Source organism: Alosa pseudoharengus, unplaced genomic scaffold (genome assembly GCF_046254945.1).
Source record: "Alosa pseudoharengus isolate Yale_2024_CS ecotype anadromous, Long Island Sound unplaced genomic scaffold, YU_APseudo_1.1 YU_APseudo_1.1_scf_1, whole genome shotgun sequence".
Taxonomy (NCBI): domain Eukaryota; kingdom Metazoa; phylum Chordata; class Actinopteri; order Clupeiformes; family Clupeidae; genus Alosa; species Alosa pseudoharengus.
Genome location: NW_027468564.1, coordinates 8879866 through 8935766, shown reverse-complemented (window position 1 = coordinate 8935766; position 55901 = coordinate 8879866). Strand labels below are relative to the sequence as shown.

General features: G+C 43.3%; 2 protein-coding genes and 1 pseudogene across 4 annotated transcripts; all 3 read left to right on the top strand.

Moving 5' to 3' along the window:
* The first annotated feature begins 20497 nt into the window (after positions 1-20497).
* Positions 20498-27551, top strand: LOC143116918 (NLR family CARD domain-containing protein 3-like; annotated as a pseudogene).
* LOC143137256 (uncharacterized) lies at positions 23178-25092 on the top strand. The gene is made up of 3 exons (XM_076297572.1): positions 23178-23705; positions 24004-24132; positions 24566-25092. The coding sequence occupies exons 1-3, from the start codon at positions 23306-23308 to the stop codon at positions 24733-24735; spliced, it is 699 nt and encodes a 232-aa protein (XP_076153687.1). The 5' UTR covers positions 23178-23305; the 3' UTR covers positions 24736-25092.
* Positions 27552-29347: 1796 nt separating the features above from the next.
* On the top strand, positions 29348-53173 carry LOC143136815 (interferon-induced protein 44-like). 3 transcript variants are annotated; one of them, XM_076297490.1, is made up of 13 exons: positions 29348-29514; positions 30317-31446; positions 36200-36248; positions 36344-36388; positions 36922-37120; positions 37277-37426; positions 44064-44112; positions 44259-44292; positions 44481-44691; positions 47230-47379; positions 47659-47830; positions 49834-49934; positions 52589-53173. In XM_076297490.1, the coding sequence occupies exons 5-13, from the start codon at positions 36935-36937 to the stop codon at positions 52766-52768; spliced, it is 1233 nt and encodes a 410-aa protein (XP_076153605.1). In that variant the 5' UTR covers positions 29348-29514; positions 30317-31446; positions 36200-36248; positions 36344-36388; positions 36922-36934; the 3' UTR covers positions 52769-53173. The 3 variants fall into 3 exon arrangements, with proteins under 3 accessions (XP_076153605.1, XP_076153612.1, XP_076153619.1); XM_076297497.1 differs by lacking the exon at positions 30317-31446; XM_076297504.1 differs by lacking the exons at positions 29348-29514; positions 30317-31446; positions 36200-36248; positions 36344-36388 and adding an exon at positions 36709-36799.
* Positions 53174-55901: the final 2728 nt, after the last annotated feature.

Below are 55901 nucleotides of genomic sequence, written 5' to 3'. Positions count from 1 at the left end.
AACTATGGTTAAGCTATGTAGCCGATTTCCGTATCAAACCTAAATTTAGAACCACTTTCTATATAAATCCGTTCAAAGATTTCAAATTGAAATGATTTATCAACAAGTCATATTAACATGCTCAGATATGATCACTGGTCAGTAGTCTATTAGGCCTATTATATTTTCCACGACTTAGGCTACTAGAAGACCGTTAAACAACACATTTAAAGAAACTAGTTGATGGCATTTTGCATAAAGGCTAATTAGTTCAAGGGAGGATTACATCCACCAAAGGTTTATTAAAGCGTCTGTTTGTGACATCTAGCTTACGGACGGATAATAACAAAATAATTTTGATAAATTATTATTTTGTCCATTAGGCTAGCAAAGCAGCAAATACAATTCATCAGTTCAAATGAACATGTTTGAACCACAGCCTGACACACACGATGCCGCTGTAGATCACAGCATAGTTTTCGCGAGGTGTAGCCTAACATAGCCAGTAAGCCTAAAGCAAGTCTGATTACTAATATTGTAAATATGCATTAAGAAAATAGCCTACTATAGCGATCTATTTTATGTGGCAAAGGCATGTGGTCATGATGCTTTGTGCATGATCGAGATAATGAAAGACATCTAGCCCAACAACAACACAGCACAACAAGAGATGAAAACCTCTGCTAAATGGATGCTCAGCAGCTGAACCACAAAGATATTTGTCAACGTTGCAGTTGGAAAAACTTATCGGTCTAGAAGCCAGGTCAGTTAACAAGTAAGATGAACTGCAATATGATGCATTCAATCAGATATGTCTGCAAACGACCATTAGCTACATCACCACCATAAGTTACTCAACCGATCACAGCTGTCTGGCTAGGCTACGTTACTCTGCCGTCCTAGCCAGGCTACCTTAACTGTTAATATTCCTTCCTAAGTTTTTGAAATTAGTCATTTTGGCAGGTTTTATCGCTTTGAAAGGTTACTGTTCAGGTAGGAACAGAGAAACACACCACTCCACTCGTGTATTTGATGCCAGACAGGCTCATATCATGCTGTTCTATATGCATGCCTATTAATTTACATTTTCGACCAAATCTGCTGTTATGTTCTATTCCCTAAGAATATTAGGCTAACTTGGCCAGACTCCCTCTTACTATGTAAAATTAAAATTGAAAAGAATAAACTGCTCTACAATAGATAGACAGGGCACCCCATTTCTGCCCTTTGAAGGCTGATTACCCAAACTTTATTTTGTATATCCTTATCCTTGCACACAATACTCTGTGGGTATTTTGGTATGGTAATATATATATATATATATATTTACAACTTTGGCTTGACATCAGTATTAAGCTTAACTCAATGTTTTTTGTCTTGAAGATAAAATGTGATTGCTGCCAGGGCTGGCAGGCCTACCACTGAATGTGTAAACTGGCCTGACACTGAAGGACAGTTTATATGCCCTGGCTGTAAATAACTAATACAATAAATTGTTTTCACAACTTTTTGTGTGTTTAGTTATGTGTAGTAATTCCTATATTATGTATCACAATAACATATCACATGTGCATGCGAGCAATGACAGGATGCCATTTGTTCAGAGTTAGGACACACACAGGCGTGTATAACATGCTATTTATTGCACAGACATTTGTGTTGTAGGCTATACAGTGGGTCAATTTGATGTAGGCTATGTTGCTGCCTGGGCTAACATGTCACTACAGATGCACAGAGCCTAGCTAGGCTAAGACTACCATCAAGGCCTACTGTGTAAAAATCGCCAATATCCTTAATGGTAAGCGACCCACTGAATCTGACACCAAGTTTTGTTTGACTGGCTGCGACACAAGATAACAACATTGACGTCAAATTGCATCTAAACTCGAACACGAGATAGTCATACTTTCCATTAATAACACATGACAACATCCAAAAACGTGTTAAAAGGCCGTGGTCTTCTACTTTCTTTGACAACATTTCAGTTCCATTTCATTCACGCTTCAGCAATGGGCGTCTAGGCACTCGCGCACGACATCCTCCGTTCATAAATATTCACGATAAACTCCGCCCTGGAAACTCAGAATCTCAGAAACCGTATATCCGGTAACACAGGGAAAGGCCTACCGGCATTTTAAAGCAACAAATGTTTGTGCATGACTCCATTCATATATTTCTCGAACTATATACTGTAACAAACTGCGATGTTGTCTCAGAAAGGTTTTATTGGTTATGAACCAAAACACACGAACGACATTGAACAGGCAACACAAGGGAGATCAATTAAACAAACACGATACACAAACAGGGTAGTCACATACAATACACGGGGTAAACACATGAGGTACAACATAAAGAAAGACTATACCAGCTAACACATACATGACAAGGTAAACGCCATTACTCACACCAAAACCAACATCAACACCACACACACACACACACGCACAGCGCCATGGGAGCACAGCCACAACAGCCAGGCTCAGATCATTACACAGCCCCCCCGAGACTTAGTCCATGTCCCCTTGACTCAAGTCTTACCCTACGTCAGTCCATGAGCCTGGCTGGGACGCGACGCTGACGTTGTGGGCGCCCCGCTGTCGCGGCGGTGACTTCCGGTGAAGGCTGCACGGTGATCGGTGTTAGAGCCACAGCTCCATTGTCACCAAGTTCCACAGAGTCAGTCTCAAAGTCTCCACGACCCTCAGCTGAGGCCAGGGGTCGATACGGGGCCAGTCGATCACGGTGGAGAGCCACAACTCTCCGACGCTTAATCAGTCTCACACGATAGACCACATCAGACAGCTTCTCTAAGACATCGCACGGCCCGACCCACTGGTCAACAGTCCTTGACATGCTACTATTCCCGGCCACTGTGAATAAATCGCTTTGGTCTCTGGATCGAGTGCTGATACGTCAGTCCATGGCGGTTGCTGACCGGCTTCGATCCATGACCACACTCGGCCAAGCGTGGCGTCCTCCGATTGCGCCTTTCGGATCTCCTCCCTCGACATCACGTCCACCGGCGACTGCGCGTCCATGGCCTCAGCTGCCGCTCTGCAGTGCTGTGTTGTGGCGTTGGGCTGCGGTGCGTTGTCACTCTCGCTGGCGTGAAGCTGGCGAGCGGTGGCTCTCTTGATGGCGCGGCGCTGGCGAGCGTTGAGTCTCTCGCTGGCGTGCTGTTCGCGAGCGTTGACCCTCTCGTTGGCGCGACGCTGGTGAGCGTTGAAAACAGCGACTCTCTCTCTCTCTGCCAGCGGTGATGCAGCCTGTAGCCGACGAGCGGGCTCCGGTTGAGCCGCGGCCAGGCTCCTCTCCTCCCTCCGGTGGCAGTGTTGGCACTGGTCTGCTGCACACGGACGCCTGGACAGGGCGTCCGCGTTGCCGTGAAGGCGACCCGCCCGGTGTCGAATCTCCATGTCGTAGTCCTGGAGCACCTCCAGCCAGCGAGCCAGCTGGCCCTCCGGTTCTTTGAAGTTCAGCAGCCAGGTGAGTGACGCGTGGTCCATTCTCAGCAGGAACCGTTTGCCGTAGAGGTAGGTTCGGAAATGGCGCACTGCCACCACCACAGCCAACAGTTCTCTGCGTGTCACGCAGTAATTCTTCTCCGCTCGGTCCAGTGAGCGGCTGAAGTATGCGACCACTTGCTCGCCCTGCTTGCCTGCTTGTGAGAGGACGGCGCCGACGCCCACGTCGCTGGCGTCGGTGTCCAGGATAAACGGCAGTCGAGGGTCAGGGAAGGCGAGCACTGGGGCCTCGCATAGCGCCCTCCGCAGACGCCGGAATGCCGCGTCGCACTCTCGTGTCCACTCGAAGGGCTGGCCTTTGTGCGTCAATCGATGCAGCGGGCTGGCGACTGTAGCAAAGTCCCGGATGAAACGCCGGTAATATGACGCCAGGCCCAGGAAGCTCCGCAGCTCAGCACCGTCGCGTGGAACAGGCCAACGCCTCACCGTCTCCACCTTAGCTGGGTCGGTGGCCACTCCGGCGGCCCCCACGACATGGCCCAGGAACCCGGTTTGCCTCCGGAACAGGTGGCACTTTTTCGGGTGCAGTTTGAGCCCAGCACCTCGTATTGCGTCGAACACCTTTTCCAGATGTCCTATGGCACCGGTGAAGTCCGTTGCATGACACAAGATGTCGTCCAGGTAAACCACACAGCATGTTCGTGGAATGCCCGCCAGGACACGCTCCATCAGTCGCTCGAAGTTCGCTGGCCCGTTGCATAGGCCGAACGGAAGTACCCGGAACTGCCACAGCCCTTGCCCGATGGTGAACGCCGTCTTCGGGCGAGCTTCCGGGGCTAGCTCAATCTGCCAGTAGCCACTACGCAAGTCCAGCGAGCTAAACCAGCAGGAGCCGGCAATGCTGTCCAGCGCATCGTCAATGCGGGGGAGCGGGTAGGAGTCTTTCCGGGTTACCTGGTTGAGGCGCCTGTAGTCAACACAGAACCGCCACGAGCCGTCCTTCTTCCGGACGAGTACAGCCGGCGCAGCCCATGGACTACTGCTTGGCTCTATTACCCCTGCCGCGGCCATTTCCTTGATCTTTTCTTCAGCTGCTTGTCGTTTGGCAAACGGTAAGCGGTGAGGTTGAAGTCGGATGGGCCGGGCATTTCCGGTGTCGATATCGTGTTGGACCAGGCTCGTTCGGGTGCAGTCCTCATCTCTTGCGGCGAAGATGTCGGTGTAGGCTGCTAGTAGCCTCCGCACCTGGCTACCCTGTGCTTCACTCAGCCCCTCACAGCTACGAGTGCAGAGTTAATTTACGGCTTGCCTTGTCTCTACAGAGGGCCGCGCTCTCTGAGTGGAGAGTGGTGATTGCTCAACCCGCGCTCCTGGCTCCTCTCTAGTGGGCGTGAGCTGAATAGTGGCGAACTCAGCAAGCGGACCTGGACGAGACCTGTTGTTTTCGCGGGCTTGAGTTTCGCGGGCTTGTGTGGGGAGGGTCGGAGACTCAGCAAGCGGACCTGGATGAGACCTGTTGCTTCCGCGGGCTTGAGTTTCTCGTGTCCACTCGAAGAGCTGGCCTTTGTGCGTCAATCGATGCAGCGGGCTGGCGACTGTAGCAAAGTCCCGGATGAAACGCCGGTAATATGACGCCAGGCCCAGGAAGCTCCGCAGCTCAGCACCGTCGCGTGGAACAGGCCAACGCCTCACCGTCTCCACCTTAGCTGGGTCGGTGGCCACTCCGGCGGCCCCCACGACATGGCCCAGGAACCCGGTTTGCCTCCGGAACAGGTGGCACTTTTTCGGGTGCAGTTTGAGCCCAGCACCTCGTATTGCGTCGAACACCTTTTCCAGATGTCCTATGGCACCGGTGAAGTCCGTTGCATGACACAAGATGTCGTCCAGGTAAACCACACAGCATGTTCGTGGAATGCCCGCCAGGACACGCTCCATCAGTCGCTCGAAGTTCGCTGGCCCGTTGCATAGGCCGAACGGAAGTACCCGGAACTGCCACAGCCCTTGCCCGATGGTGAACGCCGTCTTCGGGCGAGCTTCCGGGGCTAGCTCAATCTGCCAGTAGCCACTACGCAAGTCCAGCGAGCTAAACCAGCAGGAGCCGGCAATGCTGTCCAGCGCATCGTCAATGCGGGGGAGCGGGTAGGAGTCTTTCCGGGTTACCTGGTTGAGGCGCCTGTAGTCAACACAGAACCGCCACGAGCCGTCCTTCTTCCGGACGAGTACAGCCGGCGCAGCCCATGGACTACTGCTTGGCTCTATTACCCCTGCCGCGGCCATTTCCTTGATCTTTTCTTCAGCTGCTTGTCGTTTGGCAAACGGTAAGCGGTGAGGTTGAAGTCGGATGGGCCGGGCATTTCCGGTGTCGATATCGTGTTGGACCAGGCTCGTTCGGGTGCAGTCCTCATCTCTTGCGGCGAAGATGTCGGTGTAGGCTGCTAGTAGCCTCCGCACCTGGCTACCCTGTGCTTCACTCAGCCCCTCACAGCTACGAGTGCAGAGTTAATTTACGGCTTGCCTTGTCTCTACAGAGGGCCGCGCTCTCTGAGCGGAGAGTGGTGATTGCTCAACCCGCGCTCCTGGCTCCTCTCTAGTGGGCGTGAGCTGAATAGTGGCGAACTCAGCAAGCGGACCTGGACGAGACCTGTTGTTTTCGCGGGCTTGAGTTTCGCGGGCTTGTGTGGGGAGGGGCGGAGACTCAGCAAGCGGACCTGGATGAGACCTGTTGCTTCCGCGGGCTTGAGTTTCGCGGGCTTGTGTGGGGAGGGGCGGAGTCTTGGATGGCGAGCACTCTTTGCGAATTTGCTTCCTGCGGGCTTGTGTGGAGCGAGTTGGAGAGTTCTTCGTCGCGCCAGCTCTCTGCACTTCATGCTCTGTTTTCCCCGCCGTGTGCAACACTACGCTGCTCGTCCCTAAGTGTAGTGTGAACCGGGAAATGTCCACCACAGCCCCCCATTTCTCTAGCACGTCCAGGCCGAGAATGCAATCATCCTGAATGCTAGCCAACCAGAGCCAGCGGCTCGCCGTCTCACCGTTGATGCACACGCACACCACTTTTTGTCCATACAGTTCCGCTCGCTCTCCGGTAACGGTTGTGATGCGCGTTTTTGTCTTTTCCCAGCCTCTGGGTCTGGCTACCAGCGTGCCGGGTAAGAGACCGGGGCGCACAAGCGAGATGGTGGAGCCAGTATCGATCAAGGCGCGACACCGAGTCCCATCTAGCGTGCAGTCCACATACAGTCCTCTGGTTTGGCCGAGCCGACCCAGCCGTATGCAATCCATAGCCCCTCCCGCCGTGCCACCTTCTTCTAGTAACTGGGGTGCGAGCGTGAGGGGTGCCGGGGCTGGGCAGTACCACGCGATGTGTCCTGGCTCGCCACACCGGTGGCATCCGTCTCCGCTGGCCGGCCTCTTCCACTCGCGTGGGCGCCGTTGTGGTGGCTGTGCCGTGGTCTGCCGCGTCACCTCCATCGATGTCTGGCGTACGCAATGCTGCGACTCTGTTGTGCGGAAGATGTTTTCCACCCGTTCGGCTTCCGTGAGTGCCACGGACAGCGAGCTGGGGGCGCTCAGGCGAAGGTGTTCTTTTAGCCGCTCTGGGTGGATGCCTCGCACGAACGCTTCCAGTGCCATCTCTTCATGTAGACCCTGGCTGTACGTTGGGTAGCCCCGCCGGGCATACAGCTGCAGGTCAGCCGCGAACTTGCCCAGTCTCTCGTCCTTGTGTCGCCGTCTGGAAGCGAGTTGTTCTCTGGCATCGCTGATGAAGATTCTCTGGCCGAATCGTCGTTGCAGAGCTGCTTCGATTGCGGTCCAGCTTACTTGCTCCGCCGGTGGCAGGTCTTCTAATACTTGTAGCGCTTCCCCCTCCAGGGCCAACGCCACCTGTACGCCCGTTCTCTCCGCCGACCAGCCATTCAGCTCGGCTGCCAGCCGGACCTGTACCAGGTATGTCGCCAGCGGCATTTCGCCATTGTAGTGGGGCAACTTTACGCTGGGGCGCCCTTCCACCGCCGTCGTCGCACCGAGGACCGGCCGATTTCCATCGCTCCCGTGTGGAGCGGGTTCAAGTGGCGGGATGCTGCCATCAGCCCGGTTCGTTTCCTCCTGTTGCCGGGGGCGGGTCTCTTCATCACGGTCACGCTGCAGGCTGGCTCCGTCTGCTGGGCTCAGCAGGTGGCCATGGGCGAGCGTGCTGTCGAAGAGCCGTCTTGGCAGGAAACTCATCATCGCCAGATAATCAGTTGCAGCTTTCTCCTCCCGTCCAGTAGGGGTCGTCATCCCACTTCTGACACCAATGTAACAAACTGCGATGTTGTCTCAGAAAGGTTTTATTGGTTATGAACCAAAACACACGAACGACATTGAACAGGCAACACAAGGGAGATCAATTAAACAAACACGATACACAAACAGGGTAGTCACATACAATACACGGGGTAAACACATGAGGTACAACATAAAGAAAGACTATACCAGCTAACACATACATGACAAGGTAAACGCCATTACTCACACCAAAACCAACATCAACACCACACACACACTAACACGCACAGCACCATGGGAGCACAGCCACAATAGCCAGGCTCAGATCATTACAATACATTGTCATTTCCATCTCCCATCTGTATTAACATCTTCTGGTAGCAAGTAAAGAAAATACCCACACTGGCTGCCAAACTTCTCATTTATTTAGTTAAACCTTCGTAATTACAACTCTGTACACAGTTAACTCACCACCTTCCCGAACTCCGTTTCAACTTTCCTGGTTTAACGTGGGGAAGCCGAGGGAATGTTCCACTAGGTTGAAATAGAGGGGTTTCGCGGGTGATTGGTGGTGGGAACCATTATTGCAGGGGTGTTTTTGTGTTTATCACTAATATGGGTTTTTCTCTTTACAAATGTGATTTTGGTGGGGGAAACATTTTGTATGTATTTCTATATTTGCTGTTTGATTGTTTGGTTTATTATTTGGTTATTATTGTGTGATTATTTGGTTAATTGATTTTTGTTAGCAATGGGGCAATCTAGTGGGAGGGGCTACAGCTAGCCTAAGGCTGTATTAGGCCCCAGAGCCTCAGTTGCAGAGAGTGTGCAGGGATAGAGAACTGTTTATGAGAACTGTGGACTGGTTAAGTGTGCAGGGTTTTTTGAGACATAGCTTGGCAACTTGATGCCTATTTATTTTCTTTTTGAACAGTTTTTGTTTTGCATTTTTGCTCATCTTGACACTGTGAATATTTGCTGGTATTAGAAAAAATATTTTTGAAAAAGAAAAAAAAATAAACAAAAGACTTTTTTGGAAACGTACATCTTCCCTGACTCCGCCATCGGTTATCTTGCCACAGTCACGTGTGATAGTGCAGGGGTTCCCAAACTTTTCAACCCGCGACCCCCAAAATAACCGTGCCAGAGACTGGCGACCCCCACTATCCCTGGATGTGACTCAAAAAATAAAATAAAATGTGCGCACCGGCCATACGCACTAGGCTTATCCAAACACGGGCTTAACGACAACACAAAAGAACAGAGCAGCCTGTTAGGATTTTACATATGGAACTTAACTAGCCTATATGATAAAAGCAGAATACCTTAGTCAAAAAATAATATCCATGAGTGCACATTATTGCTGTCATGTGCAAACTTTGAAACATTACTTTAATTTCCATTTTAAAGCAACACCGAAGCACTTTTCCTGTCGCACGCACGCTTGTTTATCCAGCACTGGCTTTGGAAATAACGATGTCTACAGACAAGGTAGAGTACGTTGCATGATTTTATGAAAGTATAATGTAGCCTATTGCGACATCAGAAGCAAGTCAAATTTGTAGTTTCTTATGTCTCATTCCATCGAACTACAGATCCGCTACCCGATCTGGCAAACTTGCATAGTGCGGTTATAGCCGATAGAGGGTCGCGAATGCAAAAGTGCCGTTCACCCTGTTACGAGTTGATGATTTTGGAAACAATATTTTAATGTACAAAAAACTCTTTGGTGTTGCTTTAACAGAAGAATATCTCAGTCAGGGTAATATCCACAAACTGTTGTAAACATATGTAACCTACATTGTTGCTGCGCAAATTTACATTTTGGCAACTACGTTTCAGCGTTAATCTCATCTAATGAGATGGATGCGCGCTATGCGCGGAACACAGCAAGTCCATTCTTGGTTTAATTGTGGAGACGGCCACACGGAGATCATCCTCCACATTTAGACGCGATCTGTATTTGTTTTTAATATATGTCAGTGCAAAGAAAGGTGTCAGTACGTCCATCGTGGCCTTGGATAGCTGTGGATATTCCCTCTCGACTGAAATCCAGAACTCAGCAAGCGTCTTGGAATTAAAATCTGTCTTTAAAGTGCGGTCACATGACAGCTCAACCAGTGCGTCCTCCATGCCGGCTGACAGATGACTTGCGGTGGTTACAGTGAATGGTGATCTTATCCAGTCATAATTTTTCAGAATTTTATTTTTTCCAAATTTATTTGATTTATGTAAATCATTTCGCGACCCACTCCTCGCCGGGGGGTCGCGACCCCCACTTTGGGAACCCCTGTGATAGTGTGAGGACACAGCTATTATTAGCCTTACGGTAGCGTGACTTTGAAGCGGATGACTGACTATGTCCAGTTTTATCAACCGAGGGATTGTCTTTTTCTGCCCCCTAGTTAATACCAGGGACGGTCATACTGTAAGGTGTCACTATAGAATATAATTAATGTATTTCGGGGGAAGTAAGGGGAGAAGAAGTTCTATGTACACAGATTGTGTAGGCTATAGGCCCACTTTTAAAATGTGCTAGGCTACTGCTACGTCAATGATAAACTTCTCCTGGTCAGTAAAATGACGCCAGGATATTTCTAAAAGTTCGTGCTTTTGACCGTTCGTGCCCTGAAAGGCAAGTCTTTCTCATTCATATTCGGTTACATCTGCCAAGAACGATAGAGAGCTTACACATTGAGTAACGAGTAGCCTAATGAGTAGGCTACATTTTTGCTCTACCGTAAAACCTTATAGCGGCGTGGACAAATGGAATGACTGCTAATGTGTTTAATCTTCACCTAAATAAAGTCAAGGTTTAACAGTCAAAACATATGTTTATCCGTGAAATTTGTTCACAATATGAAAGTGTAGACTGTATACTGTCGAATTATGCAAAAACGTGAAATTCGACATTTTAACCCGTACGTTTGTTTATCGTGGCTCAAAGTAGTAGCCTACTGTGCGCAAGATGACTGGTTTCGCCTTGCAGGGTCACAAATGTCCCACCAATGATTGTATGATTCATTAAATCATAGTAGGTGTAGCCTACACACTAGAGTGTGGCTACCCGACCCGAGCCCGACGGGCCTTTCTTCCTGTGTACAAGATTTGTTTATGTAGCCGTGACAACGCATGTGCATTTCAGGTGGCACGTCTTGGGTGACGTTAAAAAAAAGTTGTTAGCCTATCATGAGATTTTAAGACCAAAGAAAACTAAGCAAATTAAGTCTAGGCCTACTATGTGAAGGCAGTCCTATTTGCGTTGCATACTGTGGTAAAGACATAGGCTACCGGTAGGCTATAATGGTGCTTTTTAGATGTCTCGTAAATCCGCCGCCCGAGTTGGAAAGTGTAAATTACCCAGCTTTCTTGCGGCATTTTGGGCAGGCACGCCCACTTTACCTCGGAGTACTTGAGAGTACCCCGAGGTGGACGTACGACCTTACAACAAACATGGCTGCGCCCATAGTTGAGATGAGATGACATGTATTTTTTTTGCATATGTACTGTGTTGGTCATGTTAATGTTGATGTAATGCTCTTACACACTAGATTACATTGCTGCTTCAATCCGGTCACCAATTCATGCATTGCACGGTCTTGCTGTGCCTGCAATACAATGTAACAATTTGTTTTCCAGCCGTTTAGCTAGAGGCTACATGTAGCACAAAACAATAACAATGACTAGCCTCCTGCTAATGCCCCTCGTGGCCCGAGAGAAACGCGTTCCAATAGCCACTCATTCCTACATGTTGTACGAGTGGGTGTACGATGATTTACAAGACAAATAAAAAGCAGCATAAGGTCGTCTTGTTCAACTGGAGCAGGATTTCCTCGAGTTGCCCCAATTAACGTTGATGCTGCATATGGATCAGTGACCAGTGTTGGGAAAGTTCACTTTCTACGTGAACTAGTTCAAAGTTCAGTTCACAAATTTTAAAATGAACTAGTTCAGTTCATAGTTCATAATTCAAAATTTTGAACTAAGTTCACACTTTCCAAAAATGAACTAGTTCATAGTTCTTTTTTTTTCATATGTTGCTGCGAGCTATTATTTTTCAAAATGATTGCCACAGCCATAGAATGCAGTTAATTTGGGTTGAGGATCTGTCTTGACAATCTTTTGATTTTTTATTGGCTTGCACATACCTTGAAAGGCTAGCCAGGTGCTTCAGTTCAATGTGCTGTTTCAGGTTTGCTGTGGGTGACTGAAGTTTGCACAGAAATGTACGATTTTTCCCATCCTCATCGACCTTGTCATAAAACTTGTAACGTTTAAATGATCATACGACGCCTCCTTGCTGCTTTGTCGTCTACATCAGGGGTTCCCAAACTTTTCAACCCGCGACCCCCAAAATAACCGTGCCAGAGACTGGCGACCCCACTATCCCTGGATGTGACTCAAAAAATAAAATAAAATGTGCGCACCGGCCATACGCACTAGGCTTATCCAAACACGGGCTTAACGACAACACAAAAGAACAGAGCAGCCTGTTAGGATTTTACATATGGAACTTAAATAGCCTATATGATAAAAGCAGAATACCTTAGTCAAAAAATAATATCCATGAGTGCACATTATTGCTGTCATGTGCAAACTTAACTTTGAAACATTACTTTAATTTCCATTTTAAAGCAACACCAAAGCACTTTTCCTGTCGCACGCACGCTTGTTTATCCAGCACTGGCTTTGGAAATAACGATGTCTACAGACAAGGTAGAGTACGTTGCATGATTTTATGAAAGTATGAAAATTTGTAGTTTATTATGTCTCATTCCATCGAACTACAGATCCGCTACCCGATCTGGCAAACTTGCATAGTGCGGTTATAGCCGATAGAGGGTCGCGAATGCAGAAGTGCCGTTCACCCTGTTACGAGTTGATGATTTTGGAAACAATATTTTAATGTACAAAAAACTCTTTGGTGTTGCTTTAACAGAAGAATATCTCAGTCAGGGTAATATCCACAAACTGTTGTAAACATATGTAGCCTACATTGTTGCTGCGCAAATTTACATTTTGGCAACTACGTTTCGGCGTTAATCTCATCTAATGAGATGGATGCGCGCTGTGCGCGGAACACAGCAAGTCCATTCTTGGTTTAATTGTGGAGACGGCCACACGGAGATCATCCTCCACATTTAGACGCGATCTGTATTTGTTTTTAATATATGTTAGTGCAAAGAAAGGTGTCAGTACGTCCATCGCGGCCTTGGATAGCTGTGGATATTCCCTCTCGACTGAAATCCAGAACTCAGCAAGCGTCTTGGAATTAAAATCTGTCTTTAAAGTCACATGACAGCTCAACCAGTGCGTCCTCCATGCCGGCTGACAGATGACTTGCGGTGGTTACAGTGAATGGTGATCTTATCCAGTCATAATGTTTCAGAATTGTATTTTTTCCAAATTTATTTGATTTATGGAAATCATTTCGCGACCCACTGCTCGCCGTCCGCGACCCCCACTTTGGGAACCCCTGGTCTACATCAGCCTTTCTCAAACTTCTTTGACCTGAGGCCCAGTCAAGGCATACTTTGGGGTCATATGGCCCACCTACATGAACCCACTCTCTACTCCCACCCCCCATCAAATTATCATAATGATGATCACAATTATTATTTTTATACTATATTGCTATACATGCACTTCAAAACAGTCAATTTTTAAAGTGCTAAGATTGTTCACAAAAGTTTGTGAAAATATGCACATCAGAGTACTGCTTTACTAATGTAAAATATAATTAGGCCTACAATAGTTTAATTGTTTTTGCATTGTTGCATGATGCTTGCATGAGAAATACTTCTTAAAACAACAGCAATTATATGGGTGCCATTGTTTTGGGATGTTTCCCTCATGCAAGCATCATACACTGATAGAATATTTATATGCTATTTAATTACATTTCATTTGAATGCCTGAATGTAAGGATTCAGGAAACACAATACCAGCTTTTGGGAATGGTAAATGGCGGATCAGATCATGCGTAGATCACTGATCTGGAGATCTTTAACTATTTTTAACTAAGACTAATTAATAGCTTTTGGCTCACTTTAATACTTAATGCTAGACAGTGTTTTATATAGTCTGTGCTCTATTTTTTATGGAAGTTGCATAAATCCACGTCGTTCTATTAAATGTCGTTTCATAATTAAATAGCCTTCCAATAGGTTGAAGCTTAGCTTTGCTACCAACGTGCACACGCATGCATTAAATAAATGCTCATACCACGACTTATTTCTATGCCTCTATGTTTGATGACATAAAATTAACAAGTATTTCCTACTAACTGCAGAAACGTTTGTTTTCTTTTTCTGTCCGCGGTACCTTATTCAATTGCGCAGCAAATTATCCGACGATGACCCGGGAATAACTTCACTCTGCAGACCAGCATTGTCCACGTTGCGGACCGCGGCCCATAGTTTGAGAAATGGTGACCTTTGTGGTGCCATATTAAGGCCTTTTTACAGTGTGTTTTAGCCGGGTTTTCGCGTGGAAGGCTCTGTAGAAATCTGGCACCCTATTGAACGAAGTTAAACTGAAAGAGCGTGTCGTTCACAGACACCAGGATGAGTTCACAGTAACGTTCATCAGGCATCAGGTACGTTCAGTTCACGTTAGCTCAAAATATGAACAAGTTCATGAACTTTAGTATGAACTTTAGTCATACTATTGAACTTTAGTTCAATGAACGCATTCAGGCACAACACTGTCAGTGACAGAGGGACTGTAGTTTCAAAGACTGTTGCAGTTAATTTCAAGACTTTTTGTCAATGGTAAGACTAGAATTCTACTTGCTTGGGCCTATTGTTAATGTGCGCTGTGTGTGACCTGCGCGTGTGCACGCTCATCTGATTCTGTAGACAAGAATTCCATTTCAGTCAGGACCACTTTAGTCAAAATAGTTTATTGATATGTAATAAGTTACATTTGGCGGTATGGCTCTGTTCTGGGACCTCCCTACCCTTCCGTGTGCCAACACAGAAAGCCTAAGGCAGGGAGAGCAGCAAAGTAGATCCCCCCATAAGGAATACAGAACAGAGCAAGCATCAATGACAACAACATTGAATAAGACAATAACCAATCAGGTGGAGTTGGGGGTGGAGGTGGGTAGCAGAGTGGCTTGCAAAGGGCACGGCAATCCCAGCCATGTTAGAGCAGCTTAAAAGTAAGGCCTAAATGCCTCTCAGCCAATGACGAGCTAAGGGTACTCTCAGCTGACAGGCCAGCTGATCGGCCAGCTGATCAACCAGCTGAGCTGACAGCTTGGCTTGACTCCGTGGCCTGCCAGAACTAACGCTGTGCTCAATTTCAGTCAGGACCACTTTAGTCAAAATAGTTTATTGATATGTAATAAGTTACATTTGGCGGTATGGCTCTGTTCTGGGACCTCCCTACCCTTCTGTGTGCCAACACAGAAAGCCTAAGGCAGGGAGAGCAGCAAAGTAGATCCCCAAAACACCACACCGGCAAACCTCCAGCCAGAAGGAGGTGCAGCAAAAGGAGGGAGCTATACATTAATGGCACTAAGTCTTACCAGATCCAAGAATTACATGGACAGCAGGGTTGTGCACAATTTGAATTGCAATTCTGCTTCCTGTTTGCTACCTCAATTGAAATGCAAGTGAATTTCAAGAATTGAATTGGAATTTAAGAGGCAGTTTCAATTCAATTCAATTTTGCACAAGCCTGATGGACAGTCTAGGCAGAACAGAGATAGACCCCCAACAACCACACAGCGATCACCAGCCAGCAGGAAAGCTATGGCAACCTCCAGCAGATAACTAATGACGTGATCACTTGACAACATGACTAAGGCCTGCAGTTATGCCACACGTCTTTTATTGAGAATAGCAATTCATAGAGCACTCATAGCTTTTTGAGTGTCGAGGAGGTCTTGAGCTTCAGGTCTGATGTAGCGCTCATACACGGAGGATGACCATCGACCCATAGCCTTGAGTGGAGGATGACCATCGACCCATAGCCTTGAGTGGAGGATGACCATCGACCCATAGCCTTGAGTGGAGGATGACCATCGACCCATAGCCTTGAGTCTGGAGACAGGAGCAATTGCTGAAGCTGTAGTTGCTGCTCCTATGCGCAGTGAGTGGGTTGTGTAACGATCAGGAGGAAGATCGCAGGCCTGGCAAAGGCGACTGAGACGAGAGGCGAACCAAGCCCGAGACATGGGCTTTCCTTCCTCCGTAGCAAAGAGGGGATCCTGAGGGCGGCTTCTCAGGTAGTGGAGCATGGAAGTGAGAGGACAAAAAGAAGAATTAGATTCAGAAATGAGGATTGTTGTTCCTTCTTTATCTTTATCTGTTTTTGAATGTTTCAAGAATAAAGAAAAGTGGTGAGGTTTAATAGTAACGTCGGCTATAGTGAGATCATAAGATGGGTCAAAAGAATTTAAGCGTGTAGTGAATTCACCCCCTCTAAGGAAACCGTAAAAAGCAGTGAGCAAGACAGTTTCTAACAGTAAGTCTGAATATGGGCCAAAGCACCCCTTCCTCAAGTGAGTGATCATTTTCCGTAAAAGAGAGAGAGTGAGAGGGAGACGGTTATCGTTGCCTTGGGGTTTCTCCCTTTTTAGACCATTTAGCAGCAGGCGAATAGATGGGTTTTGGAGCAAGCTGATGGTGGATGGATCCAACCAGCGCAGGTGAAACTGTATGCCTGCAACTAGACCTTTAATGGAGGAAGGCTGAAGTTTTCGAGATTCAAAACAATGAACAATAAAGGCACAGACTAAAGAGATATTAACAGGCAAGACAGGCACTGAGAAGGTACAGCAAAAGGAAGAAAAATAAGACCAGGCTGAATCATATGATTTTAATGTAGCCTTAGACAGTCCAGATCGCATGTAGTGCGCAGCAGAGACCATGAAGGATTGAAGATCTAATCTAGCACAGTTTGATTGAATGGAGGGCAGGTTAGGCTGGATGGTGCGGCCTCCGGGCATAGATGGTGGAATTTCTGAAAATCAAACCGGGACAAGGAATCAGCTATTTGATTATCCAGACCTGGAACATGGGCAGCTCGGACAATGAAATTACCTAACACTGAACACCAAGTCAGGCGCCTTATGAATCTATTAATAAAGGGCACTAAGGAACGACCTTTGTTAATAATATAAACCGTAGCCTCATTATCACAATAAAATATAATCTTTTTCCTGGACCATTGGCTACCCCACAGAAGACAACTAATCACAATTAATTCCATTAAGGCGATGGAGGAGATATCGGGTGATAAGGAAGTCAACTCTTTTGGCCATACATCAGCAAACCACTGATTATTGAAAAAACCTCCAAAGCCAACACTAGGGGCAGCATCTGTGTAAAATTTAATCGCTACGGAGGATTCAAACGCGTCATTATAGAAAAAAGAGATGCCGTTCCAATTGTCGCATAACGTAGACCAAAAACGCAACTCTGATCGGCAGCCTTTATCTAAAGTTACCATATCATTAAGACTTTCTGCTGATTTAGCAATATCTAGAAGCCTAGAAATAAAGGACCGGCCCTGTTGAATGACGCGCATGGCAAAATTGAGGTGCCCAAGTAAAGAAAGTAATTCCCTTTTAGACAAGACTAAAACCTTGTGTGCTTTCCTCAGAAAATCCCTAATCCAGTTTTTTCTGGGGGAAGGGAGGCCTGCATCCGCTCGCTATCCAGTGTTATCCCTAAAAACTCTAGCACTTTTTGTGGGCCCAAAGTCTTTTCTTTGGACAGAGGAACTAGAGATGAAAAGGTGCGCTTCAGAGTGTCTATACAAAGACCTGGGACTGAATCAGGATAATCAACAAGCAAAAAGTCATCTAGCAGATGCAGTACAAAGGGCAGTTTGCAGTTATTAAGGAGGATCCAACAGAGCGCCTCCGATAATGTATCAAATATCTTTGGACTGCTGCGGCAGCCAAACGTGAGTCTGACAGATAAATACATTTTATCTTGCCACATAACCCCAAAAAGATGCCACATGGCTTTTGCCAGCCATGCGCCTCTACCTGCTTTTTTAATAAATGAAATCGCATTATCGATAGAAGCGTAACACAATGAAAATGGAGCTAATGGAATAAGACTATTAATGCTCGGGGCTTCGTTATTATGAGGCGCAGATAAGTCGATAATGAGGCGTTTTTTGCCTGAATATTTACGGGTGGCAATCCCTATAGGATTTATGCGAGTTATAGGAAATGGGGACTTGTCTAAAGGGCCAATCATATATCCTTTTTTAACTTCTTTGGCTAGCAAAGAGGAGACAACCTCGGGCTCCTTCAGAGCTGATTGCAGATTACAACATGTAAATGACATTTTGGGAAAGCAAACCAACCCCGCAAGAAAACCCTGGACTAATCCAGTGATCAAATAATTCACAAAACACTGGTTTGGATGCTTTTTAAGCGCTTCCCCAGCTCAGGAACATTCACTGGAGTAGACGGCTTTATTTCTTTGACTTCTTCATGAGGCGGGCTCGTCTTGGGCACACCGATTTGTAACTGCAGTAACTGCAAGCGTGAAAGTAATTACAATTAAGAAATCTACATACATTCTCGTTAAAGTTAGGCCTATAGCACAGTGGCGTAGGTAGTGAAGTCACCTTCTCTCCGAGAACTGGATTAGGTGGTTGACCTGGAGCTGCGGGAGAACTGACTGATTTGGGACACAAATTACACGAGTGAGAGAAGGAGCCGCAGATGGAGCATGAGAGGGGAGAATGTCCAGTGAAGTATCTGCTAATGAGGGCTAGATCGACCACTGACCAGTCCAGTCTTTAGTTAAAGCGCAGGATAAACATTGCCGCTTTAGCAGAGAAAGCACGATGATAGTCATAAAAGAGAGTTCCCCCGTAGGACATGGCGAGGTCGGCTATGATGGTTAGATATGTGTCGAGCTCGGCTCTACAAGGGCGCGGGAAGGGGGGTGCTGAGGGTGCTGCAGCACCCCCTGCTGGCAGGAGATAGATTTTTAAAATGTGTTATATAGCCTATATTTTTAAATAATTAGGCTACTAATTCGCTGTCTGTCATTATTTACATTTGTGTATGTGAAATGATGAGTCAAATAGCAAAAAAGGGTTATGGATTGTTTGGAATATAGGCTACTAAAAATTAACAGTTATAGAGATCAACGTGAACGTGAGTCAGTTACTGTAAGAACCGTAGCGTGGTTTCAGCTATGTGATAGCCAGAGAATGTCTAATCTGTAAACGGGCTCTGGTGATAGCGATCAAGTGTGTAGGCCTACGATTGATATAGGCCTACATATTCTATGCGATTTACACGTTCAAAAGCATGGATAAGCTGAAAGAAACTTTAATTGTGTTGTACAGTTTTGCAAAATTAATAAATTATAGCTAGTGAAATCATTTCACTAGTCGCAGATAGAAATTATTAGGACACATTCTTGCTGTGGAGACGACACACTTTAGGCTATTCGGAATTATTTGCGAGATCATTGCAGCCTGATTATTAGCCTATATTTAAAGCCAAACATCTCTGGTGTGGTTTTGACGATCAGAAAAGTAATTTTCCTTAGCTATACTGAAATAGGCTAATGATGAAGTGCTGTCGCGGAACATTGGAATTTGTGGCTGCCCAGGACGTAGATAGATAGATAGATAGATATACTTAATTGATCCCTAAAACTTCTCTCTATCACCCGCACACCACACTAAAATGATGTATTTAGCAGTCAAAATCCGAAACATGTCCAGGAGGGGAGAAATCGTCGGACATCCATTATTTTTGTTATTCAGCACCCCTGGTCAAAAATAGGTTCCCGCGCGCCTGCGGCTCTACGAGATGGATACACCTCGCAGAGGACGTCTCTGAAGACGCTAAAAGCGACGCAGAATTCGGCCAGAGTCAGTGTCTTTCAGGGTTACTGCTACATCCCCACAGTCCACAACGTGCCTATCGCTTACATCAGAGCAAAGCAAAATCTTAACAAGATTCACGTCTTTACCTGACAGAATTTGAGAGCGCAGGGCTTGAGAAATGGCTGAAGCTGGTGGGAAAAAGGGCACTCCGGAGGCCATGGGCACAGCGGTTCTGAGAGACCTCTGTGGAACCAACGGGTCATCGGCAGGCGGGGAGAAGACGTCCCGTGGTGGAGAGGCTGATGTTCCGGCTGGAGTAAAAAGCAGCGAGGATGAAGCTCGATTAGTTTCCAGTGCTTGAACTCTGGAATCCATGTTGATGATGGAGGAATGGATGTTGGACAGAAGTGCCAGGATATCGTCGGCTTTTCCCGCCGTGCTGGTTGCTGCTGCAGACGCGGGGGCGCGGACCTTCTTGCTCGGTGGGGCGACAGCGGAGGCTGGAGTCTGGCCTGCGGGCGTGCGATTCTTCCTTTTCTCGGTAGCCTTCCTCGGAGCGGACGGGGCAGGATCTGTGGATACTGGGCCGGGTGCAGGGTCGACACGGCAAGTGTCCAGAAAAAATGCAAAAAGCTCTTTGTGGGAAGCGCCGACCGGAGTGGGAATGTTGTGCTCGTACAAGGCCTCGAGGAGACGGGGAAGCGGCCACTCGCTTAAAGAGGTGGTTTGTTTACTAGCCAGGCGAGAGCTTCGGCGTTTGGCATTCTCGTCTCCGATCGGCTCCTCTACCTCGGTGGCTTGAGGCGGTTGAGTATCCAGGATGCAATCAGCTGACCAGTGATCATCCCCCTCGATGTTTGCCATAACAAGAAAGGTGAGCACAAATGACAGTATAAACGTAGCTCTCATGAAGACGCGTAGGCTCTATAGCAGAGTGGCTTGCAAAGGGAACGGCAATCCCAGCCATGTTAGAGTAGCTTAAAAGTAGGGCCTAAATGCCGCTCAGCCAATGACGAGCTAAGGGTACTCTCAGCTGACAGGCCAGCTGATCAACCAGCTGAGCTTGACAGCTTGGCTTGACACCGTGGCCTGCCAGAACTAACGCTGTGCTCAATTTCTTGCAGATTAAGTGCTGATCTGACCCAGGATCAGTCCAGGTGTGGAGTGTGTAAGCAGGTACTGAGGGACCCAGTCATCACCACCTGTGGACACAGTTTCTGCAGGCAGTGCATCAACAGCTACTGGGAGCAGCCTGGACTACCAGGAGACCAAGCCTGTCCCCAGTGTGGGAAGACATGCAGAACCCAACCTCCTCTACAGCCTCCTCTGGATGAACACACAGATATGAGCACACAGGGTGAACACACAGGCCTGATCAACAGCAGAAGACACCTGCACACTGAACATACACCAGGCAGAAAGAGGGAACTAGGTGAGTACACATTTTGGACATTTTGGCTTTTTCTATCAATACTTTATTCATCCCGGGGTTAAATTTTAGACATCCAGTAGCGTATACAACCATAACACAACAAACATACATACACACATACAGTATATCTCACATACATAAAAATCACTCACAGAAATGTAAAAATTAAAGAGCGATTGAAGTGATTACAAAGGTCTGGTATGGACTGACCATGTAATGCAGTGGTTCTCAACCTTTTTCAGTGATGTACGCCCTGTGAAATAATTTTTCAGCCAAGTACCCCCTAACCAGCACAAAGCATTTTTAGTTGAGAAAAAAAGACTTAAAACAGAGCAATAAAACATATTTTTCAAGATACAGCCGGAATTTTGCAAGACTCTGGTTTGGCCTTCTTTGCCACTTGTCCCTCCGTGTTTTCACAAGAATTACCGCTACGCTTCAACCACGACTCCATCGTTTCCGTTTTGACAATGATTGACAGGTGATGGTGGGTGGCATGTGACAGGTTGGGTCGAACCATCCTGGTATGGGGGGGGGGGGACTCTGGGTTTTTAGGATAATGAAATTGAATAGCCTACTGAAATATAAAATTAATTTTATGAACTTATATTTTCCTGAAATATTTATTATTGTTTTTAAAGTATTTTTGCATGGATTCTACTTTTTAAATATATGTATATTTTAAAATCTCACGTACCCCCTGGAATGCCTTCTCGTACCCACAGGGGTACGCATACCCCCATTTGAGAACCACTGATGTAATGCATTGACCATGTTAAGGGGCTATGGTTGAGTGTGTGCAATGGTGGTAGTGCAAAAGTGAACAGTGCAGGGATTGAACAGTGCATTTGAAACATTGTATTGATTTAATAGTTTTCTGAAAAGTAAAGTAATGTTATCAAACTGAACAATTGTAATTTTCAAATGCTGTCATTTTTAAACAGATGAGGACCTGAGAGGAGTTATAAAGAATCACAAAGCCAGTCTGAAGAGGAGGTTTGAGAACATATCTCAAGGCATCATCAAACCAGGAGCTGAGATACTCCTCAATAAGATCTACACAGAGCTCTACATCACAGAGGGAGAGAGTGAAGGGGTGAATAAGGAACATGAGGTTTGGCAGGTAGAGTCAGCATCCAGATCTCAAAACACAGAAGACACACCAATCAACTGCAATGACATCTTCAAGCCCTTACCTGGACAGGAGAAGCACATTAGAACTGTGATGACCAAAGGTGTTGCTGGCATTGGAAAAACAGTCTCAGTGCAAAAGTTCATTCTTGACTGGACAGATGGGGTAGCCAATCAGGATGTAGATTTTATGTTTCCCCTTTCTTTCCGTGGGCTTAATTTAGTCAAGGGTGATCAGTATAGTCTTCACTGGACTTCCACCCTGAGCTGAAGGAGCTGAATGATGGTGAAGGATACAAAGACTGTCAGGTTGTGTTCATATTTGATGGTTTGGATGAGAGTCGGTTGACTCTGGAGCTGGAACAGAACAGTAAGTTGTCTGATGTGAAACAAACATCATCAATGGATGTTCTGATCGCTGGCCTCATTCAGGGAACTCTGCTTCCCTCTGCACTCATCTGGATAACCTCACGACCAGCAGCAGCCAGTCAGATTCCTGCTCAGTACATCGACCAGGTAACAGAAGTACGAGGATTCAATGACCAACAGAAGGAAGAATACTTCAGGAAGAGAATCAGTGATGATAGTCAGGCTAACAGAATCATCTCACATATTCAGGCATCCAGGAGTCTCCATATTATGTGCCACATTCCAGTCTTCTGTTGGATTGCAGCCACTGTACTTCAGCAGATGCTGGAAAAGAAAAACATCAAAGACATTCCCAAAAAGCTGACTGAAATGTTCATACACTTCTTGCTCATCCAGACCACAAGAAAGGATCAGAAGTATCAGAGTGGACCTGAAACAGATACAAAAAAACTTCTGGAATCTCAGAGAAACATTGTACTGAAGCTGGCAGAACTGGCTTTCAATAATCTAGAGAATGGCAACCTCATGTTTTATGAGGAAGACCTGAGAGAGTGTGGCATATCTCTTTTCCACCAAGGCAGTTCTGGTGCTGGTTCGGAGTCAGTGCCAAATATCGAACCGGTTCTTTGCTTTTCCACACAAATAAACCTGGTTCTGGGCCAACAAAACAGGTTCCAGCTCAGCACCAACTCTGAACTGGTCTAGAGATAAGAACCGCTTACGTCAGGTGCTGGGGGAGATTGTGACGTAGGCTACCTAGTTCTAAAACAAAAACTTTGCGACGCCATTTTTTTTTAAACAGCTGTTAACGTTTGCTCAGCTGTTACTTTGGGTAGAACTAATGGACGGAAAACAGAAACAACCGTGGTCTGTGGAGGAAACAAACTGTCTGCTGGCTTTGTGGTCCTCCACAGAAATTCAAAGTAAATTGGAAGGAGCTGTGCGGACAAAACCAATCTTTGAAAAGCTAGAAAATGAAATGTCTGTAGCGGGTTACCAGAGGAGTGTAGACCAGTTGATAAACAAAATTAAAAAATTAAAAAAAGATTATCGGGACCAAAAAAGGGAGCTTGGGCGAAGTGGTAGCGGTCGTCAACGAAAATCCCCACATTTCGACGTCCTGGACTCCATACTTGGCGACCGGCCGGCATGCCAAACCACCGGGGCACTGAACTCTGCCACAGCCACAGCCTTGTTAGAGGCTATGGTGAATGGAGAGGCAGAAAATTCCAATGCTTCAGGTGGGTCTTATATTTCATATGTTTCAATGTCACTCATGTTTTTTAAAAAACTGTGTAGCCAGCTATGTATTGTTACAATGTTATAGTTACGACAACAAGCAAAATGTAGCAAGCTACCGCTAGCAAACTTAGCCTAGAAGCTACTTGGTTACCTTGGTTACAGTTGCTAAACGTTAACGTTTTCATAAGGCATTTACTAACGTTATGACTGCATTACAAAAAGCAGAAATTTGAATAAGTGTGTTGGACTTATTTCAGTCTGTGCTTTCAAACTCTGTTCCCTGTTTTGTTTTTTTAGAGTTGTCTGTCACTGGTGAGGAAGGGGATGTTGATGATACGGAGCTACCACCACCACCACCACCACAGGACTGCAGCTCACCGCGTCCGGTACCATCTGCCTCCATGTCATCACGGCAAGCCAAACGAGGTAAAATATTTTGTGCTATGTATTCCGTGTTTCCTTAATGTTTAGGCCTACATTTTATACATTACCTCATTGCGTATATTGTCCAACAAGCATTTAACCTTTACTTACTTACTTACTGCCCTTTATGCCTCCTGCCTCCAAGCATTTAACCTAGTTTCTTAAAATGAAGGGTCAGTATGTCCTACTGAAACGGTAGATTATGGTCAACATGCAGGTGCATTGTTTGCAGATTTTGTTAGAAATTGTTCAATTATGGTGGCAGCCAATGTAAAACAAACTGTAGCTTATCTGCAGTAATGTGTGGACTTGTACTAGTAGTGCACAGTACAGTACAAGATGCATTTATATTACAGCAACTATGCTCTGGTGGTAGATAGTTTGACATTGTCATCTAATCACACATTTTGGTTTGGTTTGTTTGTTTTCTACACAGCAAAAAGAAAGCGTGACAATGAGGAGCTGTTGGACTACATGGAGAAGGCTGACGATAAGTTCTTGCAGCTCAACAAGGACATGGCAGCAAAGATGGAGGCAGACACAAGCGCTCTGCTTGGGCTCATGGGGCGCATGGTGGCAGTGATGGAGGCGCAAGCAAACAAATAGAGAATACTGTTTATAATTTAATAAATATGTTATTTATTTATTTATTTGATTGTTAATGCCAATAAACACATGTTTATATATTTACCAACATTCTCACCCTTCCCTATTCCAAAAAACAGTTTTGAATATGTGAATGTGTGAATGTGCCGTGCAAACAAACCTCATTTGGCACAACACACACGGCACAACCGGTTAAAATAATTTCATGAATGTATTCCACATTAACTACCTATCCAAAATTACAGGGATAAATCAACAGATACTGTACATGTACCACAACACAAAACAGGTAACTGGCAGTAATGATGTATGAAAATCACTCCTCTATACTGAAATAGTTCATTAAGGCTGCTCTAATATCTGCCCCTTCTTGCTCACTATGCTCAGGTAATACCTGATTTGGAGGTTGAATGTCTAACTGCCTGTCTCTGCGATCCTCAATGTATCTGTCACCATGCTCTTCACAAATATTATGAAGCACACAGCAGGTCAAGGTCATTTTCTTGCTGAGCTCCAGCTTGCAGTCGTTTCTCTTGAGGAGACATCTCCAACGTCCCTTTAACCTTCCAAAAGCCATCTCTACAGCCGAACGCGCACTGCTCAATCTGTAATTGTAGGTGCGTTGTTCAGGTGACAGTCTTCCAGTGTCTGAGAAGGGCTTCATAAGCCAATTTTGCAGTGGGTAAGCGTGGTCACCGATGAGGTAGTGTCCAACATTAATGCCAGAGATTATCTTTTTGTTTTGTCCAAGTAATTCCCCATCACTTAGTTGCCCCCACAAATGTGATTGTCTTAGCACTCTTGCATCATGCACACTCCCTGCATAGCCCACACACACATCCCAAAACAGTCTTTTGCCGTCCACAACTCCTTGCAATATAATCGAGTGCCACCCTTTCCTGTTAAAATAGTCACGGGGATACTCCTCGGGTGCAATGATTGGGATGTGGCTTCCATCTATTGCACCAACACACTGTGGCATTCTCCAGCGGTTATTGAAGAAGGTGGCCATTTCAACCAGCTTAGCAGCATCTGGAGTGGTGATGTGTTTAGAGAGCAAGACCCTTATAGCAGAGTCACAGAAATCCTGAACACAGTTAAACACTGCTTATACCTAGCCCAAAAAGGTGGCCAATGGTTCTATACTCAATGCCGGCGGTAGCCAGCTTCCAGAGAGCAATTGCTACACGTTTTCTAACTGGAACAGCCATACGGTAATTGGTGTTCATTTTGACCATGAGATGCCTGACCTTATGGCATATGTATTCAAATGACTCCCGGGACACTCGAAAGTTTCGAATAAACTGTGTAGGGGTGAAAGCCGGCACAACTGTGTCCCACCAGGTTTGTGATAGGGGGTATGCCCAAACAGCATGTGTCCTCCTCGTTGCCCTCAGCCTTAATACAATCTGCAAAGGCAAAATCCTGTATCATTTGGTTTGTTTACAGATAGGTTATGGTATTGTGATGAGAAACGAAAATTGTACAGTATTGTACAGTAACGTTATTACATCCACGACACGACCCCCCCCCCCCCACACACACACACACCAAGAACACACACACACCCAAAACACTCTTACGCATACATTTCATTATTTATAATTCCCTTTATGAGTAGCAGCTACATGACAATACACTACTTGAACTATGAGCAGTAAGCTTGACGCTAACGTTAGAGCATTGATATGTTATGTTGCCATCGCATGCCTGCAAAATGTTATAATAATAATAGTCAAAACATGCAAAATAAATTACCTTTCTTCTTGAACGTATCCGCTGTCCATAGCGGTCACGAAGAGTTGTCAAAGCGCGTCTCCGAATTCCAGTGTGAATTTGTAAAGCCAGGAGCAAAAGCATTGGTATGTAGTCCTCCATTGTTTATTATGATTGATGACTTCATGACGCGTTGCTAGGACAACGGAGGTGCAAGCAGTGACTTAAAGACGTAGCCCTACGCTGGCTCGCAGTCTGTGGAAAATCGACTAGTTCTTAGATAATCTGGCGAGTGGAACCAGCACCGAACTGGTATAAGCACCAGCCCAGAACCAGCACCTGGTTCATATTGGTGGAAAAGAGATAGCATTGATGTCAGTGAAGCCTCAGTGTACTCTGGTATGTGCACCGAGATCTTCAAGACAGAATCTGTGTTTCACCAGAGGAAAGTCTACTGCTTTGTGCATCTTAGTGTCCAGGAGTTTCTGGCAGCTGTGTGCTTTGTGTTTCACTCGTATTTGGCTAAGAACCTTGAAGCTCTGAAATCCCTCATCAGTGATGAGCAGAGAGATGAACTTCATGATGAACCATCATTTTTATCTTCTCTTCAATCAGCACTAGGATTAAAAGACAACCTACATGTTTTACTTAAGAGTGCAGTTGATAAGGCTTTGGAGAGCCAGAACGGACACCTGGATCTATTCCTTCGCTTCCTTATGGGCATTTCTCTGGAGAGCAATCACAGACTTCTGCAAGGTCTACTGAACCACACACACAACAGCTCAAATAGCATCAAGCAAACATGTCAGTACATGAAGAAGCTCAACAGAGAAGGTCTCTCTCCTGAACGATGCATCAATCTTTTCCACTGCTTATTTGAAATGAAGGATGATTCCATGCACAAAGAAATTCAGACATACTTGTCATCACCAAAGAACATCAAACAGAAGTTGTCTCCTGCCCACTGTTCAGCACTGGCCCACATGCTTCTGATGTCTGAGGATGTGCTGGATGAGATTGACCTGAAGAAATACAACACATCAGATGAGGGACGTAGGAGACTGATCCCAGCTGTGAGGTGCTGCAGAAAGGCACGGTGAGTTTCTGATGGAGAGACTGTGCTAACTATAGCGACTAAATATAATGTTAACTCACTAGTCTACTACCTTGGAAATCCAGAGTTCTCGCGAGAGCACAATGGAATTGTCTCTGCGAGACACAATGGCAAAGAGCAATGATGCACGTTACTTTTACCCCAACATTCCGGGAAACCAGCTAAACTGATGAAGACAGCGCTGCAACGTTGGAGGACAGTACACATTGGTCGTAGTGTTATCCGATTGCGTCGAAGTCCGAAATAATTCAGAGTAAACATGGTCTAGTGTTATCCAATTGCGTGCAGTGAGATTTTTAAATGCATGCTTGTTGCCACCCCTCGAGTTGGGCCATTACATTGTTCTTTGCCAGACCCTTAATCTTTCTAGATTATCAGGGTCTAGATTTTCCAGGCTACTAGTCTACTACTAGCTGGGGTGAACCCAGACTAACCTGTTCTTTGACAGGCGTCAATGGGATCTTTTCCAGGGCCCATATTCACAAAAGAATTTTAAGGCTAAAAGTAGCTCCTAACTGCCGAATTTAGGATAAACTCCTAAAAATAATGGGTGTGTCACTCGTAACTTTAGGACTCCTAATTTTTTTGACTAAGTAACTCACAAAGCATTTGAGCCCTAAAAGTAGCACCTAAGTCTGGGACAGCTTAAAAAAAGTCGAGAGGACAGTTATGTCACGATGCCGATGCTTTGAAATGAACATGCGGTTCCAGGAGCTGTCAATCGCGAGGGAATAATTGTGCATTGTAATTAAGGGATGCAATAACGCCCCCAACAACCAAAACCATTCATTGCATGTAAACTAAATGTAACGTTTTATTGTGAATCAAATTGTTTCTCCTCTTTGCCAATGTAGGCCTATGTGTCTTCTTAAAGAATCATTTAAAACCTGTTGCAAAGATACTGCTTCAAACTGCAAAGATAGGCCTACTGTATTTCATTATGCTGCTAGGATATTTGCTTTGTCTTACTCTTTATTCATTTAGGCCATTTATTAATGATTGTGCATCCTCCACAGCACTTGTGTAGTGCACACATTCTCACCAGCAAGACCTGTCACCTGTCACTCTCATCATCATAGGGGAGGTTTTTACCATCATTCCCGCATTATAATCATTTGCCAATCAAGATGGTCACTTCAATCAAGCTCGTGCATGAGTAATGATGTCAACCATAGCAACAGAACTAGAGTTAAGACTTTTCCTTACTAAGAGTAGGTCTGAAAGGCTTTGTGAATAACTTTTAAGAGAAAACTCCTAGGTAAAAGTTTTTAGGCCTACAATGCACAATTATTCCCTCGCGATTGAGAACATCGCAACGTGACGTGAAATGCCACAAAGCGGCTTAGGATTGTTTGTGAATAGGTCTTAGTTAGTTAGAAGTCCTCTCAACTTCCATCTTTATTACAGGATTGTGGTTGATGGTGTGGCATAAATAAATTTCTTATATGTATACAATTGTCCACTTATAACATTACAAATCTTTCAGGTGTGTGTATGTGTATGTATGTGTGTAAATGTTCACTTCAGTTCTGTTCATCTTTATTTACCATTTTACCCAGGTACAAATACATGTACATTGGAAGTCTTGTCGGGTCTCACTGTCATGTGTATGTGTGTCTGTGTGTGTGTGTGTGTGTGTGTGTATGTATGTGTATGTGATTTGGCATGGGAATGATCTGCGAAAGATCACTTGATTGTGTTGATTTATCGGTGCACATTGTATCCCTTACATTTATCCATCTCTGCAATATTTTGTCTTTATTTCTGTTGTTATGCAGACTTGCTGAATGCAAACTCTCAGAGAAGTCCTGTGGAATTGTGGCTGCTGTTCTACAGTCACCAAACTCCCTGATAGAGCTGGACCTGAGTCACAACGACCTGGGGGATTCTGGAGTTCAGCTTCTCTCTAAGGGACTGTCTAGTCCTAACTGCAAACTGCAGACATTAGGGTTGGTGTTATGTCTTTGTAAAGGATTATTATTAGGACTACTGTGGCACATTATGGTTTGGTTGGTGTTTTATATGTGTCTTAAGGCCTGTCCACACTAAGTCCAATATCTAATTATCTATATATATAATCCCGTGTATATATAATCCCGTCCCGTGGTGGAGAGCAGGGGCGTCACTAGACCTTATTCACTGGGGCACGTGCCTTAGTAAAAGTCTCCAGTGCCCCAGTAAAATTGCTGCTCTCGCTGGAAACGGCATTCATGAGCGCATCCGTGCCTGCTTTAGTCATGAGCCTGTCACTTACCAGCCAATAAAATAAACAAAGAAAAAAGAAAGGGCCCATAATAGCCAATCAGGAAATAGCACCTCTGTAGCTGGGTAAGATTGAACGCAACAACCAATTAAAATCTTTCACATGATTCTTCCGAGTGTTTCGTTGTACAGTGGAAACCGCTGGATCACTTTGAGCGCAGAATAAGTCGTCCCCTGTTTTAATGTTACAACAAATTCACAACTTGTTTAACAGAAAAAAGTGGATCGCTGTTAGAGAATGTTGCCCACATAATTAGCATCTGATTTTCAATGCTTAGCGTCATTGTAGCCTAAATTTAGCAACAGTTTACCAGCTTGTGCTCTCTCCCTCACACACACACGCACACCATGCGTAGGCTGCATGCACACATGCAGAGAATTAATGATTTAGCCTACTTACTGTAGAGAGAGTCCTGTAAAAGTAGCCTATACTTTTTGTGAAGCTGTCTTACTGTAAAACTAAACATAGCCTTCTGATAAACTATTCAGAGATGGACATCAGAAAATTCTTCCTGAACAGAGGCAGAAGGAGAGGAACAGTGAGGAGAGATGAGGAGGACGAGGGAGTATGATAATTGTCCACATTAACGGTAACATTAACATTTATGTTGGTAGCCAGTGCTGTGATTTGATCTATGGTTTAATGGCAAACATTTGGCAAGCATTTGGAAATTATCACCAAAAGTCAGTATGAAGGCTTTAGTAGGCTATTTAAGCTACAAAGAACAGCAGTATTGCCAGGATGACTATAGGACTGGGAGGGAAGTATATCTCAATTTTGACTAAAAATAAGCTTCCCTTGTGTTAGTAGGAAAGCCTATTAAATTCATGCAGTGAGTATAGGCCTACTAATGCCTTTGTGTTTGAATGTTGCTGGATAGTGGCTGCTACAACAATTGAGGGAGAGAGTGCTAGTCCTACAGTATGACAGTGACAATAATGATTTTGATGCTTGTAGCCTACCCGTAGGCTAGCCATTTATTTCATATTGCGCGCACATTTTTTTATGTATTGGGAGTTGGGGGCCTGTGCCCCAGCAAAGCTCTAGGTCTAGAATCGCCCCTGGTGGAGAGGCTGATGTTCCGGCTGGAGTAAAAGGCAGCGACGATGCAGCTCGATTAGTTTCCAGTGCTTGAACTCTGGAATCCATGTTGATGATGGAGGAATGGATGTTGGACAGAAGTGCCAGGATATCGTCGGCTTTTCCCGCCGCGCTGGTTGCTGCTGCAGACGCGGGGGCGCGGACCTTCTTGCTCGGTGGGGCGACAGCGGAGGCTGGAGTCTGGCCTGCGGGCGTGCAATTCTTCCTTTTCTCCGTAGCCTTCCTCGGCAGGATCTGTGGATACTGGGCCGGGTGCAGGGTCAACACGGCAAAAAGCTCTTTGTGGGAAGCGCCGACCGGAGTGGGAATGTTGTGCTCGTACAAGGCCTCGAGGAGACGGGGAAGCGGCCACTCGCTTAAAGAGGTGGTTTGTTTACTAGCCAGGCGAGAGCTTCGGCGTTTGGCATTCTCGTCTCCGATCGGCTCCTCTACCTCGGTGGCTTGAGGCGGTTGGGTATCCAGGATGCAATCAGCTGACCAGTGATCATCCCCCTCGATGTTTGCCATAACGAGAAAGGTGAGCACAAATGACAGTATAAACTTAGCTCTCATGAAGACGCGTAGGCTCTATAGCAGAGTGGCTTGCAAAGGGAACGGCAATCCCAGCCATGTTAGAGCAGCTTAAAAGTAGGGCCTAAATGCCTCTCAGCCAATGACGAGCTAAGGGTACTCTCAGCTGACAGGCCAGCTGACAGCTTAGCTTGACTCCGTGGCCTGCCAGAACTAACGCTGTGCTCAATTTGTTGTTTGTTCCGTTTAATTGTCTAAAGAAAGACAGGCTATCCACAAACGTGAATAGTGGTCGGTCGCGAACGATCTAGTTCGTTCGAACGGGTCTTTAACTCATTGAGTGCCAAAAACGTAATATTACGTTTTTCCTTCCCATGCGTTGAGTGCCAAAAACGTAATATTACGTTTTTAGCTTTTTTTAAAAATTACGAAACTAGACACTCTAATACACCTTATATGTGATTTTGGGAACTCTGTGATGAATAGAAATGAACTATATGACGATCGTGAAACTCATGAAAACGGAGAATCTGGACATTTTATCTGGACATTTTATCATAACTCGGTTGCCGCTTTGGGTCGAATCAGTGACGCATGCACGTCAGGTCAAAACCAGGCCATTTTCGTGGGTCTATCACGAGGTGGCAGTCTCGCCAGGTCTCACTCATCACTTCCCGGAATGTTTACACGAGAAAGTAACAGGCAACACTTCATATTTCATGAAAGACGTTTATCTCCATTTCTAGAAAAAAACAGCGATTTTGATGAAAACTAGCCACTGTTTAGCTTGGGATTTCTCAGGAACAGAGGCGTGTAGAAATACACGGTTTGCACGCACTGAGAGCTTAAAGTTTCACCTTTTAATCGAGCTATTGTACGTGTTCATAGCTATAACACAGAATGTGCTGTGGCTGTACACAAATCATCAGCAATGGTCTAGATTGCTGGCACTCTAGGACAAAGCTCCCGAAAACAGCTTGGCATTCAATGAGTTAAAATGAACGACCTGAACTAGTTTGCCTTTCCAGTTCTTGTTCGTTCTTTCGTTCGTCGCTCAATCACACTGCTGTGAATGCCTATGGCCCAGCTTCCTTAAGGCGAGAGCCAAACCAATCGTATGCTGTTGTCCGTATTGTTTCTAAAACGTTCTCATCGAATTAGCCAATGAGGGGCATGAAAGCATAGCAACCGTTTCCATGAAAATAAACAAATGGGCTAGTGAGACTAGTGGGAAAGCATACGATAAAAAATAACGATAATGGTTTACATTAACAATTCTATTTTGCATTTCAATATTGGCATTTACATTTAAATATCTGTCTAATGGTAAATGCATGCTATCTTTGTATTTTTGTGTCATGCCAGGTTAATAAATCTCTCTTCAATCTGTCTCGTTCGTTCGTTCGTTCTCACGCCAAGACCAGGGGCGCAGCTACCCATTTTTTGAGGGGTATGCAACAACAAATTGCCCCCCCCCCCAAAAAAAAAACCCACACAAACGACTAAAGTAAAACAAAAGAACAAAAGAAATTCTGCCAATTTGAACTTGAAGTATTGTTAAACGGTGCATTGTCACTTTAAGAGAGTCTAAACGGTTCTCATAACATCCTTTTGCCAGCTGTTGCTCACAAAGGATAAGGCTGATCCAACTCTAGCCTTTGTTTTCCACATTATCAGCACAATAGTAAGCTATTAATATTAGGATTGTTAGGAAATGGAAACATGTAATGAGTTGTAGCTAGCGTGACATTTCTGTTTGCAGTTTGCCATTAAAAGTTCAGTATGAGCATGGTAGCCACCTAGCTATCTTAATTGAATAGGTTATGTTTCAATCGACATATGCTTAGCAAACGCTAGTTAACATGAATATTTGCAAGCCTCCAAGCACAGACGCCACACTTTAAATCCTACCTGTTGCTTTTCACCATCCACTTATTATGCGAAGCAGCGGTCATATAGGTTTAGTCAGATTTTTTTTTTCTTTTTTTCTTTTTCGCATGTCCAAATTTCCGTCAAGGATTCCCGGAACACTGAAAGACCAGGGTACACAAAACTTGGTAGGCATGTAGCCCCACATGGATAGCATGGAACCATCGTTTTTTGTTTTGATCTGTAGCCCCCCCGCTGGACTTGACCCCCCGAAAGGAGGGTAGGGCAGACACAGTTTTCTGTGAATATCTCGAGAACCGTAAGGTTTAGGAGGACCATTTTTTTTTTGTATGTTGATCTCAAGGGGCCATGTCAACCCATTCCATAACCACTCATTTCATGTATAGCGCCACCTAGTTAAACACAAAAAAGTAAAAATGAGGTGTTGTAATCGCAGGTATCTGTGACCTAACATAGTCAAAATTGCACGAAATTGGAAGTGTAGGATCATTATGACACCCTCCGAATGCATGCCAAGTTTTGTGAACTTTTGTTAATGAGGGGCCTTACAATAAAATCATTTACGTACATTTATTGCCCGTACACCAACAAGGATTCCCGGAACACTGAAAGACCGGGGTACACGAAACTTGGTGGGCATGTAACCCCACATGGATAGCATGGAACCATCATTTTTCGTTTTGATCTGAATATCTTGAGAACCGTAGGGCCTAGGATGACCATTTTTTTCCGTATGTTTGCCTCCAGGGGTCATCTTAACCCATTCCATATGCACACATGTGCATAAACAGATACACACACACACATACATTCACAGTAATCATACGTATGACACATACTCACACAGTAGACATATACGCTTGCATGCACAGGCACATACGCAGGCACACACACAAGCACGCACACACACACACACACACACACACTCACACACACACACACCCACACACATAACATAAACATAACACAAACAATCAAGAATTTCTCAGAATTATGAACAGGCAAGATGGAGGTGTGGTTGTAAAATGAATTTTACATGTGAAATCTATGAACTAATCATGTTTTGGTACTTGTTGTCTAGCAGATACCAGTGAGAATTGAGTGTGGATAATGCAATTTAGTGAGACAGAATCATATAGGCCTTTCAGCGTGATTTCTTTTTGTGGAAAAAATGTGCTGGACTGGGCGGCGGTCATATTTTGTACCGCTCTGCGGTACATCTAGTTTCAGTACACTTATTGCACAGTTGTATGTACATACATTTTATGTCTTCTACATAATGTTCTGAATAGCGTGGGGCGGACCTAATTTGCATAAAATGCCAGAGGGACCCTTTTTGGGGAGACACACTGAGAGAAAGATCTGTGATGCAGCGTGATAAGCGCATTTTACACAGAAATGTAAAAATATTAACTTTTAAGTTTAGTTACTACATTGGATTTGTAAAAAATGTGTTGAAGATATTTTAATGATTGATGCGACACACACAGTTGTCCAATCAAAGATTTTATGCTGAAGCGGGAATCAGCCAAACACAAAGACACCATTACACAAGGGAAGTCAATAAAACAAGCACGATACACGAACAGGATAGTCACATACAATTCACCGGGTAAAACACATGAGGTACAACGTAAAGAAAGACTACACAAGCTAACACATACATGACACGGTAAACGCAATTACACTCATTACACAAACCAGCATTCACACACATTGCATTCTGGGAGGCTAGCACTCAGTCCAAAAGACACCGACATTACAATATGTTATTTTAAGAGCGCATTGTCGACAGTCATATTGGCGGAAGAGATGCATTGAAGATACATACAAGATCTGGTTTTAGCTCCTTTGGTAACAAGCTGCCAACGAGGTACATTGAGAAAGTCTACAAGCTTGCTGTGTTAATACAATGTGGTTGCGGCAAGCAGCTGTTATAAGTGTTGTTTTACTGTCAGTTTTCACAGGATTATGGTCGACGATGGAATAAAGATCACCCTGTTTTTTACTGAACATTGTGTATCTGCGCGCTAATGGGGAGCTACAACTACGTTGTGTGTTTTGGAGGGTACCTCTAAAAGTTAGTGAAAATATAGTTCAGCCCCCGACTCACACAAGTCTCAAGTCAAGGCAAAAGGCACATGTGAAGCACATTTGAAGATGCACTGTTAGCAGATGTAAGCAGCCCTTAGCTACAGGATAAATATCCTTTGGATTTGTCGTTTTTTTATTCAGTTATTCAATATTATTGGGATAAGTGTTGTTTTTTTCAGGCTATATGTTACATGATAACCACTTATCAGTCAATAATGAAAGTAAATAACTATGTAGAAATGTTTTGTTGTTGACTATGAGACCACAGTGAAGTTAGTGTCACTTTGCCTATGAGTTAAAATAATAGACAAAGTGCAGATGCATGTAGGCTATACTCTGCTAGTCACAAACAGGTTTTAGTAAAGATTTAGTGGAATCCCTGTTACATAGGTTCTTGTGTGCAAACAGATTCTTTCAAATGCGCCGCTGACTATCAAAATACCATGTGCTGTTTGAAGTTGCGCTTTTTGCTCTGTTAAAGGGTATGACAGATGTTATTCTCATTGGTTTAAAGGATGTTACGCCCAAAACACACCCATGACTGATTAAGAAACATAAGAACAACCCTTTTGTGCCAAGCACCCAGCGTTTGATCACAAAAGCACAGCATTATATTAGTGAATCTGGACTGGCCACGCCTTTAATGTCTATAAATGTTATGACTCTGACCATCCGTTTCTGATCGCCAAAATAGGGCCCAAAACCACACACATTTGCACGCAATCCGATTAGTTGATATAGATGCACAAAATTCACTCTGTGTTTTATTCTGACAGGAGAAAATGGGATATTATTTGTCTAAACCATCACCTCCCCCTGATCCCAGTAAGTATCCAATAAATTCTACACATAAGTGCACACACATACATGTATTGTAGATACAAACCATGTTCCATCTGATTGGTCTTTGTGTCTTCTAGTGATGGAAGCTGGCTGGTGTGAAATCAACTGGGGGAAAGTCTAATGTATCATCTTTTCTGTCTGTCAAATTTTGATCTTTAATGTGAATTTGTTGAGAAATGGATCACAACATATTCTGCAACATTCCTAAATATTCATAACCTGGCCCTAGCCAGATGAATTTCGCTCCGCCTAGCTCCACTCATCCATCTGGAACCGATCCATTGAAGTGTTGCTTCAGAAGGCTGGACCTAATCAAAAAATGCTTGCATATGATTGAATAAGCCACTTGTCCGTCATCTATTGACGTGCTACTTCAACCACTCACATCGAAGCCAACCCGTGACGCTGATAACAGTCTCACAGTCGCTTCTACGCTATGTCACATCTATGAAACTCCCGCCCTGCGTCCTGATTGGCTAAACCATAAAGTTGGTTGGAGAAATCACTCTCAATGGAAGAGGTTCCAGATGGATGTGAGTGAAGCTAGGCGGAGCTAAGCGGAACGACATTCATCTGGCTAGGGCCAGGTTAAAATATTCAGACAGTTGAACTGAATCTTCCATGAACATATTATGTATGTTTTTATTGTATATAGTCAAAACAATGAGATGAAGAAGAATCTGAGGAAACTTCAACTCAAGAATCCTGCTGTTGAGCATCTCCGCATCCTTGTGATTGGCCCTGTTGGAGCCGGAAAGTCCAGCTTCATCCAGTCTGTAAAGGGCATATTTCTGGACAAGATGATCAACACAGCTTGCAAAGTGGCAACTGGTTACCACAGCTTTACTAAGACAGTGAGACTGTTTCTGTGTATTCATTATGAACGCATCAGTGTTGCATTATTATAATGGTTGAGTTAAATGAAAGGTGGCTAGAAATACATTTTATATAGCAGGAATTAGCAAAATACTCAACTGCCTTGCAAGGTTATTATTCCAATGTGTTATTAGAATACAACCAACAAATTTGAAGATGAACGTGGAAGGAATCTGCCATTTGTCATCAGTGATGTCATGGGACTGGAGAATGGAAGGGATTCTGGAGTGCAGCCTAGCGACATCATCAGTGCCTTAAAAGGTCACATTCCAGAGGGCTACACGGTACAACTACAGGGCAACCACTTAAAAAAGGCACAATGATTTACATTATATTAATATTAACTCATTGAATGCCAAGCTGTTTTCGGGAGCTTTCTCCTAGAGTGCCAGCAATCTAGACCATTGCTGATGATTTGTGTACAGCCACAGCATATTCTGTGTTATAGCTATGAACACGTACAATACATCGATTAAAAGGTGAGACTTTAAGCTCTCAGTGCGTGCAAACCGTGTATTTCTACACGCCTCCGTTCCTGAGAAATCCCAAGCTAAACAGTGGCTAGTTTTCATCAAAATCACTGTTTTTTTTCTAGAAATGGAGATATAACGTCTTTCATGAAATATGAAGTGTTGCCTGTTACTTACTTCTGGAAACATTCCGGGAAGTGATCAGCGAGACCTGGCGAGACTGCCACCTAGTGATAGACCCATGAAAATGGCCTGGTTTTGACCTGACGTACATGCGTCACTGCCAGCCATAAGCTCACACAGCCCTCCTCTGAGAGCTCTACGTCCACATCGCCACCTGCAGGCCATCAGAGGGAAAGACACGCAAGAGCACAGAGCAAATGCCAGCAACAAAAGTAGGCGTGACAGACCCAGCACAGACGAGCAGGGCCCTTACAGTAAAGTGTAAACCATTGTTGTGTCAGGTAGCTAGCATCTCCACCACTGAAATGATGATTTGTGTTTGCACTCATGGTAATCAGTGCTTTAGTAGAATGGACTTCTCTGCTTGGTTAATTTAAGATTTTTTTTTTCATAAGGCTTCATGATTATTCTAATGATCAGGGAAATTGGAATGGTTATTCCATGATAATGATATGTGTCCAGTATACAACATGGGGAAAAAGTGTGTGTGCTCCCTGTTAAAACATCACAGCCATAAAACACACAAAGCGATCACAAAGCGATACTGCCTCACCTTATGTAGGTTGTTCACACACACACACCCAGTCCAGTACAAATGCTAAACCACAATCTGCATCATGCACCGCTTTCTGTCTGTGAAAGTCAAACTGTTTTTGCAAGCTAGCTGATGATGACACCCAGTAGCCTACAGTACATAGTGGTATAAACACAGATCTCTTCTCATAAAGGTAGGATAAACACAACTAATAACCTCTAATGCTTTGCCCTAATGCTTCTAATGCTTTGCATCTTCTCTCCATTACTAATTGTGTGCACTGTATGGTTCAGCCCCAGGATTCAAACTAGCAGCACCTCATTTGAATGACAGCCAGCCGCTCACACAGCCCTCCTCTGAGAGCTCCACACCCCCACCTACAGGCCATCGTAGTATCAGCGTCAGGCACAGTGTAAACTAATCGTTGTGTCAGGTAGGGCCCTACCAGTAGTAGCATCAGTGCAAACAAATAGTTGTGTCAGGTAGCTAGAACCACTGAAATGCTGAGCTGTGTTTTCACTCATGGTTTTAGGGATTCAGTGTTTTAGTAGAATAGACCTTTCTGCTTGGTTGTTTTAAGAATTCTTATTTTTATAAAGCTTAGTGATTATTCTAATGAACAGGGACATTGGAAAGACAATTATACTGTATGTGTATTCAACATGGGGAAAACAATGTGTGTACCCTGTTAACATATCAGCCATAAAACACTGTCACAAACCCACAGGCCTACTAGCTCATCTTATGTTCACATCTTATGTCCTGTACAAACACTAAACCACACGCTGTTTCATGCCAGCCATCATTTCCTGTGAAAGTCAAACTCATTTTGCAAGCCTTTCTGTGAAAGTCAAACTCTTTTTGCAAGCTTGCTGATGATCATATCCAGTAGCCTACACAGAGATATAAACGCAGAGCTCCTCTTCTCATAAAGGTAGGACAAACACAACTAATAACCTCTCTAATACAGTGTTCTTTCCATTTGTGCTAGCATGAACAAAATTATCAATATGTAGGCTATGTCATAAGAAGTGAGAAGGTTGTAAAGACAACAATGGTATCATTTACTGTCCTAGTTTCTGTTTTTTTTTCTGCACAAACCTAGTTTGCATTCTGCTCAGACCTAGCTTGTGTTGCAATGATTATTGTTGATTGTGAGTGGTATTGAGCCCTGGTCCTCTTGCCATCATGTCAAGTATAAAACCAATGACTGTGTTAGGTCATCTAGTTTGTCTTGATACCAAGATCTTCATCCTAGCTGTAGAACTGAGTTAAGGAAAGTCAGTTCTACAGCTCAACCACATTCACCTGTGGATCAATGTTTTTTATTATTATTATTATTATTATTATTATTATTATTATTATTTAATATACATTATTATTGTTATTATTCATATATATATATATATATATATATATATATATATATATATATAAATTAATTGATTCATTCATTCATTCAAAGTAATCATGGTGATTAATGTGTTAATGTGTTTGATAGCAGCATGGTGGTCATTTTGTTGTGAGTCTTTGATCTTCATTATCAGAAATATATATCTCATATACTAAATGTTTACTAATTGATTACGTGAATGAAGTGATGAGAAAAGTCAGTGAGTGAGAGACACACCAGGAATGTTCAGAGTGCAGGTCAGCATGTAAGGAAGACCCGTCAGACAGAGGGACACCAGCCATAAGCCCAGACAGCCCATTAGGCCCTAGCAGTGGTGTAGTCTAGTTAGCTGTAGTGGGTATACTGTGGTTTAGTCTAGTTAGCTGTAGTGGGTATATTGAGATGTAGTCTAGTTAGCTGTAGTGGGTATACTGTGGTGTAGTCTAGTTAGCTGTAGTGGGTATATTGATATGTAGTCTAGTTAGCTGTAGTGGGTATACTGTGGTTTAGTCTAGTTAGCTGTAGTGGGTATATTGAGATGTAGTCTAGTTAGCTGTAGTGGGTATACTGTGGTGTAGTCTAGTTAGCTGTAGTGGGTATATTGAGATGTAGTCTAGTTAGCTGTAGTGGGTATACTGTGGTTTAGTCTAGTTAGCTGTAGTGGGTATATTGAGATGTAGTAAGGGAGGTCAGCAGTGGACAGACAGAGGGACACCAGCCATAAGCCCAGACAGCCCATTAAGCCCTAGCAGGGCCCTAACAGTGGCCCACAGACTAGGAGGGCCCTTTAGTAGCATCGGTGTGTGCTAATAGTTTTGTACAAAGTAGGACACATACAACAATAGCAATAAGCTCTTCTATGTGAAATGCAGCTTTCGTATAATGTAAAGAAATGCAGCTTTCGTAATGTAAACTAGATGTACCGCAGAGCGGTACAAAATATGACCGCCGCCCAGTCCAGCACATTTTTTCCACAAAAAGAAATCACGCTGAAAGGCCTATATGATTCTAACTGTCTCACTAAATTGCATTATCCACACTCAATTCTCACTGGTATCTGCTAGACCAGGGGTTCCCAAAGTGGGGAGTCGCGGGACGGCGAGGGGTGGGTCGCGAAATGATTTCCATAAATCAAATAAATTTGGAAAAAAAAAAATTCTGAAAAATTATGACTGGATAAGATCACCATTCACTGTAACCACCGCAAGTCATCTGTCAGCAGGCATGGAGGACGCACTGGTTGAGCTGTCATGTGACTGCACTTTAAAGACAGATTTTAATTCCAAGACGCTTGCTGAGTTCTGGATTTCAGTCGAGAGGGAATATCCACAGCTATCCAAGGCCGCGATGGACGTACTGACGCCGTTCTTTGCACTGACATATATTAAAAACAAATACAGATCGCGTCTAAATGTGGAGGATGATCTCCGTGTGGCCGTCTCCACAATTAAACCAAGAATGGACTTGCTGTGTTCCGCGCATAGGGCGCATCCATCTCATTAGATGAGATTAACGCTGAAACGTAGTTGACAAAATGTAAATTTGCGCAGCAACAATGTATATGTTTACAACAGTTTGTGGATATTACCCTGACTGAGATATTCTTCTGTTAAAGCAACACCAAATAATTTTTTGTACATTAAAATATTGTTTCCAAAATCATCAAGTCGTAACAGGGTGAACGGCACTTCTGCATTCTCTTCGCGACCCTCTATCGGCTATAACCGCACTATGCAAGTTTGCCAGATCGGGTAGCGGATCTGTAGTTCGATGGAATGAGACATAAGAAACTACAAATTTGACTTGCTTCTGATGTCGCAATACATTATACTTTCATAAAATCATGCAACGTACTCTACCGTTATTTCCAAAGGCAGTGCTGGATAAACAAGCGTGCGTGCGACAGGAAAAGTGCTTTGGTGTTGCTTTAAAATGGAAATTAAAGTAATGTTTCAAAGTTAAGTTTGCACATGACAGCAATAAGGTGAACTCATGGATATTATTTTTTGACTAAGGTATTCTGCTTTTATCATATAGTAAATTTCTATATGTAAAATCATAACAGGCTGCTCTGTTCTTTTGTGTTGTCGTTAAGCCCGTGTTTGGATAAGCCTAGTGCGTACGGCCAGTGCGCACATTTTATTTTATTTTTTGAGTCACATCCAGGGATAGTGGGGGTCGCCAGTCTCTGGCACGGTTATTTTGGGGGTCGCGGGTTGAAAAGTTTGGGAACCCCTGTGCTAGACAACACGTACCAAAACATGATTAGTTCATAGATTTCACATGTAAAATTAATTTTATACAACCCCACCTCCATCTTGCCTGTTCATAATTCTGAGAAATTCTTGATTGTTTGTGTTATGTTTATGTTATGTGTGTGGGTGTGTGTGTGTGTGAGTGTGTGTATGTGTGGGTGTGTGTGTGTGTGTGTGTGTGTGTGCTTGTGTGTGTGCCTGCGTATGTGCCTGTGCATGCAAGCGTACATATGTCTACTGTGTGAGTATGTGTCATACGTATGATTACTGTGAATGTATGTGTGTGTGTGTGTGTGTATCTGTTTGTGCACATGTGTGCACATGAAATGGGTTAACATGACCCCTGGAGGCAAACATACAGAAAAAAATGGTCATCCTAGGCCCTAAAGTTCTCAAGATATTCACAGAGAACTGTGTCTGCCCTACCCTTCTTTCGGGGGGTCCAGTCCAGCGGGGGGGCTACAGATCAAAACGAAAAATGACAGTTCCATGCTATCCATGTGGGGGTACATGCCCACCAAGTTTCGTGTACCCCGGTCTTTCAGTGTCCCGGGACTCATTGACGGAAATTTGGGCATGCGAAAAAGAAAAAAAAAAAAAAAAATCTGACTAAACCTATATGACCGCCGCTTCGCTGCGCGGCGGTCATAATAAGGTAGCTAGAATTTGCCCCACTGAAATGCTGAGCTGTGTGTTTTTTTAAATAGTGTTAGATACGAGACTGAACTTCACCTTGGTTGATAGAAGAATTCTTATTTTCATTAAGCTTTATGAATGTTTGCATTAAAGGGAAATCGGAATAACTATGTGTGGTGTTCAGCGTTCAACATGGGAGAGAGTGTGTGCGTTCCCTGTACAAATATTACAGCCATTAAACATGGTCACAAAGCAATATTGGCCCATTTTATGTGTTTTGTTCCCACGAGCACTTATCCGATCCTGCACCCACACTAAACCACACGCTGCTTTGTGTCAGTCACCACTTCCTGTCTATGAAAGTCAAACTGTTTCTGCAAGCTGCTGATAAGCATATAAACATCCTCTCCTCACAAAGTAGGACACATACAACAATAGCAATAAGCTCTTCTATGTGAAATGCAGCTTTCGTATAATATACAATATATAATACCGTGGCAATACTTCTAAAGACAACAATGTTATCATAATGGCCTAGCTTTTCTCCACAGCCAAATCTAGATGTGGTTAATAAGTATATGTTGATTTGTATAAAATGCCTGAGTTAACTTAATAGTAAAATACACCTACTGTAGAACCTTGCCCAACTGATGATGACCTCTTGAAGAGCTCTTTTTCTAATTGTGTGTGTGTGTGTGTGTGTGTTTGTGTTTGAGTAAAATATTGTTGATGTGAAGGTATATATAGTGAACATATTTGTTCTGCTTTAAGTAGCCTCCTTTAGTAACACATCAGCCTACACATGCACACACACAGATGAGGATGAGGATGAGGTGTTGCGGGGGCAGGTGAGGAAGTGGAGGTGTTTCGGGGGCAGGTGAGCAAGAGGAAGTGGAGGTGTTGAGGGGGCAGGTGAGGAAGAGGAGGTGTTGGGGGGGCAGGTGAGGAAGATGAGGTGTTGGGGGGGCAGGTGAGGAAGAGGAGGTGTTGGGTGGGGGCATGCAGGTGAGTCATGCAGTCATTCTTGGATGACTTTATCAATCTGAACCAATCTCCAATTACCCGTCTCAGGATTTGTTTAGCCTTATCATGAAGAACCCCATCCTCATTTACATGTAAACCCTTATCATGAAGAACCCCATCCTCATTTACATGTAAACCCTTGTCATGAAGAACTCATCATAATTTACATTCAGAAGTGATCAGGTAGATCAGATCCAGAATTTAGCATTTTTTTCTCCAGACATTCTGTCCGTGTTTTTGTTTGTTTGTTCGTTTCTGCTCGGCAACTACACATGATACCGGTCATTTTCTGGCTGGTAATGTAAACACTGACACACACAAACACAAACTTTTTGATGTAATTAACAAGTCTTAAATTGGAAAAAAAAAGTTGTTAGAGTAATCTGCTTTGATATTCACCATTTCTCATTTTACTCTGTGACACAGGGAGAAATGGCGTGGCTATTTAAAAAAAAGATTACTCTGCCTTCTCCATGTGAGTACATGTACACACACACACACACACACACACACACACACAATGATAATAATAATAAGAAGCAGAAGGATAAGAAAAAGAAGAAGAAGAACAACAATAACAATAATAAGGAGATACATTTTTTAACATTATGTTTCATGCAGTGATGGAAAAAGATTGGAGAGAAATCAAATGGGGGTAAGCAAAGCATCAGTGCATTTCCCTTAGCAATCATCAATCATTGATATGTCCTATGTGTGGAACATGAGTAATTTCGCTGATAAAAGCAAATCATATCCTAAACCGTTTTCTAAAATCAATCACTGATGTCTTCTGTTAGTGGAACCGAAATAATTTAGCTGATATGGAACATTTGTTTGAGACAGAGACAAAGAGAAGGAACTTAAAGCACTGAAAAGCAAAGTGCAGGAACTTCAACTCGGCAGTCCAGATGTCCAACATCTGCGGATCCTCATGTACGGACCACCCGGAGCCGGGAAGTCCAGCTTCGTCAACACCATCGACAGCATCTTTCAGGACCGCATGACCAGTGCAGCCACTGTAGATGCAGCAACTGATGTCAGCTTCACAAAGATGGTAAGACAGTTTCCTCATTGCAGTTTCTTACTATAGATCTCTAAAGTTTAAGACGAAGTCTTTATGAAGACCAACGGGTATCGAGACCGAGTGCAGACTAAGACCAAAGCAGGGCGAGACCAAGTCCAGACTAAGACCAAAGCAGGGATAGACCAAGTTAAAACCAAGTCCAGACTAAGACCAAAGCAGTGCAAGACCAAATCCAGACTAAGACCAAAGCAGGGCGAGACCAAGTCCAGACTAAGACCAAAGCAGAGCAAGACCAAGTCCAGACTAAAGCAGAGCGAGACCAAGTCCAGACAAAGACCAAAGCAGGGCGAGACCAAATCCAGACTAAGACCAAAACAGGGATAGACCAAGTTAAAACCAAGTCCAGACTAAGACCAAAGCAGTGCAAGACCAAATCCAGACTAAGACCAAAGCAGGGCGAGACCAAGTCAAAACCATGTCCAGATTAAGACCAAAGCAGGGCAAGACCATGTGAAAACCATGTCCAGACTAAGACTAAAGCAGAGCGAGACCAAGTCCAGACTAAGACCAAAGCAGTGCAAGACCAAGTCCAGACTAAGACCAAAGCAGAGCAAGACTAAGTCCAGACTAAAGCAGAGCGAGACCAAGTCCAGACTAAGACCAAAGCAGGGCGAGACCAAATCCAGACTAAGACCAAAACAGGGATAGACCAAGTTAAAACCAAGTCCAGACTAAGACCAAAGCAGTGCAAGACCAAATCCAGACTAAGACCAAAGCAGGGCGAGACCAAGTCAAAACCATGTCCAGATTAAGACCAAAGCAGGGCAAGACCATGTGAAAACCATGTCCAGACTAAGACTAAAACAGAGCGAGACCAAGTCCAGACTAAAACCAAAGCAGTGCAAGACCAAATCCAGACTAAGACCAAAGCAGTGCGAGAACATGTCAAAACCAAGTCCAGACTAAGACCAAAGCAGTGCAAGACCAAGAACAGACCAAAGCAGGGCGAGACCAAGTCCAGACTAAGACCAAAGCAGGGCGAGACCAAATCCAGACTAAGACCAAAGCAGGGCGAGACCAGGTCAAAACCATGTCCAGATTAAGACCAAAGCAGGGCGAGACCAAGTCCAGAAATGAGGCTATTGACATGACTTATTATGAAATGTGAAACAGAGGCACCATATTGGGGCTCAGCTATGGCTAAAATCTATATCATGGTATAACTTCAACTATGATAACAATAAACAATCACAGTACAGTACATACGTCTTTCTTAACTTTTCAGTACACTGTAAAACTCATTGAATGCCAAGCTGTTTTCGGGAGCTTTGTCCTAGAGTGCCAGCAATCTAGACCATTGTTGATGATTTTTGTACAGCCACAGCATATTCTGTGTTATAGCTATGAACACATACAATGGCTCGTTTAAAAGGTGAGACTTTAAGCTCTCGGTGGGTGCAAACCGTGTATTTCTACATGCCTCTGTTCCTGAGAAATCCCAAGCTAAACAGTGGCTAGTTTTCATCAAAATCGCTGTCTTTTTCTAGAAATGGAGATATAACCTCTTTCATGAAATATGAAGTGTTGCCTGTTACTTACTTGTGTAAACTTTCCGGGAAGTGATCAGCGAGACCTGGCAAGACTGCCACCTCGTGATAGACCCACGAAAATGGCCTGGTTTTGACCTGATGTGCATGCGTCACTGATTCAACCCAAAGCGGCAACCGAGTTATGATAAAATGTCCAGATAAAATGTCCAGATTGTACGTTTTCATGAGTTTTCGATCGTCATATATTTAATTTCCATTAATCACAGAGTTCCCAAAATCACATATAAGGTGTGTTAGAGTGTCTAGTTTCGTAATTTAAAAAAAGCTAAAAATGTAATATTACGTTTTTGGCACTCAACGCATGTTTTGGCACTCAATGAGATAAACAGCCTCTATCAAATTACACCTTGTTGGTTGAATGTTATACATCCAATCATAGTACTGCATCATCTTAAAGGTTTGTTATGAGTGGTCCTGCCTGGTCTTGAAATAAAGAAAAATTCAGAGACAAGAGCGAGACCATGGTAAAGGGGATTCGAGACCAATATTGACTACAACACTTCTGCTATATTCAATTCCCCAGAGCCCTATTAGAAATTCTCTGTTTACCTTTACTGCATCAAACACTTGACTTTGACTAAGTCGTTGTTAGGAGATTCACGGCCATCAAGTTGTTCGACAATTCTTAACTTTGTTCACTTCACTGTGTGTTACACATAGAGAACACAGAAAGAAGAAATGCATTCCATTAATCAGATTACTTGTTTACATGGTACCTTTTCTGGCAAAACCACCTCTCTCAATCGATTTAAAATTGGAACGAATTTAGTGAATGAGTGAGAGTGGGGTTGGTAAATAAGTTCAAAAATGCATAAGGTGTGATGTAGAATGTGTACTATGATTATGATTAGCTTGTTTGTTTGTTTGTTTGTTTAGTTTCAAATCCAAAAAAACAAAAACAAATGAGATGTGATTTTTTACACAATGATTATGATAACTTTTTTGTTTGTTTGTTTAGTTTCAAATCCATAAAATCAGAAAAGGTAAATCTGGACAACTGCCATTTGTCATCTGTGATGTCATGGGATTGGAATCTGGTGACTCTGGAGGGGTGCATCCTGAAGACCTTATGAAAACCTTAAAAGGTCACGTTAAAAATGGCTACAAGGTAACAACACCCCCTTAAAGGACACATTCATAATGGCTACAAGTTAACAACACACCTTTAAAGGCCACATTATACTGTAGATGTGGCCTTGGTTACAAGATAACACATGATTGGCACGATGTATTCACATGTTGACTTTTTCACCGCGGAAGGGGCAAGATATGTGGCGTTACAAACTAACCCCATGCATTTCTATAGAGGATTTTTTCAGTGCTGTGTCTCCTCATTAGAAAGTCTCTGTTTTAAGTCAATTGATGCTACTTTCTTTCTACCCTGCAGTTGAACCCTAGAAGCCCCATATCAGACAGCGATCCACACTACAACAGCTGTCCCTCTCTGGGTGACAGAATCCACTGCCTCGTAGGCATCGTCCCCGCTGACAAGGTGTCTCTGATAGACGATGACTTCTTCAAGAAGATGAGGGAGATAAGAATAAAAGCCAGTGAGCTGAGTAAGTAGCTATCAAACTAATGTTTTCTTCAAATGCATGTATTAATTAATACAGACAAGGCCCTCTCAACCGTCCAAGAGGCTGTGTTGTGCTTCTGTGTCGAATCGACGGTGTAGCCCCACAGAGCCCCTCTGGGTCTCCATGTACCCCCTTCCAAGGGGCCTATACGCTGTTGCTTGACGAGCACCTCCAAAAATTGCAACTTTGTGTCAGTGCGACGTATATTGCAAGGACTGTGATTGGAATTTACCCTGTGTGTTGATACCCAGCTGCTTCAAACAGCCAACTGTGGGTAGTAACAACAGGCTAGTTTGCTGACATAAGAAATGTTTTGATTACAATGACAGGATTATCTGATTGTAGTGTGTTTATCTGTCAGTAACATTTTGAAATCAGCACTTTGACAGCAAGCAGTACTTTTTGGGCAGTTGTGGGCCATTTGCCAGCTAACATAACATAAACTGGGTGGCAGACACCTTGCAAATAGCCTCAGACTTACAGTATTGACTGTGTTTATTTATAGATACACTTTTACAAAATGTAAACAAGAAAAGGCCCAACAAATAACATTAATAATTCAGCACTGCAGTCGCAATGTTCAGTTTGCCATTTTGATTACTGTTTTGGTGGTGAGCGATGCAGAGACAGGAGGCGCAGAAGGTTCAAAAGGTTCACACCATCGTCAAGGCAGCGGCGCAGTCACTGCGTGGAGTCAGCGCAGAACCGTAAAACAGCATCACAATAAACTGTTATATCTATTATTACACGCATAATCAGTCAGCGCAGAACCGTAAAACAGCATCACGATATACTGTAATATCTATTATTATGACCGCCGCACAGTCTTTTGTGGAGATATTCACAAAAGACTGTGTCTGCCCTACCCTACTTTCGGGGGTCCAGTCCAGCGGGGGGGCTACAGATCAAAAAACGAAAAACGATGATTCCATCCTATCCATGTGGGGCTACATGCCCACCAAGTTTTGTGTACCCTGGTCTTTCAGTGTCACGGAAATCCTTGAGGGAAAATTGGCCATGCGGAAAAAAAAAAAAGATCTGGAAGAATCCTCAAACATATTGAATTCATATGCATATGCACTGCATTTTTAAGAGCATACTGTTGTGAATATCATGGACATTGAACAATAGACATAGCTGAATTGCCCCTCTTAAAGGCCAGCTCGGTAATGATGACAGAACATTCTGGGAACTCTGAACTTGAGTAGTCTGACCACATGGCACAGTTCAGTGATTGCCAGTGTGAGTAGGCGGTTGTGTCTCTTATGCTATGTCCAATTTTATGTGTGCGTTTTAAGTAAAAAATAAATAAATTTAAAAACACACCCAAACCACCCAAATTCACTGAAGCACATCACCTGGTTGGAGAATAAAGGAGAATCAATTTGCTGGACAGCTGGGCTGCAATATCTGTTATACTACTGGGTGAGCACAATTGCAAGACCACAGAGATCGGGTTTCAACAGAGTTTAATGTCTGACAAACTAAACGGAAGCCCACAGGCTTTACTTCAGAGAAGTCTTTCAGTCAAAAAGTCATAACACACAGAAGATCCATCCAATAGAGGAATAAACAAAGAAACAGAAGTCCCGGTACAATTCACAAGAGTAGATGCAGGAGGAGGGCCAGTAGTTCAAAAATCCAAGGCAAATAATAGGTAATCCTTACAGACCGGGTCGATAGCACAGTAGCAGGCAGCACAGGCGTAGAATCCACAGGAGCAGAGTAACCACCATCCACGAGGGCGAAAACCATGACTGAGCATAGAATAGCAGACAACAGGGACTTAAGAAGGCCACACCAAACGAGCCACAGGTGAGCCTCATGATCAGTCACAGGGTCTCCCCGGGTGATCTCCAGGGGCTTGAGCCTTCTGGCGGCATCTCCTGGCAGACCGAGGTGTGACAATATCAGTGATTATATACTATCTACCCTACAGCTAATGTCCATTTCGGACCATGAACTCAATCTGTTTTCTGTTGCAGAAATCCCTGAGGTCGCAGTGCTGACGAAAATAGACATGGCATGTCCTGAGGTGCACAAGGACATCACACTTGTCTACAGAAGCAAGAAGATCAAGGAGAATGTGAGCTTTCCACTCAGAAATGTCCATATGTGTCAGATTACATTCTTCATAGTGTTGCTCTAAACTAAAAACATTACGGATTTGATGGTTGTAGTAATTGCCTTTATTTTAGTTTCTGGCTACCTGACTCCCTTGCTTAATATAAAGGTTTCAAATAATCAAGTTTGAAAATTTAAATTTCACAAGTCATCCTCTCTGAACATTTGGTTCTCAGGTGCTCCGATGCCAAACACATGGAAAACCCCAAATATGTGTGTCTGTGTCTCTAATTGTTTTTACACTACAGGCCTTTGATATTTTATGCATTTTGGTGAACAAGCCTTTCAGCCAGATTATACTGTGCTCTGCGAACCATGCTCTTTACTCTTACAGGGGTCAGATTTATTTATCTAGTATCAAAATGCCCCCTTTGCAGGGCCTCATTTGACCATCTGGGTAGTTATTTGTTGTGTTTGGTGTTGTTGAGATATCCCTTGAGATATTACAATGTTGCATTGTATTTCTGTCATAAAGTGACGTGAGAAAAATATCTACATCAATATATTTACAATTTTTATATTTATGTAAATATATTAAAAAATATAGTGACATATGCAATATTTATATGATCATATTTCCACATGAAAGCAATTAAGTGTTGTGACCCACTGCGCCCCCTGCAGGCTATGTGTAGTCAGCCACAGTGCTATAGTGGTGTAATAGCAAATCTGACAATTAATATTTCAGGAAACAAATAGTTTTTGATCACTTTGACATCATCTTGGACAGTGTTTTTTCTTCAAACTCAAAAAAATTACAGGAAGGGCTGGGATATGTCTAGACCAGGGGTTTTCAAACTTTTTGTGTGTGTGGACCACTATTTGTAATGAAGAATTTTCGCGGACCACCTCATAATACCCTTAATAAAATGTCTATCCACAGCCCTACCTGAATTAATCTGCACCTCTTAATAGGCCTACTAGCACTAAAACTAGGCCTATAACTGGGCATCATCACATCAGTAGGCTATCGTAAAAGCACCAATATGTTTAAAAAAAAAAAAAGTTTTTTAATACTTCAAAATAGCATTTGATAAATTAACCTTACATTTTTCAGTAGCCATAATATGAAGTGTGTAGATTTAAACAAAATCTAGGTTGGTTCTTAGCGTGAGCTTTTACTGCCCAAGAAATTGGAACCGTGCTCGGAGTTTGAATTCTTGTCGTGAAATAAAAAATTCCACTGGAGCTCCAAGCGGTTTTGACTCTTCGAGTCACTGTACATAGCTAATTTAAATACACTGGGGTGGGTTGTTTGCGTTTCTTTAGGAATCCGCTGTCTTGGTTTGTATAGAAATTAATATTAATTGACGCATAGGCTACTCGTAAAAGGCGGGTACAACAGGCTTGTTAAAAGAAAGTTTACTGCACACAACGGCTGCCACGTATTTAATTTATTTATTTACTCAAGCGCCCGATGGCATAATCAAGTTCATTTCAATAACGTATTTCTTAACAATATATTATTAAATGTATAACGTTACCATAATAAGAACATCTGTCTGTCTGAGAGCGAGAGAGAGATAGAGAAGGGGGAGAGAGCGACAGAGAAAGAGAATAAGTTTTCTTTTCACCCTCCTTTTTTTATACCTTTATGAGGAATCTGGCCCGACTCACTGTCAATCTCCTCATTATTAGTAGAACTAGAGTTAACATCTGCCTCTTTTCTCTTCAGAGAACCTGTTGCCATCCACCGATCCATGTTGTGGTTCTAACCAGTTCTTCTAACCGTTAGCGCTTAGCGGCACTGCACTTGAACGTCACAGCCTAGTGCCACTAGCCTTTTAGTCACACAATAATCACACAATAACTTTACTATTTAATTTACATTTAAATTTGATATGAATATACATATTCTTAGAATATATGTTAGCATTTCCTGGTAAAATAAAGGTTTAAAAAATATATATATTTTTTTTTTTTTTTGCTTTTCCATGGACCACCTGCAGTACCCTCACGGACCACTACCCTCGCGGACCACAGTTTGGGAATGACTGGTCTAGACAACCACCTTATCTGGTTTATAAATTGTGATGCAATAATGTGCCAATAATTATTTTTCCATGTCCAACTTGTCCTATAACACTATTTTTGCCCATTATTCAGAATATTGTATAAGAAAATTGTTTATTTAGCTGCAGAGATACACTAATTACTCTGTTAGAGTTAAGCAATTTTCTTTCACCTCGTCAGCAGACTTAACCAAATTTCCATTACGAACTAACCCCATACAACTAACCCCTGTCTGCAGTCATGAGAAAGTCTCTGGAGAAGTACACAAGGTACACACTCGAGTTCAACTCTACATTCTAGATCCTTCAATTCTCCATCATCACAAAGTTTCAAAGGTGTTCATACCATATTTAAGAAGCAATGAATGTTTGAAGCTGGGCTGAAAGGCATGTTTTGTAAAATGCAAAGAATTGAAACTCCAAATGGGCTTTCAAAACTGATACAGATATTTGTGATTTCCTCCTTGGAATTTATTTATCAAAACATTCAGAGAGGGTGACCACATGTTTCTCTAGTCTATGAGAAGTGATTAGTGATTTGATATGGAAGTAGCATGTGTGTGTATGTGTGTGTGTGTGTGTGTGTGTGTGTGTGTGTCTTTAGATGCAGATCTTCAGTAATAAATTTGGAGTTCCCATGACCAACATCTTCCCGGTGAAAAACTACCATGAAGAGGGCAGTCTCAAACTTGATTTGAATGTGCTGATGCTGTCTGCACTAATTAACATCCTGAACTTCGCCAACGACCACGTAGGAGTGATGGCTGACTCTGAAGACAACTGAGCGAGTTCAGTCAGAACCAGAGACAAGAGCAGTATAAGGCAAAATCACTGTTTCATTACTTATAAGAAGGATAATGCATAATGCTATAATGAGCTGCTGATCTTATTTCATATCAGAATGTACTGGACAGATAAATAGTTCATGATTAATTGATATAAATGGCAACATTTACATTCCAGGCAATTCCCATCTAAACTGTACTGTGCTTATTGTTAATTCTATTTCCATAAAAAATTAACTCAGAGGAAATCTTAAGACAGAACTTCTTCTGCTTCTTCTTCTTTTCCATTTTTACAGTATATTTGAAATGTGTGGTTCATTTGTTATTCCAAGAAATTCCAAATCTCTTCTACGCATTTATTACATGATATGTGTTTTAATCTTCTTGTTTTTTATGTGTGTGTGGGTGAGAAATTAATTGAATCTTATATGAATAAACATATGTAATTACATTTTAAGATTGTCTAACTTATGTTTACACTCATCCTTAAGCACATATAACACTGCCTGGTGAAATGATACCCCTATCATGTTAACCCTATGACGCAATAGTTGTCTACTGTTAGCTGCCTTTGTTTGTCTCAGAAGGGTTTCCATGGTGGCTTAGCCAGGCTTGGAATTTCCAAATGCACAGAAGGCTGAAGTGGCGCCCAGTGTCAGACATTGAAGCACGGAGACCTTGTGAAAATGCCTCAAGCACTGTTGCATGTCTGAGAATTTGGCTGTCATTCGTTTGGTGTCCAGATCAAGTCCTGTGAATATCTTTTGCTTTTGAGTGTCAATGTCTACCAAAAAATATATACTGTAAATGAAAATGAACACAAAAGAAAAACATGAATAATCTTGTCTGTAATGATAATAATAATGTTCTATATTTCTAACTAGTCAGCAAATAAATGAGCAAACGGCTTCAAAACAAGGATTTTTCTCTGGCAGAAATTTACATATGTACAAGCATATCATCTAAAACTCTTGTTCTTTACGTGATTCATATCTAAACGTAACTTGCTATGTGTTATGGATAATGTAGCATTACTAAATGTAACCTTTTAAACAAGAAATTAGCTTAACAATGAAAATTAAAATTGAAATTAGCCTACATCAAAATAACGAATAATACATATATGTATTTCATTAAACATATTCAAATCAGTAATTCAAATTTAAACTCAAAGTGCTTAACACCCCTAACAATAAACATTAAGTTGCAACAAATATATATATTTTTGTGACCGTTTCATGTGCTGTGATAATCCTGCTTTTTTTTACTGGTAGTCATAGCAGATGCCTTGTATCTGTTGATGGTTAAGATATGACATATTTGCAGCTCAATCTGTTCATTTCTTTTGACCATAGGCCTACTTGTCAGAAGTCCTCTCTTATTGTCTGAGCCCTGCAGACTGTTCTGTGCTGTTACAAACAGATATATCATCCTGCAACTTTTTGAAGAAACCAGAATAATAGGGAAGGAGGTGGCTTTATCAGATATGGCATGTGACATGACTACTATGATTATGTTTGACTTAGAGTATATACAGACCACAACAATACATAACCGAGATTATAGTAATATAACAGTAATATGATAATTAGAACAACATTATAAAAGGTGGAGATTATCTGGGTGGACACATGGTCTTCAATTGGGCAACGTAGTCTGAGAAAACAAGGTGTTGTGGACCGGATTAAATAGTCGGTGAATTAACAATAAGAGAAAACTGCGCTGAAAACGTTGTGGCATTTCTTTGTCTGTGTGTGTGGATGTGTGTGTGGTTGGAGGGTCATGTAAGTGTGTTTTATGCCTTATAGTTGGGGGCCTTAAGTAGATCATTTCTAAAAGCGCCAAATTTGGGACATATGTATAGTAAGGTTCATTATATTCAGATTTTAACCTTAGTGGGGAATTTTTAGGGATTTGCTAAATTATACAATTTTGGAAAGACTATATTATAAGGACTCAATGTTTACACTCAATGTGTAAAGAAAATCAATGTTTGCATTTGCTCAGGGGCCGGTTCCCCAAAACATTCTTATCGCTAAGTAGTTCTTAACCTATTCCTTTACCTCTCTCTTAACGTTATGGCACGATTCCCGACACGTTCGTACGCTAAGTATACTGTAAGTCACACGTTCGTAAGGTTGGTCTGGACCATTCGTAAGCTCTCTCTTACGAATGGTCTCTTACTTAGATGTGACGTGATCAGGTAAAAGGTTTGGAACAAAAACGGCAATGCTGCCTTGCAATTGTTGGACTTTTATTTTGACAAGTTGTCGTCGTTCTGTCTTCCACATTCATGAAAGGTTTGGTATGAATTTTGAGTCATGTCTCATGAAACAGTCATGAATGCTTTATGTGCAGTTTATGAAAGCTGCTATGAATGTGTTATGAACTCACCCGTCAAATAAAGTGTTGGCCTAAGATCTATAAATGGGTAAGCATGGTGGTGTCCAGTAAGCGACCAACTAGGCCTATGGCAGCGATCCAACGTGTCCTTGTATTGAATCAAAAACGCCGTGTCCATGTCGCTCCATAGCTCTTTTTTGCTGCTGTTGCACAAGTTATTCCGAAAGCTGGACAATGGTGTCACCTTGTGCAAGCTCACCTCGTCCAGCAAAACTTCAAGTTCCTCTGACAAGAAGCTTGGTGCCCTTTTTTATGTTGCTTCCCCACCATACTGTAGCCTATCTAAATCTCTCTCTGTTCATTGTAGATAGGTTGCTTTTTATTGAAAACATTAACCAATGGCAATCTTTTTTTTATTTGAACCTTGAATTTCCCCTGGGGATCAATAAAGTATCGATCTATCTATCTATCTATCTATCTATCTATCTATCAATACCGCATTAAACAGAAGTAACTGCAGCTGCTTGCCAATCAATTATAATTGTAAAGTACCTTACCATTAATATAAAAGTGTATTACATCATTTTAAGAAGTAGTTAAATCCATGTCAAGAAGCGGCACAAGTGGCACAACGGGATAAGGAGGGTGGATGATTAGCGAGGGATAGGCCTACCCGGTTAGTCTACCCGTCACCACATATCGTGTGAACATATTACTGACAATTTGATAATTTAGTTAATAGTTTATATTTTACTGATAACTTAAACTATGTTAAAATAAATGTTACTG

What these genes read in the sequence shown, in the direction of transcription:
- LOC143137256 (XM_076297572.1), top strand. Translation starts at nt 23,306, where the DNA reads ATGGACGGAAAACAGAAACAACCGTGGTCTGTGGAGGAAACAAACTGT. An exon ending in AGAAAATTCCAATGCTTCAG is followed by an intron (nt 23,706 to 24,003) that starts GTGGGTCTTATA and finishes TTGTTTTTTTAG; the next exon opens with AGTTGTCTGTCACTGGTGAG. An exon ending in ATCACGGCAAGCCAAACGAG is followed by an intron (nt 24,133 to 24,565) that starts GTAAAATATTTT and finishes TTTTCTACACAG; the next exon opens with CAAAAAGAAAGCGTGACAAT.
- LOC143136815 (XM_076297497.1), top strand. Translation starts at nt 36,935, where the DNA reads ATGAAGAAGAATCTGAGGAAACTTCAACTCAAGAATCCTGCTGTTGAG. An exon ending in ACATTCCAGAGGGCTACACG is followed by an intron (nt 37,427 to 44,063) that starts GTACAACTACAG and finishes TCTGTGACACAG; the next exon opens with GGAGAAATGGCGTGGCTATT. An exon ending in GCAAGAAGATCAAGGAGAAT is followed by an intron (nt 49,935 to 52,588) that starts GTGAGCTTTCCA and finishes GTGTGTCTTTAG; the next exon opens with ATGCAGATCTTCAGTAATAA.